Raw genomic sequence first — 71,010 nt, 5'->3', positions numbered from 1 at the left:
CTGCAAGCTGTCGCATGGATGGCCCACCCCCGGGAGGTGGTGTTTGCGGGGAGCTGTAATGCTGGAAGCTGAGAGCGGCTGGGGGCGACAGGGAGACCGCCCAGCTGCTATGTGGAGGGGCCGGGAGAGTCCTGGCGTCGCCAGGCACCCGCTTCTATCTGGGCGGGGCCTCCCCAGGTGCGGAAGTGGCAGCACGCTGCAGGCCTCCTGCACCTGTGCCTGTCCCTGTGCTGAGCAGACTGAGGTCCCCTCCGTGTCGCTATACTAAGAGCAGCAGGGGCAGCTCTGAGGTCAAGACACAGGAGCAGGGCTGAGCAGGCTGGCGCATTTTCTGTTTTAACCTTCCCCGGTGCCCCACAAGGCAGGGCTACTTATATGAGGAAACTGAGGTCTCACAAGTCAAGAACGTGCCCAAGGTCACCTGGCCAGTGGGTGCAGAGGCGGGATTCGAACCCGGGCTGTCTCGATTGGCAGGAAGCTTTTCCTCTCTCAGGCTGTTCCATTCCCAATGCCAGGGAGGACAATCACGGAGTCCCGAGCCTCAGCTTCCCCATCCATAAAATGGGGTTGATCCTAACCCCATCCAGTGACAGTGAATATTCAGATAAATCTGTTCACATTCCACACCAGGCACAGAGCCTGCTCCCGGCTCCCTCTCGGGCGCACAGCCCTGCTTTGACCCGGTCTGCTTGATTTCAGGGCTTCTGGCGCTGCCCGAGCCGATCACTCGCTGCAATAACCTCATTCTGCAAAAATCACACTGGCTTTTACAGGTCTTTACGGGAAGGAAATAGGCTAATGCACTGTTTTCCCGTGTGTGTCAGTAGCCCAATCTCTCTCTAATGGGCTCAAATTGCAGTTTTAAAACCTAAACTATGAACTTAAACTCTCCTACAGACATGCCCAGGACAGGCGTCCTCACTCCTTATGCCTTCCAGTGAAAATGAGAGAAAAACATCGGGTCCTGTCTTCCTCTGAATAGCCGGGTTCAGACACAGGAGGAAGCGTGACCTTGGCTGAGTTTTTCTGCCCAAAGGTGAACAAGACGGAAAAGTCAGGAAAGCTTTCTGATTTCAGAGCTCACAGTAGCCTCCAACACAGGCCCCTCTCCTGATGTCCCGTGCACTCCCAGTCCGTGGTCTCAGGAAACGCAAAACAGAGGCAGCTGTGGGGTCTGGGTCCACCCCTCCGTTTGCTGCAGCCATTGGACTGCCTGAGACCAGTCTTAGTTTTTGAACTCTGCTGCCATATTCCCCCGATAGCCTCCCAGGCCCTCTATCTGCCTAGACTGTTATTACTGTTAATCAAATAAACTGAATTGCCCTCAACAAACTAAATTTCCAGCCAAGAACTCTTGGCAAAGCCAACAGCTAACATTTCCTATGTACCAGGCACCGCACCTGGCACTGGACACCAGCGCAGGCATCGCCCCGTCCGAGGCCGAGCCCTAGACTCAATTCTACCTCTGAGGAAGCGGGCTCAGACATGCGCAGCTGACCCGCCCAAGGTCACACAGCTGGTGAGGGACAGGGACCAGACTGTGACCTGGGTAGTCTGAGTCTGTAAGCCACCCTTGGTCTCTCTGCCGCTTTAAAGCCTGTGGCCTGGTTGGATTCCTGGTCCCGGTCTCGGCAAGACTGACCTGTCCCCTTAGCACCCATGAGCCACCGTAACAAAGCGCTGGGTGTGTTGACCAGACGAGGCAAAGGCGACCTTATAACTTAATCAGTTTACCGTGGACATTACTGTTGAACTTGCTCTCCGCCCCTGGACCGCATGCTCCGTGAGGTCAGGAAACGCATCCCCATTCCTCACTGTCTTATCCCCAGCGCTAGTGCCTGGTGGAAAGAAAGTGGTCAGATTTGTTGAATAAGTGAATGAATTATGGAAAGGACGAAGGTCACCCGTTAGGCACCCAGCGTAGCCGTGTACAGAGTCCACGCTGTTTCCGTGGTATTTGAACGCAGCCCAGGTGTGGAACAGCAATGGTCTCCCTCTCTCAGCGCTCACGTCTGCGGGGCGGGCTTTGCAGAACAGACCACCAAGCATGTGACACAGTCCTGGCTCAGAGGCTGCACGTCAGTGGTCCCTGCTTTCTCATAGCAGAGACGACCGGGGCGCATCTGGCTCTGGTCGGATGGTCCGGGGGACAGCGAGGAGGGGTTATGGGCCCCTGGCCCTTCACACACTCTCTCTTCTAACTCTTGGCAAGAATTTTCTTAGCACTGTTTTTTTAAGAGTTCCACTCCCAATAACCAGTGTCACAGAAGGGAGTCAGGCATGCATCTCTCTTCTCCGCTTACACATGAAATGAGACACGAATCACTGCTTTCCTGTCGTCCCAGGATCCAGGCGTTGGGAGGGCAGCTGCAGCGGACACACAAACTACATCTGGCTAAGCCCCGGGGGGCCCCAGCGTGGCCATTCTGGTCTCTTCACTTTGCTAAATCTGCTGCTCTTGTCTAAATGTAGCAGCCTCTTGACTTCAAAGGCTAGACTCTGGCCAGGCCTGGAGCCATGAGGCCAGTGCATTAAGGGCCAGGCCCCAGAAGTGTGCGCACTGCAGGGCCGGCGAGAAAAAAGCAAGCGTGCAGCCTCGGCCCCCCTCCCGGGTCAGGGAGACCGCTGCGTCCTCCAGAGGTTGGGAGCTGGGTCTGGGCCTCCTTCTGCTCTGTCCAGCTGGCTTGGAGCAAGTATCCTGACCCCTCCAGGCCGCCTCTTCTCGTCTGGGCTGTGAACACTTGCTAATCCCAAATTTCATTTCGGTTCTGGAAAAAAAAACCCTTTGATTCCAGGACCATTACGGATTCTGTGATTGTCCCAGATTTCTGTGCTGGATTCAGAATCTATTTATCAGAATATAACGTCTGATTGCCTTAGTTTACTACTCAGTGTGGGCTGAGGGGGGAAAAAGAATCCCACCTCATGTACATAAAAGTGTCTCTAGAATGTGATGCTTTACCTCCCTTTCAGGGGATGTCAAAGATGGGCAGGTGGGGTCCATTCAGAGGAGTTCACAGCCCCTCCAAGTCATCTTCTGAACATCCTCCCAGGTTTATGGGGCACACGATGGTGACTAAGTGTCTCCAGTGAGTGTGGGAAATGCCCAGTGAAGTAGGAGTTGGTCCAGGTGCAAACAGGTTACCTTTGTCCAAAGCAATGGCAATGATCATCCAGCAGTTTCCCATTTTGATTCTTAAAACGCCAAATCACAGGTCAAGTCATTTCCATTTAACTGGGTTTTCCAATTAATTTGAGTCTCGCTCACAGATGATTTGTTAAACAGATTTTATCATTGAGATAATGGTGGCAATGAATTTTGACTTCTTGTAATTTTTCAAGTTTATTGATCCAGAGCAGTTGAATTGTACTGTAGTTGTGACTTCCCAGTGGCGTGTCCAAGAAAGTGCCCAATAAATCCTGAGGAGACAGCCACTTTCGAAAGTCTGGAAACACACTTTCAAATCGGAGCCCAGGTTTGCCTGACTGTGAAGCCTGACGGCAAACCTGATCCAGAGAGGTAATTAAAAGAAGAGAGGAGGGCTTCCCTGGTGGCGCAGTGGTTAAGAATCCACCTGCCGATGCAGGGGACACGGGTTCGTGCCCCGGTCCGGGAAGATCCCATATGCCGTGGAGCAACTAAGCCCGTGAGCCACAACTACTGAAGCCTGCGTGCCTAGAGCCCGCGAGCCACAACTACTGATCTCGTGTGCCACAACTACTGAAGCCTGCGTGCCTAGAGCCTGTGCTCCGCAACAAGAGAAGCCACCACAATGAGAAGCCCACGCACCGCAACGAAGAGTAGACCCCGCTCGCCACAACTAGAGAAAGCCCGCGCGCAGCATTGAAGACCCAACGCAGCCAAAAATAAATAAATAAATAAAAATTTTAAAAAAAGAAGAGAGGAATTCATTCTTCCCTTAGTGTCCTGTCCTTACTGGTGTTTTTAAATGTCTGTAACCAACTACTAGCAAATGATTTCTTAAGGAAATGGTGACTTTGAAGTGTCACATATCCTGGAAGCCATCTTTTCTAAAAGTGTCTTGATCTCGCCTGGACCACATTCTGACCATTTATGGTATTCAGAGAAATAGGAGATAAAGAGCCCTGGGCTGGCCTAGGGGTTAGAAACCAGGAGAGAAAGCCCACAAAGTGGGGGATGTCCAGCCCAGCCCCCCAGGAAGAAGAGAGGAGTGTCTCCCTCTTCAAGACAACAGGAGCAACACAAAGCCTTAGGACACGATGGAGATGGAAGCAGGATGGCTTCTCAGCCTGGGAGAGACGAACAATACGTTGGAAAGCAAACAGCAGCATGATTTCCCTTCTAATCAGGATCATGACGCATTTTACAAATTAACCACTTTCCTCCGACACTTACCATGTTGAGTGGCTCTAGGTAGACCATCAGGGTGGACCCTGCCATCTGCATTTAGAAAATTGCCTATACATTTATTACAGTGAAATTCACCCATTAATTAATGTTCTCCCTGAAGGCTCTCATTAACACATTGAGCTAATTACTGAAACCACAGGCCCAAGGATTGGGTTGTGGTGGGTTTTTTTTCCTATTACAGTAAAATTTGCTCTTGCCTTACCTTAATAGGATTTAAAAAGAGAAAATGGCAGAGTCAGAAGGACCTTCAGATGCAGGAATTGAGTAAACTTTCAGGCTGGCGGTCTTGTCCTTCTCTGTGGGAGGCATGTGCAACTGCTATTTTAGCAAGAAATACCTCCAGTGGGAGAGAGGTCCAAGCGTCCAGCCAACGCTGCAGGCTTCTAATAGCTCAGCTGCCGGGCTGGGATGTGTTAGGAAATAAATTGAGAATGAAACACAGTCTCGCGTCCGTTCATGGTTTCCTCTGATACATTGATTTTCTCTTCTCTTCCCCACCGTCCACATGGCTCCTACGTGCCCTTTTCATCCAACAGGAAGCAAAGGGATTGCAAAGAATCAGCAAGGGTTAGACATACTATATTTCTAAAGCTTTCCACTGAAAGTGTCGACTGACACGGGGTATTAGGTACCTTAAGTGAGTTAGTGTACTTTATCATCTCCAAGCAGAACCATACTCCAAGCCTCTGCTTGCCCCTCTGTAGAATGGGGATATCTGTGTAATTCTCCCTTATATAATTTGTAAGAGTAAAATGAGATAACATCCATCAGACCTCTAGCTCGTAGCACATGGTGACTATTCAGGGGGCTATATGTCCCCCTCCATCTCCTGGAGCGCTTTCCTTTAATACCTGGGGGGCGAAGCCTCCAGTGCCGCCTGAGTGAGGCCCAGCCCGGCCGCCAGCAGCGCATCCTGCTGGGAATCCTGAAGGCCCTGCAGGCTCCCCTCGGACAGCAGTGCCTTATTCAACGTGCAACGGTAACTTCCTGAGTGCTTGCCTGGTGTGGGGAGAAAACTAGACATGATACTTGCCTCACCAGGCGGGCATTTTGCTGGGGGAGATAGATATTTTTAAAGCAATAATAACGACTGCTGTATACGAGTAGTGAAAGCACCAAGGTGTGCGATAGGGGGCTTCTGCCACCCTCTGCAAGCAACTCCAAATACACTGTGATCTAAGTATGAACTACTACTGTTTTAGACAAGGCCCCCGAGCCCTGTTCTGGATAGAAATTCTGAAGCTCCCCCAGTGATGAGGGGGGACAGGGAACACGAAACAGAACATCTACCCAGGCTGGGAGAGGAGAAGCTTCTAGGAGGCTCTTTTGCCTTCTTGCTTGGGGCCACTGCCTCTCAGTAAATACCGGATATTTGCACATTTGCAGCAAACTCTTCTAGGGTTGGATCTCAAATGCATCTTTCCATGGAGACAATGTTACATGTTGTGACTTATGGGCCACCATCTTTTGTAACTGATCTAGAAACTTCACCACTCTGGAGAAATTCATCAAGAAATCCAAACAGTTGACAAATAAATTTCTAGAGTACAATCCATGTATAAACTGGGTTCTGCCTACAATATGCTTATTTTTTGAAAAGTCTATAGCCTGTTTCAATGATAATTTATTGGCTTAACTCTCCTGTTAACTCATTCGTTTATTCATTCACCAAACATTTGGTGAGCACCCCTCTGGCAGGGCTCGGGGTCGGGCGCACAAAGGAACCACCATCTCTGCTTCAAGTTGTCCACAGGTTGCAAATTGCAAAGGCAGAGTTCAGGGAGAGTTGGAGGCTGAGTCTGCACCCTGGCCTCTGCCCCGTGATCCAGACGCCCACAGTTAGAACACCAGGCTCCTGTCCCACGACGCCAGAGGCAGCGAAGGGCTGCTGACCTGGCTCTTTTCCTAGACCAGCCTCAGAGAGAGGAAATGCAAACTAAAGACCCAGTTGGAATGAAGGAAATAGGAAAAAATACTTAAAATTTTCGAAAACTCAACATATAAAATAAACAGAATAAAGATGATGACCCGCGTGTCCCTGTCGACCAGCTCCCACAATGAACAGCATTCTGCCATTCTTGTTTCATTTGTACATCTCTACCCACCCCTGGCGCTCAGAGACTGCGGTGGAGTGTACATCTGTTGGGATGAACACAGTTCGTAACCCACACCGCCCCCCGCCCCCCCACCCGGTTTTTGGAAGCTTTTATAATCCTATTTCTATTCTAACAAACATATATGAACGTGTATTTTTCATCAATGTCAAGAATTAAATAATCTCTATATAATTCCTCCAAGTTCACAGAAAGTGCAATATTTAGCATACTTTTACCCTTTGCTACCTCTCTGGGTTGAAATACCGCTGTTGAAATCATCTAAATGTTGGAGTTTATGTTATTATTAATTTTTACTTTATCCCTCTTCTAGTTTAAGAATGCTTAAAAGAATAACCTTGTTATCAATAATAATTTAAACTCAATTATAGCTTTTATTGTTTAACACTGTTTCTTACCTTCATTCTTTCCTGAATTATTCATTTTGGTGCATTTTCACTTATTTCCTGGAGGTTATTTAGTTTCTGCATTTTGTTTTGTTTTGTTTTTTACTGAGGTATCATTGACAGTTACCATCGTATTCGTTTCAGGCGTACAACATAATGATTTGGTATTTGTATATATTGCAAAATGATCACCACAGTAAATCTAGTTAACATCTGTCAGCAGACATAGTTACATTTTTTTTCCTGTGAAGAGAACTTTTAAACTTTTAAGAACTTTAAAGAGCTTTAAGAGAACTCTCTTAATAACTGTGTGTGGCTGTCAGCACAGGAGAGGTGTGGGTGGTCCACCAACCGTGACTCTTCTGCCCTCACACTTGAAAGGCCAAGCTGGGTGGCTATGGATTCGAACCCACAGTTCCTTCTCTCAGGGCCCTGGGAATATTGTTTCACTCTCTTCTAGCGCTTGACGTTGTAGGTAAGCCTGATTCTCTTTTCTATGAGGGTAATTGGTTTTTGGGGTGGAGGGTTCTGTCTTATAAATTTTTCTGTTTGACCTTGGAATTAAGAGATTTCATCAGACTATATCCAGGTGTTTGGTTTTTCAAAAAATTATTCCTACTTGGCACTCAATGGCCCCTTTCCACTCAGAAAAAAAATTAATGATATTTTCATTGTTTTTTCTTCTATTCTTTTCTCTCTCCTCATGAAAGTCCTAATATTCAAGTACTGGTTACTCTGGATTCAAATTTTATCCCTTCTTGGGCTTCCCTGGTGGCGCAGTGGTTGAGGGTCCGCCTGCCGATGCAGGGGACGCGGGTTCGTGCCCCGGTCCGGGAAGATCCCACATGCCGCGGAGCGGCTGGGCCCGTGAGCCATGGCCGCTGAGCCTGCGCGTCCGGAGCCTGTGCTCCGCGACGGGAGAGGCCACACAGGGAGAGGCCCGCGTACCGCAAAAAAAAAAAAAGAAAAAGAAAAACAAATTTTATCCTTTCTTATGGTTTCCATTGCTTTTCCTCTAATTCACTGATGCAGTTTTCAGGTGAATTACAAGTCAGGGTGTCTATTCAGGTGGGTTTTTTTTTCGTTTTGAGAGAGGTGTCCATTCATATTGATTCTGCATCCTTTTTTAAAATTGCTGTATCATAGTCACACAATAAAACACAGACTTTAAAATTTCATTGTTAACTTTTTAAGGGTAGAGTTCAACTTCAACAAATGCTTACCTATAACCCATAAGCCATTCAATCAAGACATAAAAGCCCTTCCAGCACCTCAGAAAGTTCCTTACACCTCTTCCCAGTCAATTCACAGCCCCTCCTCAGAAACCACTAGTGATTTCTATGACCATAGCTTATTGTTGCATGTTTTAAAGTTTCACACAAATTAAACCATAGACTGTGTACGCTTTCGTGTCTGGTTTCTTTAGCTCAACACACAGTAAGAAAGGTGTGACATCAGTGACACTGTCCTACAGGGCCACGGCCCTCCCTTCTGCCCTGTCACCCTGTCTCTTCCCAAACCTCAGGTACTGAGCTCGGGTGCTATTTCTCCGAGGCTTTCATTCATTAATTCCTCTGAAAATGTTGCCTGATGATTACTTAATTAACCAGTGTCAAGGGTACTTTTACAGAAGAAATAAAATGTTTATATTTTTTCTGATTACAAAAGTAATATAGATTCCCATAGCCATTCTGAAAAAATATGGGAAAGAAACTAAATTCCAACTACCCAGAGATAATCCTTTTCAACACTATGGTGATAGCCTGCAGTCTTTTTTTTTTTGCATGTGTGCACAAGCTGTGTGTGTGTGTTTGTGTGTGTGTGTGTGTGTGTGTGTGTTTTCATAGCCGAGATTCTATCTGGTATGTGGTTCTGTACCCTCGCTTCCATTACTCTAGAAACAAAGGCTCTCCCAAATCAGAAAATCCCTACTTCCCACCTCAGAGCATGAAATTAACTCAATTTAAGGCATGTTGATTGAGTGTCTCACGTCTGCCTACTAAGTGCTGGGATTGTATTGGTACAAAGAACGAATAGATTTGGAGACAGGTTGATGGGCACCGCATACAGAACCCAAAAGAGTGGCCCACGTGTGCGTACAAATCGAGGGACAAACTGTGAAAAGGTGGCGTTTGGGGGAAGCGGGCGGCAGCAGGAGAGGGCTGTGGGGTACCCATCCCTCGTCCCCCTCCACCTAACCTGGCAGAGAAATAAAAGATGCTCTCCCAGAAGAGAGGGGTAGAAAACACCCCTCCAGCCCTCTCCAACTGGAACAAACCCTCCATCTGGAAGAGACGGGTCCTCAGTGATGTGTCTTCTGCAGCGAGCACATCTCCTGCACAATTTACCCTTACGTGCTGCCTCGTATCTGGCCCAGCACTGGGATAAGAAGCACAGCATCGTGTAGAGCACGCCGCAGAGAGAATCCAGATCTCCCTTGAGACTCTGGGGCTTTTTAACCTAGGAGTAGTTAACCTCAGCTTTAGTTTTTTCCCCATATTCCTTTCCATTATGGATTATTACAGGATATTGAATATAGTTTCCTATGCTCTACAGTAGGACCTTGTTGCTTATCCTTTCTATATGCAATAGTTTGCATCTGCTAATCCCAACCTCCAACGCCATCCCTCCCCCACCCCGCTTCCCCTTGGCAACCACAAGTCTGTTCTCTATATCTGTAAATCTGTTTATTTTGTTCTTTACAGAAAAAAATAAAGCTTCTTGGATGTGGATATAGCATATAATACTATATAGCAGCCAGAGGAGACAGAATAAAAACTCCACCTCCTTCACAAAGATGCGGTATTTCCCCCACCCCTTCTGAGCTTTTCTTCCCTGTGAAATGTTTCAGAGGAGAGCAGCTAGGGTGATGGCCCAGGAGAGATTATGTTAATGAAAAGCAGGATAAATGCTCAAAATGATTTGCACAGAAGGAACCGGACCGGCTGATGTTTGAAGAGGAAATCCCGGAGGAGATGCGCCACATAACTAGCCTTCCTGTGTCAACCCTGAATCCGATAGAAGTGTCTGAATCTAGAAAAACAAGTTCACGGTTTCTCCCTCACCCGCCAACGCTTACAAGCTCCGTACCAGCGTTTCCAGTCGCAGCCATCATTCTGCCGTCACCTGTGCGTTTGTATCGATACTAGTGTCTGCTCTTGTAATGCCAGTAAACCCCAGGGCACTGCTCTCCATGGAGCCCGGTGCCACGAGCTGGGGGCTTGCGGACGGGCTGGGCTCCCAGTTCAGCCTCCAGAGAACAGCACCGGGGAGACCAGGAATGGATGCCCCCAAATCACTGGTGACTTTCCACCATCACACAGGCCTCCCTTATTGCGGGAGGAGCACAAGGGCCAGGTTACCGAATTCTCGGGAGGACTTCCAGCTGCTTCTACATCCTCTGTCTCCACACGCTTGCTCCCGTTAACGGCAGCATCTGTGGCTGAGAATAAGGTCGGGAGGGGGGCTGCTAATGGAGGGGAGGGGAGGGTTCAGGGTCGCAAAGGCACGAGGTGCCCGGAACCTCAGAACATCCCCACCACCCTTCTCTCCCTGGGAAGAGCCACCCCACGTGGGAGACGGGATGACCTGGGGCGCCTGCATGAGCAAACGTTCTCTGACCCTAGCAGAGTGTCAGGCACACGTGCACGGAAGCGTTACAGCATGATGGTCGAAAGCTCTGGGGTCAGACCTCATGTAAATCCACTCCCAGCTGTGAGGTCTTTGGCAAGCACTAATAAGGGGTATTATGACTATCAGAGGCTACCGGGGGAGGGATCCTAGCTACGTGTACAGGTTAGCAGGGGCTCCTTGCTTTCGAGAGGGTTTTGAGGACAGAAGTCATAAACCACAATGCACTTACAGAGCTCTGAGCTGCGAAAGCAGGGCCACAGGAAACTTAATCTAAAGGAGCAGACGTCTCCAGTAGTAGCAGTTTAGGCAGACGAGCCTGCTTCAGATAAGATCAAAAGCTCCTTTCACCCAATAATCTCAGTGTCTTATGATAAGATTGTTTGGGCTCTTGGGTTCTGTGCCCACAAAGCCGGTCTCCTGGGGTAAGTCTCAGAGCGGCCACTTCAAGGAGGATGATGTGGCTTCCAGTAAACAGGGCAGTGTTAAAATCCAGGGCCTCCTGCACCCACGGAGCGGCTGTCCACAGGGACGCCCAGTGGCTAACGCCATCTCGTCATCGGGCCCCATGGAGACGGGCGCTCTGGACGGTCAGGGAACACCTTGGGGGATGCTGGCCCCGCCCACGCCCGCAGGCTCTGCTTTGCTCCAGGTGAGCCATCAGCAGAGACTCCCACACTTCACACAGATTCGACCCTGCAGGTCTGGGATCCCTGCATTTCCAACAAGCCCCCCAGCGGTGCTGATGCTCCTGGACCCAGGGATCTCACCTGAGAGGTCTGCTCTTCCTTGAGAATCCCAGTGAGTCCAAGACAGTCCAGGAGGCCCCTGGAGTTCCCTCCGCCACAAGGCAGAGGCCGTGCCAAGAATCCGGGCCCAGCCTTCCAGTTCTCTGGGTGCTTCAGTCACACTCAGGATGCTCAGCTCTCTGTATCCAGGCAGGTGCCTCTCTCGGTCCCTATGCTGGTGGCGGTGGTGGGTCGGTAGCTGAACTCAGCTCTGTGTTCTTCCACAGAGTAGGGTGGCCTGCCGTCTAAACCCGACGGTCTCATCTTCTTTTCTGAACTGTTTTCTCTTGTCGTTGATTAATTATTTTGATTGAGAACGTCATATGTCATACATACATGACACAGACATATAAATAATAAGCACAGAAGATTCTAACCCATCATTAAAACATCGATTCGGCTAATTTCACTCGAACTCCACACTGTTGGATTTTTTTAATAGACGATTTTTAGAGCAGTTTTAGGTTCACAACACAACTGAGCAGAAAGTACCGAGAATTCCCGTACCCACTCTACTTCACTGACTAACTAACCTTCCTAAGGAAGTCGGGAACCACAGTGAGACGGCAGGTCCCAGCTGGCCCGACCTTGAGACGCTCATTCCCTTCAAGGGCATGAAAGTCCTTACTTAATTTATTCCAAGAACCTTGCTTTAGCTAGAGATGAAGACTCCAGGTCCCGTGCCCCCACCCCTGCCCAGAGCAGTGGAAGGAGATGCTTATGTGAAAGCTTTTGTTTTCTGAGTACGAAGTTAGTAATTATTACTTTCTTTTTTAAACAGTACTTCAGCAAAGCTAGAGTGTCCCAGCCCAGGAGGCAACTCTGAAACAGAGACCAAAATGTACAAATAGTCTCTCTGAAAGCACCCCAAAGGCTGAGCTGTGACCTCCCAGAGGAATCAGTATTTCAAACGAGCCTCAGGGCTTCTGGAAACATGATTCGATCTTCTCAGCCAGCCCCTCCCGCCTCCCCCCTGTTTCCTCCACACTGCACACCTCCCCCCGACCAGCTTCCACCCACTTCCCACCTCCAAACAGAAGGGCAGCCCACCACTGCACGCCAAGCCACGGCTCCCAGCTGCAAACTTCTAGAAGGAACAGGGGACTTAGCAGAGGACCGTGGCACCAGCCCTACGTTTAGGAAGACGGCAGAGGCTTAAGAATGCCATCTGGAGGATTCCAGGTGACCAACTGATCAAAATTCCACCTCCCAGGACACTGACCTGAAATTCCCTCTGGGTGTACAAGTGTAGAGAGAGGAGAAGATGGTGGAGGAGAATGACAGGGGAACACAGCATTAAGATGGGGAGAGGCAGCGACAGGGACCCCGGGTGCGAATGCACCTCCCTTTCAGCCTCGCCACCGTCCCCCACCCATCGCACCCTCGCTCCTGGGCTGCCGTCGGGCAGACTCAAGGTTAACGGTTCTGCTGGAGTGGTCTGACATCACCAGCTTATGGAAACCCTGATCCTGTCCATCCTACAGCACTTCATGTAACCCTAAAGCAGCAGTAGCAATAATATTGTTGCACTTAATATACATGAGACGCTCCAGCTACAAACTGAAATCATGATCTTCATTTTGCAAAGGAGTAAGAAAAACAGAGAAGGTCAGCAATCTGCCCAAGGTGACAGCACACAAATGACAAGGTCAGGGTCTAAGCCCTGTTTCACCCACCGGCAAAGCCCACACTCTCTCCCACTTTGCCAGGCGGCTTGCCTTCTGATGGGAAAACACACAGTGGAGACCACCTGGGGAGAAATGCAAGGAGTCTTCCCTTCTAGCGCCGAGATTACACCCTCTCATTTGAATGTGTCCATGTCTCAGGGGACAGCAGCAGACACTGCAGCCACTGACAGAGCAGGTAGGTGTAAAGAGAGCCCTCTGTCAAAACTGCGCTCTCTCGAAGCCGTGTTCTGAAAGGATGCTGCTTACCCCGCTTTCCTGGCTCTGTGCCCCAGATTCCCAGCGTCCAGCAGTCACAGAGGTGGACATCAACTTCGGTTAACAACGATTATCCTCAGGAGGGTAAGGACGGGCTGGGGGGAGCAGGGTTGAACCTGCACTGCAGCCGGAGGTCCCCACGTGTGCCATGCAGGCTGCGCCAGGGGAACGGATCCTACACAGATGAGGCCGCCGGTGTAGATGGTCACTTGCCCATCCCTCCAGGGAGGCCTGGGCGGAGCCCCTTCTCCACCTGGACCTGGAACAGCTCCTATTTGGGGCCACCCCTTCATCACCCTGCCCTCTCCTGGGCCACTGCTCTCCTGACCTGCCTTCTGAGTCTTGCGACCCTGGTAAAGCACTGTCACCTGGCTTAGTCAGGGGCACTGGGTGCTCCGTCTTTCCACTGGATTGGGAGCTGCCCGAGGGCAGCATCATTCAGTGCAGCAACCACAGTGCCTTTTAGGCAGTAGGTGCAAAAGAAATAGTTACTGAATTTGATGAAATTTGCAGGTCATTTCAAGAGTCGGGCTTTGAAAAGTCCCTTCCACGCCAAAGACAAAATCATCCTGTTTGCACAGTAGGTGAATGGAGGTGACGCCTTACAAAGCAAAAAGGCAAACGCCCACACCCCGACCCCCCGGCCCCCTCTCCCTCACTTCGCTCCTGTCTTCCCTCAGTGGATGTTATCAAGCTCTGGAGATCTAGAAATTTAAAATGCACACTTCTAGTTTAGGGGAAAACCAGACATAAAACATCTCACCTTATGACCTGAAAGAGGCCCAGTGGAGGCACACAGGAGACGCAGAGGGATGGACAGTGACGGTCCGCACGGAGGGCGGGGAGCCTTCCCGGGAGTGGCCCTTGAAGGAGGGAAGGCTTCACAGAGAGACCAGTGAGCACAGGAGCACGGAGGCCGCACAGCACACGGGACGGTTGGGAAGAGCAATTCTCAGGGACAGGCCTCCAGGTGGGAGGACAGGTGTGGGGGCGCTAGTGAAGACGCAGGCGGCGCCAGTGTGGCCACAGTCAGTCTACGTGCCGTGGGCTGTGGGGTCCTCCAGGGGGCTCTTGAACAGTATCTTGAAGGATGAGAAGGGGTTCATCAAGAAGGAGCTACTCTCCTTGAGGAGAGCATCTGTGTCTTATCCTCCCGGGACAGCCACCGGCCCCTTCTAGGATCATCCATAAATATTTGTTGAAGAATGCATGAAAACCCTCCACAACAGCGCCGCTCAAACCTTCGCGTGCGTCCAAATCCCCTGGAGAGGTTGTTGAGCACGACTGCTGGGCTCCGCACCTGCAATCAGTTACTGATCAGTAGATCTGAGAACACACCGAGAAATGCCGTTTCTAACGAGCTTCCAGGGGCCACTGGAGCTGCCGGTCCACAGACCACACTTCAGGTAGCACCGGTTTGTGTAGCTTTCCTCCTCCTCAGTTTATGTGTAGAAGTCTGAAAATCCTCAGAGATAAGTATTTCGAGGGGACCTGGGATCAGGAGATGAATAATATCTTACCTTTCTATATTGCTTTAGAGTTTCCAAAATATTTTAATTTATCATGTTTGATCCTTGTGATTCTGTGACAATATTATCCCATTCTAAGGATGAAGACGCATCCAGAGAGCTAAAGCTAATTGCTCAAGGAACTATAGGTGGTACAAGACGCAGTTATATATCTCACAATGGAGCTCTGTCCTCCACACGGAAAACAAAGAATTTTGAAAATAAAATATTAACTAATTATAAATATTCCCCTCTAGTAGATGATTTTCGATATCACCTCCCTACAGTGTTTTTGAGAAGTGAAGGAAGTTCTGGGATTATAACTCACTTTAAGTAAGACCTAGGTATCTATTCAAATTGATGCTAATAATAATGTCACTATTATTATTATTGCATAAATAACATATCACAATATTATTTTAACTCTCATTTGTAGTACATTAGGTAAGAGCATGAACTCTGGACACAGACCTCCTAGGTTCTAATCCCAGCTCTGCTGTGAATTAGCTGTGTGACCTTGGGCAAGTTACTCTCTTCTCTCAGCATCCTTATTTATGAAAGAATAGATAAGAATAAGAATAGTAATTAATCAGAGAGTTTTTATGAGAACTAAATGAGTCAATAGATGTAACATGCTTAGAAGAGTGTCTAGAGCACACGGTAAGCTGTATACATACATATGTGTGTATACGTATCATATATTATATCATTATTAGTAACAGTGCCCCGAAGCTGTTCAGCCCTCAGGCCCGGGCCAGGTGGGATCTGCAGGAAGCCTTAATTCAGACCAGGAGTCCTGGGTGTCAAGGCTCAGTTTTCTGACCCAGAATTCTCTTTCTCAAAAACAACACAGAATCCCTCCCTCACTTAGACCAGCGAGGAGGCATCCTCGAAAAAGAATGTCAGGGAAGGATTCGCAGAGCACCCCGGACCCAGCCCTTGTCTCGGAGGCAGGAAAAGCCCAGGTCCCTGGGGGCAGCACCCCAGGACAGCCAGGAAGAGCAGGATGGGAAATGCCTGGCAGTCCTGGCTGAGCCCCCAGCTTGCCGACACTGACGCCCCACCCGGATTTGTACGCGAGTTCCAAGAAGGAGCTGAAACTGCAAGTTAGAAGGCCGGTGAATTCGGCACCACGTCCAGGGCCACCCTGACGGCGTCCCCTGGTCTGGCACTAACTCCAGGTGCTGGACTTTGGGAAGCTGCTTCCCAGGGTTGTTTGACCCCTGCGTACTCCCCTTGTCTGGGGCCTTCCTCTGACTGTTGGTGCTTGGCTGACGAATCCTTCCTGTGGGCAAAGACCCTCCTGCACAGACGGCTCGCGTGCAGCTTTGCTAGCGGTTGTGTGTGCTGCCCCCTCAGGAAGCCCGTGAGTCGTCTGTCATGGAATTAGGGACACAATTCACCAAACTGAGCTCCTGTCCTCAGGGGCCTGACTCCCTTTCAGCATGGCGTTCTAGGGCACGTGAGAACGATTCAACACGAACACCGTGAGGGAGATCCTCCAACCAGCGAGACAAGACTTTCCCTAAAGAGTCTAACGACAGAATAGAAATTCTTGTGGAGTCTGTAGGACTAACGTCCAGATCCAGCTTCTACAGAGCACCTCAGACACTCAGACACTTTGTATATGAAGGGTCGGCTCTAGCGCAGTCTCCTTTCATGAGAGCATTTTAGACAATTGTTGGTAAAAATAAGAAATCTATATTCTTGTGGAATAACAGGCATTACCATTTATACAGGTTAATTTATAAAAGAAATTCTATTTGCACACAGGCTGAATTTATAAAATCTCTCTCACTGAAACTGATTCAAGACCTAATGCAAAATGTAGCTGTATTTTAATTTTACACGATAAAGTATTTTCCGTCAGCAGTAACCCAATGATACTTTCAAATTATGGTAGTTTTTAAACATAAACTTTATCAAAATTCTACTACAACTATATGTTGTAATTGTTAAGGCAAAAGTATAAAATCTGAGCGCCCTCAATTCCACGGAATACTGACTCCCTGGGGAAAATAAACTTATTCCTATCTAATACCACATAAACTGAAAAAAATACAAGCTGCTTTTTTTGCATAATAATAATTTGAGGAAAATAAAAATGCAGTTCATAGTTAACATCCCAATGGGCATTTTACAGGTCATTGAGATAAAACAGATGCAATACTAAGAACAGAAATTTGGTAAAATGATGATCTTTTTATATAATAAGATTTTCCTAGAAGTGTTTTAATTATTATTAAAATAACGTTTCCTTTGGCTTTTTACAAGTAGCCTTACTGATATATAATATCAATACACACTAGAAAATTTACATACTATACAATCAACGCATTTTAATTGTGCAATTCAATGAGTCTTAGTAAATTTATAGAGTTGTGCAACCATCCCCACAATCTAATTTTAGAACACCTCCATCACCCTAAAAAACAAAACAAAAACCTCTTTTCTATCTACAATCATTCGTCATTGCCACGCCCTGCTCTACGCAACCATTATCTACTTTTCGTCTCCATGGAGCTGTCATTTTGGGGTATTTCTTTTCTTTTCTTTTTTTTTTTTTTTTTTTGGCGGTACACGGGCCTCTCACAGCTGTGGCCTCTCCTGTTGCAGAGCGCAGGCTCAGCGGCCATGGCTCACGGGCCCAGCCGCTCGGTGGCATGTGGGATCTTCCCGGACCGGGGCACGAACCCGTGTCCCCTGCATCGGCAGGCGGAATCTCAACCACTGCACCACCAGGGAAACCCTGGGTATTTCTTATAAATGTAAGAACAATACATGTTCTTTCATTGACCATAATGTTTCTGAGGTTCCCAAAGAGCCAGACCCGCTCCCCTGCCACCTGCCCCCAGGTCTGCCCAGCCTGCCATGGGGTTCTCCAGACCCCCGACCCACATGGAATCCCCACTGTCCTGTGTTTTCTTCTCGGACTCTGTCATGTTCACAGTATGAGTGTGTATCTCAGTCTGGTTGTGTCTTTTCATCCATGCCAGCGCCTTTGCCTGGGAAAGCAAGTGTCACTCTTTGGGACAGCCCCACACACTTGTGACAAAGCCCCTATGTGAGCCCCCTGGCCACGCTCGGGGTGTCCAGAGAGAGGTGAGGGCCTGGTCTAACTAGGTTTGGGGTAAAATGCAGCCCTTGTTGTACCAACTGTAACTCAGCAGCAATCTCTCCCAGACTCAAGAAAGCAAGTGAGCTGGATGCCAATTACAAAAAGAGAAACTTCAAATCCATTCTAATTTGTAAACAATAAAGTAAAATCGGTGGCAACTTTTATGACTTAAACTATTATTAGTGTAAAAGGCTAACCCACACCAGTGGGTCCTGACATGACGGTTGAGTGTGAAAGGGGGCACTAGAAATTGTCAAAGGCCATCAGTTACAGCCTATAAATGATGCATCAGAAACGTGAGGAGCACATACTCTTCACAAGTCCCCATTTTTCTGTTGCACGTCCTCACAGTGATAATTTAAAGATGCAGTTATAATTACACATGGATCCGTTGTATGGTGTCTGTGTTTTACTGCGAGCATTAATACCGAAATATTTGACCACGTCAGTTGCAAAAATCCATCAATCACGAACAGAAAATTAAAGACGTGGTTAGACTGGGTCTTCTACTTCGTTGTGAACTTTCTGTTTTGAGAGGCAGCAAGGTCAGCCCAATGGTATACATGTGTGATCCGTTAATAACCCTTTGACGATTCTTATGATGATGATATGGAATGTTGGTTGCAGTTATAGAGTCCATAGTATGGTAATTAACACAAGGAAATCCAAAGACCGAGTTGTAACTCCTTTATAGACACCGACTTTCCCTGTGATTTTTTTTCATAAATTGTTTAGACTTTCTGTGCTTCTAATTCAGCAACTGTAAATTACTACAGTAGTAGGCATGCTACTTAGCACTGAAGTTTGTTTCAACAAAAGATGCCCACCTCAGAGAGCTTCCCAAGTGGTTTAGAAAGGTTCCTCCTAAAACTGTAATTCAACACCTAGTGGTATCCTATTAAGTACTGTCAACCCCAAGCCAGCAGAGGAAAAGAGAAGCCTCTAGAAGACATGAAATCCTGCACCAAAGCTCCTACAAGTTTATTCAGAGACCATTTGAAAAGGCTTAGTTGTGCGTTTCACAGCCCACAACAAATACCTGATGTGCATTAAAGACATGCAGGCCCTAGGCTGACCTCTCTGCACAACACAAGGAGCAAAGGCCCCTGCAAAGCTGTGACACTGCAGAGGGCGGGATATGCCAACATGTACGTAACTACGTTAGGAGACAGAGAAAAATAAACGGCACAGAATAAGCACACGTAAAATGACAGGGTCCGAAGAAGGGAGAAACTAAGGGAAGCCTTCGTGAAGCGGGGACACTTGGTCTGGATTCCAGGCAGAGGGTGGGGCACGAATGGGCAGAGGCAGAAAAGCACAAACACAGGGAAGTGCAAGTCATCGTCTGGCTGCTCAGCAGAGGTGGGTGAAGAGGGTTGAAGCTGTAAAGATGTCTGGTTTCAAACAACAGACAGTTACCGTAAGAAAATCCACTTAAGAGTTATCTGAAGACAGGAAATGAATCCCAGCGTGCTCCAGGGGGACTGCAGTTGGAAGGTTAGAAATGAAGGCTCCTACCCCATTGCTCACAGGGCCCCGCAGTCTAGCCCTTGTGCGTGTCTGGCCTGGTCCTACTTCTCTCCATAGACCGACTCATCCGTGTGAACAACAGGTGTGTGTGGCATTTAGCTGCAGTATAAAAGCCTGTTAGCTCCTCTCTCACAGTCAGGAATCCAGAGGCACGGGGTTCCGCAGTGTCAGGACCCGAGCTCCACCGGGAACCTGCTTGCTCCAGGAGGCCATGCAAGCTCCAGCTGTCATGTGCACCTCTGAGCCAGCAGAAAGGAGGAAGGGGACAAGAGCACACTTCTCCTCCTGAGAGAACTTTCTGGAAGTTGCACATAACATACCTGCTTATTTAGGGTGACCATGTCATATGCCACCTAAACTGGAAAACTTGTGAGGGTGAAAGAGGATGCTATTAATAATCACACCAGGGACTTCCCTGGTGGCGCAGCGGTTAAGAATCCACCTGCCAATGCAGGGGACACGGGTTCGATTCCTGGTCCGGGAAGATCCCACATGCCGCGGAGCAACTAAGCCCGTGCGCCACAACTACTGAGCCTGCGCTCTAGAGCAAGTGCGCCACAACTACTGAAGCCCACGTGCTCTAGGGCCCATGCTCCGCAACAAGAGAAGCCACCACAATGAGAAGCCCACGCGCCGCAACAAGAGTAGCCCCCGCTCGCTGCAACTAGAGAAAGCCCGCGTGCAGCAACGAAGACCCAATGCAGCCAAAAATGAATAAAATTTAAAACAAAAAATCATACCAGGATAACAGGCATAAACTACGACATTCCCAGGACTTATGGGGGACATATATATATATATATTCCACTGGCCAGAACGTAGTCAAATGGTCACACCTGTCTGTAAGGGAGGCTACACGTACTGTCTTTATTCTGGGCAACTATGTGCTCAGTTAAAACCTGGGAAAGAGGAGAAAGAGTATCTCTGCCCCAAGCGCCCTTTGACACCCAACAAATCTCCCAGTTTGACTTTGTAAGTTGTCACCGTGTATAGACTGGTCTCCGGTAGGTCAGGCTCCTGCCCTGGTCCAATCAGCTATGAATGGGAGAGGGCATGAGGGCGGGACTTTTGGACTATAAGTCTCTCCTCTCAGGGGTGGTGTCCAGGAGCAGAGACTGAGAAAGGAGCCTGGGCAGAGCAGGCAAATTGACTGACTTGTCAACGACAATAGGCTATAGATCCATTGCAGAGGACGATAAAGGCTGGAGTGGAAAATCACACTCCAATTCAGCAGGCAGGCGGTGGAGAATCGCCAGCAGTTTTTCTAGCAAGGCACTGGTGTGAATGGAGCTTTACTGACGCAAGCTTATCCTGGCCATAGTGTGTGGGCTGATTTGGAATAAGGTGGGATGCAGAGCTACAGGTCCCTTTAAGTAACCCCTGCATTAGGCCAGGTGAGATTAAACTTGACCTTGAGCAGAACATTAGGAGGCAGGGAGAACTGTTAAAGCCAGGTAGGCACTTAGAGCAACACGGGGTAGCTGGCAGTATAATGGCAAGAGAACAGTAAGAAAATCTATAAAAAGGGGAATCACAAATTCAAAATCACGACAGTTCGGGCACGTAGTGTAGTGCACTGAGTACACGTGACTGTCTTATACACCACGTATGATGATGTGTAGTCATAATGCCCCATTCTTGAAAACAACATTCATTATACCACGTTTCAGAAAGCAATAAAGTTTGTAATACATTATATTAAATACTTTTATTCAAAATGGTAAGAAGTTTTGTGTTCTTTTGAGAGGTAAGCTTAGGTATCTGGAAGATTCTCGTATACAAAACATCTTATTTCCCAAATAATAATTAAATGAATCCTCACCATACCTGAAACCATTATGCCGTCAAATGCATATTACAGGACAGCACTTGGATGTGTAGGTTATGTTTATCTTGCTGAACATCAGATAGAAAGCATGGCTCTGGAGACCCAAGCTGAACATTTTAAAACCTCAGCTAGGGACTTCCCGGGCGGTCCAGTGGTTAAGACTCTGCCCTCCCAGTGAGGGGGCATGGGTTCGATTCTCGATCAGGGAACTAAGATCCTGCATGCCACACAGCGCGGCCCCAAGAAACAAAAACAAATCAAAAACAAAACCTCAGTTAAATAAATATATAAAACTCATTCAAAGAAAGTCAAGCCTCTCGTCTATGGCAGAAATGCAGCTAAATAATGCACAGCACCTTCGTATGACACAGGACACTCAACATCAGCCCTGGGTAATCACACCTATTGAAAGGTGTGGGTTTCCAATTGAAAAGCTAGAGTTTACATGACTCTCCTTTGAAGGACCAATTTCTGGAACCTTTCAGTCCTTGATCAGAAAATGTGGACTAACAGAATGATAGGAACATAGACGGCAGGTACAGAAACTTGTGGCCATCTCTTCTGCTCACACAGAAATACAATAAACAACTAGTTCTTCTCAGTACGATGCTCTAAATTTAAAGAAATACATGTATGGAAAGTTCACAGGAGGCCTCTTTGGTAATTTTGAATAACAACTGGGAAAACTGTCCTAGAATGGATGAAAGCAAAATACACACAAAGAAGCTTCTAGAAATCTGAGCCTCTGCATCTGATTTCAGAAGCAGTCCTCCATTTCCAACAGGGATTTTTTTAAACATCCCTCACAGATTATTTTTGACTTAGCCAAGCAGGGAGTCTATTTTAAAGCTCTCAATTTGAAAGTCATGGAAGCTTTATAAAGTTCTCCACCTGCATCTCTTTTTAGGAACAGTCCTTTATCCTCTAAAGGATGAAAACCTCTAGCAAATAAAAAGTTTGTTAAGCTGTCACTATCAATAGGATAAAAAAAAAATAACAGCTGACAAAGAAGAAACAAATTGCATCTTCGAATAAGTTTTCTTGAAGCTCTTGTTAAAAGCTATAACCTCTGATGTTAACTAAACTTAACCTATTCTGACCCTGGTGGTGGCCCTTAACCTTTTCTTTCTTCTGCTTCCTGTGACTGCTGGAGAATACTGGCCCAGTCCTTGGAAAAGCGTTCTCTGGAGCACACAAAGGCCCAGGCTTCCTGGTCCCCAGTCAGGAGGCCCCGGATCGACCGAGGGGTCAGCACCTGTGCGGAGAAGCAGGTGACAGTGGCCCAGTCCTTGGAAAAGCGTTCTCTGTGGCACACAAAGGCCAGGCTTCCTGCTCCCCTCTCAGGAGGCCCCAGATCGACTGAGGGGTCAGCACCTGTGCGGAGAAGCAGATGACAGTGGTCCAGTCCTTGGAAAAGCGTTCTCTGGAGCACACAAAGGCCAGGCTTCCTGCTCCCCCATCAGGATGCCCCAGATCGACTGAGGGAGGGGTCAGCACCTGTGCGGAGAAGCAGGTGACAGTGGCCTAGAGCAAGTTGTAAGCATGTCTGCCCTTCAACTATCACGCTGCAGCTTCAGGCGTTCAAGCCACTGAAGTTCAGATTTTCTTTGTGAATGCAGACTTTAAACAAATTCATCTATTGCTGTTCAACTGACTGTAAAATTGGTAGATTTACTGTTGCCAAAAAAAAGAAGAAGAAAAACTGAGAGCTTTCACTTCCACTTCGGTAAGGTCATGGATACGTCCCAGGCTGCAAGCAAAACAGCCTTTAAAATCTTTGCAGTGGAAGCTAGCAACTTCCAGGGGGTGAAATCAGCCCAACAGTGACGGAAATGTCCAGCGGAAAGTCCTCCCTAGACAGTAAACGTGTGAAACTCCACATCTGAGAACTTGCCAAGATGTAATGATTTGCTTTTAATTCCATTTCCCTCAAAGACGGGAAACAGTGAGAGCACAAATTTGTTTCATCACTAACATGATATTTACTGTTAGTTCTGCTTCCTTACATAGCCTTCTAACTAGATCTCATGTGGCTGTTTAAACACATTATTGGGTTTTCTTTATAATGTAGAACACTAATAACTTGGTCCTGCTTTGCTTTGACTTACACAGTAGGAAACAGCACCTTTCATCAAGTTTCCTGTACTAGCTCTTTGTATTTCTGCATGATGTCTTATCATGGTAAAGGAAATTATTTTCATTAAGTGTTTCAAAATGACCAAAGTTAACTGACTCACTCCTAAACTTAACATCTTTGAAATGGAAGCATATGGCCCTGTTGTTTTTCCCAAGGAGACTTTTGAACCTATTTGTTTTCTGCTTCATTCGGTTGCACAAGAGATTTTTCACAGAAGATAAATGGCCCTTCCATATATAAATATTCTTTTACTTAGTAGACATGAGAGCTTTTTAAAAAAATTCATCACACTGTTATTCATTTTAGACAAACTTGTTTTGCTCATTCCCAACCACCATCATGTTTTAAACATTGGTGCCATCCCTTTTGATAAATGATTAATCTGGAGTCTAATGTTATGGGAAATTTTACATGATAAAGAAATTTATTCTGGGACATCCCTGGTGGCGCAGTGGTTAAGAATCTGCCTGCCAATGCAGGGGACACGGGTTCGAGCCCTGGTCCGGGAAGATCCCACATGCCGTGAAGCAACTAAGCCTGTGCACCACAACTACTGAGCCTGTGCTCTAGAGCCCGTGAGCCACAACTACTGAGCCCGCGTGCCACAACTACTGAGGCCCATGCACCTAGAGCCCGTGCTCTGCAACAAGAGAAGCCACCGCAAGGAGAAGCCCGCGCACCTCAAGAAAGAGTGGCCCCCACTCACTGCAATTAGAGAAAGCCCGAGCGCAGCAACGAAGACCCAACCCAGCCAAAAATAAATAAATAAATAAATAAATTTTTTTAAAAAAGAAATTTTTTCTGAATCTAATAATAGTTTGAGAGTATGTGAAGGGTTTTAACACAGATGTGGTCACCAGATGTTCCAGTTCTTCTGAGGAACCAGCAGAAGTAGCTGCATGATGGATTTAGGTTACTTAAAGGAAGATTTCCTCAGTCCTTTAAAACAACGAAATGAGATACTGAGGGAGGGCGGAATCTCCTCGTTTGGAGTTTTGTTTTTTGTTTGTTTTTTTAAGTGTACAGATGTTTACACGTTTAGAACGCATTAATCACACTTCTGCCTGTGGATAATGGTACAGATTCTGTAAGAAGGCTTCCAGCTTTCATGTGTTATGAGAATAGACACATGGTATTGGGCTGCGAGCATCTTCCGGAGGTTTTGAAGTCACCCCACATCAGCCAAAGCCCTGTGCGCACCTTGCTTTCTCTGTCCCTTTCGACAAGTTTGTAAACACGTACCCAGGAGAGCAGAGCACGGACCCTCTCGGTTTTTAAATGGCACTGTGACGAGAAAGTGGCTGCCATTTAAGCCAGCGCTCTTACCGGATGTAGTTTGCACTGCACAGGCTCTCACGTGCAATAGACTCCCATTCTTTAGTTTTACCAAAATGTCCTGGCAGGAGTTTACAGTGTAATGGAGGGAGGCAAGGGGGCATCTAAACTACCTGCAATCCATTAACAACTACCTGTTGAAGAATATGCAGAGATTGGACCTCACGCAGGCTCTGCCACACGCACAGACCTTCGAAACAAACGCAGGACTATTAGCAGAGTAGCTTCTCAACTTGTTGCAGTCACTGTGGTATCATGAAGACACAGCCTAGTGTTGACAACTTTTAAAGAAATCACCCACAGAGTAACGACTTTGTGGGACAGATATCTTGAACCTCAATGACCTGGGCTGAGCAACTGTGTTTCACACACCTCCGTCCGCACCAGTGGGAGAGAGGGGACTTTGAAAGCTAACAGGCAAGGAGAGGGACAGAATATTTCCTTTAATCCTTCGTCAGAGCAAAAACATCAATACCTGCCTTGTGTGAGGAAATGTGTCGCTCAGGGACCAACCAGGAAAAGTATCATGGAAATTACCCTGTGGTGGAAAATGGAGAAGTTTTAGAATAGCCAGGATTTGAGTCATATTACGGAGTTACACTTCTACATTCTGGGCTTTGCTTTTTCGGTAAATTACGGGTAGAGACAATAACAACTTGGGAAGCTATATACACTTCTGAGAGTCCTCTTCTCTGCACATACTGAATGAGACAGCTTACAGGGGCTTTGTAGTCATATTCTGTCCCCAAACCAAGAAGGGTGCCTTAGCAAGCAGAGGCCATAAGTACAGGGAGGGGTCCTGAAAGACCCAGTTACCTGCTTTACTATCATTATTCAAAGGTCTTCAAAGTCACCCCCACTGGAGCTGAGCCCAAGACAATCAACAATTCTTTTGAAGCTGCCCGGCCCCATTTCAGCTGGAGGTCAGAGCAGAGTTCAAAAGAAGAGCTAAAAATAACCTGCTTCTCTCTCTGAGGGCATGTCTGTAACACCCACCCTTTCCTGCTCATCTCCTTCCAGGAACACCAAAGCCCCTCTCTTGTTGAGATATCTCACAATGGCAGTCTAGATAACTCCCCAAATCATCTATTCTGGCCACTCATACCTTCAAAGAGGGGCTGCAAAAAAAAAAAAAAAAAAAAAGGATGCTGACAGGTAGCTCCAGTTACCAAGGACAACTTGGTGTGAATTTATTCGAACCATAATCTCACCAAATTTTAAGTCCTTAGTTTGGGTATTAAACTCTTCAACCAATTTCACTTAGTATCTTCCCAGACGTGTAACTCCATTGACACTCATTTCATAAGGGACATTCAGCATTAAGAACACCAACTCTGGCACCAGGCTGCCTGGGTTGTTTTATCCTTGAATCTGCTACTAGCTGCGTGACCTTGGGCAAATTACTTACTTTCTTCAGGCTTCAGTTTCCTCATCTGTGAAATGAGGTCATTACATTTTCCTGAGGATTAAACAACTCGAGAGAAGTCAACCACTTGTGTAACACTGCCCGGGCACGCACACAGGTAAATGCGGGCATTTGCAGGTGACAAGCACCTACCATTTCCCAAGTTTTGTGCTGGTCACTCCATCCCCAGATCTACACTAAACAAACACACCTTGCTATTAAAGAATATTTTTGGTAGGATAAAATGAATCTTTAATTCTTCATGTTTAACTTGGAGAAGACCAACATGCAAATACTAACCTTGGCCTTTGGGCCTCACATAGTTTTTCTGGGTTTACCACTTCACTGTTTTCAACGAAAATTCCGTACCTACTATGCCCGACGACGCCGTGGATTTGATGAGGAAACGGAAACTTGGTCTTTGCTCTCAAGGAACTATTTAAGGCTGCACTAGTTTCCTCATCTGAAACGAAAGAGGTAATGCGAGACTTGAGCTGTTTAACGAGAATAAAGCGACGTGTCCTGCTGGACTACAAGTATCCAATAGAAGCAGTGTGCTCTCATATAAATCAAAGTATCCTCTAACTAGGTGGCTTCAGGGGGTCACGGCCACTGAGGAATTCCCACTCTGCCAAGGAGGAATTTCCTACTGGAGAAGAGGCGAGAGGGGCAGGGGCTGGCACGGCGGTCTGCAGGCTCGCAGACCCCAAAGCAGGCAGGCAAGAGACCGGGTGCACGGTCCGCTCCCAGGGTTAAAACTGCTCCAGAGCCTGGACACCGCACGCACGCCCCACGCCCGTGTGGTCCTCGGCCAAACGCTGACGGCTCCGAGCTCTCCGGGATACGGCGCCACGGGGGCCTTCCGCGCCCGGCCCGGCGCTCGCAGGCCGCCAGTGCCGCTTACCTGGGAACCGACGGGAGCCTCTGCTTCCCGAGTCTGCCTGCTCATCTACAAATGCAGGTGAGCAGTGCTCCCGAACTCACAATAATTATAAAGACGTTTATGAAATCGTTTATTAAGTATTCTATCAAAATAGTATTTTATTAAATAAAAAAGACGTGTATGAAAGCTCTAAGCCTAGTGGGAATACAGCCACACCGTGGTCGGCACCAACGTAATGGACCGAGGGGATGGGAAGCTCCGATCGCAGCACCACCTGCGGCGGCAGGAGCCAGGTGAACGGCAACTTCCCGCACGCACCTCCCCTCGCCCTCCGCATTTTGTGTCGGAGGACTTTAGGCCGCCGGCCGGAAAGGCGCTCCTCCTCACGTCACCTTTCCTTTAAAGACGCAGGCCGAAGCCCCGCCCACTACGGAAGGTGAAAGGGTCTCACACGGCGGAGCCCGTTTGCGGGCTCCTTCTGCCAAACCTTACCAATCGGCGGCCCGGAACAGGTAAAACTAAAGGCAAGGGGCGCTGCGCGGGTGAGGGGACCTGCAGCGGGAGGACGGGGTCGTAGGGACGTGCCTGCGGAGGACGCGGGCTTGCGCTCGGCCGTGTCCCTGTCCCTGGAAGCTCAGTGCCGCCCACCCGCCAGCGGACAGGCCCTGCAGACCGTGCCGCGGGTTCGGGGATTCGACCGGGCTTAAAGCCGTCTTCGAGCCCAGGCTGCTGTCCGCGCACCCCGGAGCCGCAGCATCTAGACCCGCCGTCCACGGTCCTTCAGGCCCCTGGACCTTCCGCCCCGCTATCCCTGTGCACGTACGGGCACGCACGCAGGCCGTACGTCGCTACGGCCCGCTACGGCCCAGGCGCGCCGCGGGGGGCGGGGCTCGGGTGGGCGTGGCCACCACAGATGCACGTGACCGGTCTGTTTGGTGCGCCGGGCTCCCCCCACTCCCCAGTCCCTGGCTCAGCGCGGAGAACTGGCGGGCGTGCAGGCTCTTTGCACTCTGCGGCCAGAGAGGCGGCGTAGTGGGAAAGGTCGCTGAGTGATCTGGGATTTCTTGTTTTCCCATTTACCATTAACTAGGCTTCACGGCATAAGACTCCTGAAAGAAGTAAATACATTTTCTTACTGAAGAGCCGCAGTTCCAAGTACAGGTTATAAGAGGCTTCAGTGTAAGGAAGTGCAGAGTGGAGAGCTCTGGAAAATCAGCCACTGTTGACCGTGCCCAGCGCGATGCAGGGAAGGGTAAACCGGATGCGTTCCCTGCTTCACAGAACTTACCGTCTGAGAGAAACAGTAATAAGATAATCACAGAATTATAATCGTGGAAAGATGAGCTGTTCTGTGGACGCACTTAACTCTGAGCTCAACAAGCAAATAGCGGGACACGGGGGAAAGGGGGGGTTGACCAGGGGAGAGCTGGCCTAGTCTGGGAGGTAATCAAAAGAACGCCCTGCGAAAGACCCCGCTAGACAGGAATGGAGTTTCCTAAACCAAAGGGAAGAGCACTTCAAGATCGGAAAGGCCGAGGGGGTTTAGGCATAAATGAAATTTGGAATGGAGTGAGGCCAGAAAGGTGCGAAGGACCTTTTGACCTCCTGAAAGCTCTTGGTCTTTAATCTTCAGGCAGTTTTAGGTGGGCGGGCGCTGGGTGCCGGGACAACACCAGCGTTGCAGAGGGGAGAACTGATTGCAGAGCTCATGGTGTAACAGCCTAGTTAGGAGACTGATGGGAATCCAAAGGAGAGGTGGAAGATGTCTTAAACTAGCGTGGTGGCAGTGGATGTGGAGAGAAGTAGGTTGATTTATGGTGTTCGGAAGTAAGACTGAGGAGGCTTGGTGTTGGATTAGCTGTGAGAGTGCGGGAGAGCAGAAGTGGACAAGACGACGTGGCTCTGGACGGACTGAGATGCTGGTCACTGAGATAGGGAGTTCTGGAAGGTGAGATGACCGTTTAGAAAATTAATATACAGGAATAAGTACAACTTTTAATATTGAGTCTTGAGCTCAGGATTTAAGAGCTTTTCAAAAAATGTTTTGTGGATGGTTAACTTATTTCAATAACTAAAAAATAAAATTTAAAATTTTATGGCTAAAGAAATGTGGTTAAGTAATTGGCCAAGATATATGTTAGCTTTTTCCAGTGTTTTAATCAGTGTTCTAGCTCGTCAACAGCTCGGCAGTGCGGAGAGTACTTTGTACAAAACCAGGGCCAGCGGACAGCAACCTGAAGGCTTGGTGACAGCAGTGCTCACCCCGGGCTGGAATGGGGCAGGTGGGGCAGTGGGCAGGGCAGCAGGCAGAAGGACTTAGTGAAACTCCTTTGGAAGGCGTGAGAAAGGATTCTTAAAGTCATTGGAATTGGCAAAATTAATTTCACAAATATTTAGTCCACTAGAATCCATGTACCTTTTGACTCAACCTCCCTGGAAAGAATAGATATCAATATACAATGTCAGCTCTGTAGGAAAGAAAAGCAGGGAGTGAACAAATGGAAGTTATTTTCACCTCTTCAGTTGATAGGAGTTTGGTAACAAAGGTGTTGTCAAATTATGTAAGATTCGTACATTTCATTGTAAACTCTGCCTCAAAATGAAAAGATTGTAAATGAATATTGAACTCTAGTTAATGATGTGCATGCTGAAAGTGTGCTGAGTCTGACCTCTGTCACGGGGTGGCGGCCAGAGTGCGCATTTCCCGCTTGAGTCTGGAAGTATTCTTTGGGTCACCCTTCGGCACCGCTTGAATACTTTGTTTCCTCATCAGCTTTTTACCTAATGATCTTTGCATCCATCCTTGCCCGAGTCAGTGATTTGATCGGAGGTGGCAAAATGGTGGTTTTCAAATTACTTTTACTTTTCTTCTCCATGTATTAGCTGGCATTCTCCTCTAAAGAACGCTTTTCTTCATCAACTGGCGGTGATTACAGTTCTTCTTAAAAAGGTAGGATAAGTGCTTAGTTCTTTTTCAATGACCAGTTTCCAGAGTAAGGAGTCAGAGTAGCAGTCACATACAGTTGTGGCTAACTATCTTTCTTTTTCATAGATTTTTGCATATTCGGTGTGTTGAAATGAATTTCAGTCACTGATGTTTAAATTATCACACATTTGGCCCGTGGGAGTCTCTTCATGCGATCAAACTGTAAATGAAATGTAAACAAAATGGTAATACTATCAGGGAAACCTGAATACTGGATATTTGAACATACAGAGGAATGATTATCAGTTGGGATGTGTTACTGTGTTTATTCAAAAGATACAAGAGTCCTCAGCTCTTACTGGAGTGTTTACTGGTGACACAGGATTTACTCGGAAGTAGTTCACAGATGCTGGGGTCCCGGGAGTAGTTGCTGGTGGAGAGAAAGCCTGTTGGACCACATGCTGCAAATCAAGGAGCTAAGTGATGGGTGCTTAGGCCTTTATTTTGCTGTTTTTTCTGTACATGCTCGAGAATTTTCCTAATAAGAAGTTTCTCAATTACTTGAATTTATGTTGATGTTTCCGATTCAAATTTCATATCACAGGTTTTTCCCTAACTCTGTTATTTATATTTTTATCTTTTATGAAAAGCTTACTTTGAAGAAACAGGTATATCTTCCTTTTTGCTGCTCCAAAGCCAAAATTTAGCTAGTGTTGAAGCATAACTGCTGTGTAAGTCAAGAACATTTAAAGCCTTTTAAAATTTGAATAATAGCAAGAACCTTTAAAAAGGTAAAGGTAAATAATAACCATTTTTAATTATTACATTAATAATTATATATTATTATAATTATATAATTATAATATATACTTATATAGTATTGTTATAAATTTTATAAATTTTATAATTCATAAAAATTATAATTTATATATAGTGTATAATCTATATAATTATATATCATAATATTAAAGTATAATTAATAATTATATATTATTATATTCAATTATTGTTATAATAATTTTTCTACTCTTTACCTTTTCCTCTTCTTGGAAAATGTTTTTAAAGCTTTAAAAAAATCTACATTATCTTTCTGAAATAGTTTTTATTTTGTAAACAAATAGAATTTATCAGTATAAAAAATACTTCCTCTTTATAAAAAATTAGAGAGGGCTTCCCTGGTGGCGCAGTGGTTGAGAGTCCGCCTGCCGATGCAGGGGACACGGGTTCGTGCCCCGGTCCGGGAGGATCCCACATGCCGCGGAGCGGCTGGGCCCGTGAGCCATGGCCGCTGAGCCTGCGCGTCCGGAGCCTGTGCTCCGCAACGGGAGAGGCCACAACAGGGAGAGGCCCGCGTACCGCAAAAAAAAAAAAAAAAAAATTTAGAAAAATAATGGTAATTAGGAAGAATAGGGGAATGAAAATTACTGTGTCTTCAACCTTAAGGAAACCTCAGGGTTCTTCTTAAATTTCTTTTCATCTTTCTCCTGTGCCTAGTTTGTTCATTCGCTTCCTTGTTTTACAAAATCCTACCTATTGAGTAGTATTTTCTATGTAACGTGTTGGTAACTCATTACACAGGGCACACTAGCTTTCGTCTGTAACTGCTAGTTTCCTCCTAACTCATACTGAACTTTGGGACTTGCTGCTGCTGCTCTTTTTCTGAGGATAATGGAAAAGTCGTCTCCAGTGTCTTCAGACTTTTCTGTTTGGTTTGCCGGCTTCCGCCATGTGGCAACAAGTATCTGAGTGTCTGTTATTGAACAGTAAGTATCTCAGCTATTTAAAACCCAGTTCAGTCCCACTGTGGAGCCTTTACAGCATCTGCATCCCCAGTTAATGACCGTCAGGTGACCCATTCATTGTGGATGAAACATCTGGCCGTAGAGCTCACTGAGGTTGGTGGACATTTGAAATGCCAGCTGGGAATTTTTTTTTTTTTTTGTAAAGCCTGGATCATTTTATTCAAGGTTTATTCATAAATCTGACAATATCTTCTCACGATACTATAGAAGAGCACCAGAAGAAAACTGACAGAGCGGTATGATTGAATACTCCTGGAAAAAAGGGCCCCCAGCTTTTGAATAAAGGAATAAAATATACGGAGGAAAGTTCAGTATCTCTAGAATAAAAAGAGCACTCTTACGGCGCATCTGCGGTGGGGGCCGCTGATGCACCTGACGACCTGGAGATTTGCCCCCAGACACCGCCTGCCTCCTGGCGGTTTCCTTGGGCTCATGCAGTCATTCAGCACGTACAGCCAGCCCTCCGTATCCACAGGTTCCACATCCGTGGCTGCAACCAAACATGACTAAAAATACTCAAAAAAGAAAACATTGCCAGAAAGTTCCAAAAAGCGACTGTGCCAGGCAACTATTTATATATCACTTCCATCGTATTAGGTATTATAAGTAATCTAGAGATGATTCAAAGTGTACAGGAGGATGTGCACAGGTTATGTGCGAACACGACAGCTTTTTATATAAGGGACGTGAGCATCCTCGGAGTTTGGCGTCCATGCCAGGTGTCCTGGAACCAGTCCCGCGTGGATACCGAGGACGGCTGTACGTACTAAGACAGGCTGTAGGCGGTAGTGTGGGGAGCACAGCAGTGAACGAAGTAGACAAGTGACGTTTTCTCATGAAGCTTACGTTCCAGTGAGGAAAGACTGAGTGTTCGTGTGTGGATCAGTGTATGTCAGCAGTGAATCTCTTTAAAAGGCAAGGTCGTGGGTTTGAAAGGATGGGATGTGCCGTTGACAGAGTGGACAGGGAAGGCCTCGCCGAGAAGTAAATGAACTGGCATCGTCTGAGGGAGAGGATCCCACCCGGGGCGGGGGCTGCGGGGAGGGCGCGCCCGGCGTTTACAGGAATGGCAGGGAGGCCCGTGCGGTTGGGACAGGGAGCGCAGGAAGCTGTGGGCAGGGGTGGGTGGGGGCCTGGTGCCGGGGGCTCTGCAGCGAGGTGGGGGCCGCGGAGGGCTGTGGGCAGAGGAGCGCCGCGGCCTGACTTCCATGTTTTAAGGGGCAGAGGCAGCAGCGGGGAGGGCGGTCAGGAGGCTGGGACCTGATCCAGGTGAGAGATGAGGGCGTGTCAGGGGCAGGGCGATAGACAGTGAGGGAGAAGGTGGAGTGCTTGGATCCTGCTGAGTTTTAGAGGGCGAACAGTGGGATCTGCTGAAAAAGAAGGGTCAGAGATCACTCAGCTGTCTGGGCCTGAGCGCCAGAGGATGTATGTGAGGACAGGACACGGGAGGACAGAGCGGGGAGCAGGGCAGGTGGAATTCAGCTCTGGCCGTGCTGATGAGGGTGCCCGCTGGGTACCTGCGTGGAGGGGCTGGGTGGGCAGTTAACTCTGCAAGGGTGGCGTTCTGGGGGGGCTGGGGGGTTGAAGCCATAGCCACAGACCTGCGGGGGAGGGAGGTGAGAACGTGCGCCTCCCATCACTTTCCATAGTTTGCTGTTCATTCCCCCCACCCATGTCACTGGTCGACGATGGGCGTGGTTGGTGGTGACGGGTAGGAGGGGTGGGTTACCCAGCCCAGGGGGATCAGAGCTGGACCAGAGGGAGCTTCCAGTCTGAACAAACGCCCCAGGTGATGCTCGAGCAGGTGCCCCAGGGAGCCTTCTCTGAGAAGCGCCGCCTAAGGCACCGCATCCTCTTCTCTCATTGACGAGCCGCACACACCTACCTCTCTGAGTTCTTGATTCTCTCGTGTTTCTCAGCAAACCCAGATGAGATGAACGGGTCCTCTCATCACTTCCTCAGACACTTCTCAGGTCTACCTGTCATGTGGATGGTAGGAGGGACACATTATGGCGGACAAGCAACTAAAAAATCAAAGTGCCCCTTCTAAGTGCAGCGTTCATAGCCGTAAGTCAGACCACACGCGCCTGACGCTTCAGCTCACCTTCGGCTGCAGTGCAGCACCTGCCTTGTGAGCGATGGATGTAGTTTATGAGGCCACTTTAATGTCAGGGCATTTCCTTTCTGAGAGTCCCAGTTCTTTCTTCCAGGGGGTCAGCTGTCTTCCTGGAGGGTCCCCTTTCCCATAACAGTGTTCTTACCTTTTGTAGACCGTCAGATGTATTGATGAGTTGTTCACTACGTTCATGAAGAGGTGTTTGTTGAGTCACCAGGGATTCAATGTTCTGCATCGTCCTAAATAAAGCCTTAGGGTGTATCTGCTTTTGGAGCTAGGGCTGTGAGATCCATGGGGAACGGAGTCAGCTAAGATAACTTTTAAGTTTCCTGTGCATGGACCTGCAGTGTTCACAGGTGAGGTTCCCACAGGCTCACACACGCCCTCCATGTTCCACGGCACCGACCCATGGGAATAAGTGATCAGACTTCAGTGAGCTTTTCTCCCTGCTTTTTAGGATGGCTGCTCTTTTGCTAAAGAGGTTAACATTACAAACTATAAAAACGGAAAATACTTGCATTAGAAGACGTTTGGGTAAATACGTCGTACAGAAGACGGCGCTGGCGGAACCATCCCACATTGCCTCTGCCCCAAGACTGTCCTGCCTCATTCACGCAGAAGCTTTTAGTACTGAAGACACCCAGGACAAGAGAGAAAAGAAAAAAAAGAATGAAACAGCTTTTCGTAACGTTGGAAGAAAAATTAACGAGCGCATCATTCAGGTGCTGGACGAGAAGGGCAACGACCTGGGCCCCATGCACCGAGCGAACGTGATCAGGCTCATGGCCGAGCAGGACCTGCGGCTGGTGCCAAGGGACCCCGGCGCCCAGCCCCCGCAGTACCAGCTCATGACGGGCACGCAGATCTACCAGGAGCGGCTCCGGCTCAGAGGGATGGAGAGGGCCGAGCCCAAGCCTGGTAGGTACCTTGCTGTCTGCCCCCGAGGTCCTCAGGACTGCACATCCGCAGCTGAGGTCAGGCATTTGCCAGGGCCCCTGTGACAACAGGCCAGTGAGAAGCTGAGACGTCCTTTCACCACCGTTTCCAGTGTCTTTTTCGTCCACTTATTTCTATCCCTTTTTTTCTATTTTCCTTGCTACTCTTGTGTCTGTCATGTCTTCCTCTACACCTGTGTAAAATGAGGGGAAAACAAGGTGACCACCACCAAAATAATGGGAACCCCTTAACCCCCCCGACGGCTGCCTGGCCTTCCACTGCGCAAGGGCATGACGACGTGGACAGGTGGGGTGGGCTCCTGGTCCTGTCCTGGGCCGCTCACCTGTCGGGGCGCCCTCCTCCCCTGCTCCCATCATCTCTAAGCGGGGCGGGGTGGGGGGCGGGTGTGTGTGTGCGTGTGCAGTTAATCACACGGAAGCACTCCCTAACTCTGAAGTGATTCCTGGAGCGTGCCCCACGCCCGTTTCGTCACAGTAAGGGTAGGAACGCTCACGTGATGTGCCAACTCACTTGTCATTTAAACCGTACAGAAGCTGTGAGTTGGATATTAAGTGAAGAGGTTTGCTTTTCATGATTCCTAGTAAGTGCTGATCATTACAGAAAACACACTGGGACAGAGGTCAGACGGCTGGCTCCAGAGTGCACAGTAAGGCCACGTGTCAATTTTCTGACACCACATTTAACAACAGAGATGTTGACTGGAAAACAAAAACTATCCACAGAGGCCAGCCAGGGTGATAAGGACATCAAACCATGTCACGTTTACAACAAAAAGGTGGACAGCCTGAGAAGCTCGGTTCAGAGATGGCTGAAGGGCTGACAGAGAACTCAGGCCAGCTGGTAGGAGCTGTAAGGAAGCAAAGAGGTGTTAATAAAAGAACTCCTTTTTAGAAAAATTAATTTAAAGAAGAAAAAATATAAGAAAAGAAAGCCTAAAGAAAAAACGTAATAAACACCTGTTACCCACCATCCAAAATAAGAATGAGGATTAACTGGTTCCTTTTAAAGAACCACTTCTTTGTTCTTTCATCCGACAATGGTAATGATAAACAGAAGCATTCCATGTTGAAATACTCTTACTTGGCAGGTAAAAAATTGGTATTTTACCTGTGTCTGTCTCCCGTGTTTGAATGTTTACTGGCATGTGAAACTACTGGACAGGAGGACTTGTAGGCCCTCTGTAGCAACGTAGACTTAGGACGAGCATGTGATGAAGCACAGGCCTCACACAGACTAGCGCCAAGTCTCACTCTTTCAAACCAGGACCCACCCTGACAAAGGAACTGACTTTTTCTTCAAATATTGGACAACATGATTTGGACACAAAGAGTAAACAGATTCAGCAGTGGATCGAGAAAAAGTACAAAGTTCAAATTACAATAAAGAAAGGGAAGACTACAGAAGAGCCAGAAAACAAAATGGTGAGTAAAAGCAGGTGTGACTGACTGCCTGTGTGTTTTTGTTTTCTTTCTGATCTTAAAAATACAACTGTAGAAAATCTGGGGAATGTAAAGGCAAAGAAAAGTAACTACCAATCCTACCCAGTGACGATAGTAGCTTTCCAATTTGTTTTTCAAAATGCAAAATGTACACGTTACTTTTTCCATTGTAGCATCAATACTTCACCACATGAAAACACTCTAGTTCACAGGGCTTCCCTGGTGGCGCAGTGGTTAATAATCCGCCTGCCAATACAGGGGACACGGGTTCGAGCCCTGGCCAGGAAGATCCCACATGCCGCGGAGCAGCTAAGCCCGTGCGCCACAACTACTGAGCCTGCACTCTAGAGCCCAAGAGCCACAACTACTGAGCCCTGTGCTCTAGAGCCCGCGAGCCACAACTACTGAGCCCTGTGCTCTAGAGCCCACGAGCCACAACTACTGAAGCCCGCGCACCTAGAGCCCATGCTCCGCAATAAGAGAAGCCACTGCAATGAGAAGCCCGCGCACCGCAACAAAGAGTAGCCCCCGCTAGCCGCAACTAGAGAAAGCCCGCGTGCAGCAGCAAAGACCCAACGCAAAACTAAAAATAAATTTATAAAAGAAAAACTCCTTTATAACTTACAGGATATATGCTATGCTGTTTTACAAATTGTAGAGGATCCAGTACTTAAATAGGAAAGTTAGAAACGTTATGGGTTCATCTTCTAAAGTCTGTTTCCTCTTTATAAAGGCCTATAAGCAGCATTCCATATAAAGTCAAATTGTCTTCCAGAAAGTGGCTATCAGTTTACAGTCCCAGGATAAGTCTGTGGACTATCTACTTTGCTTTTGGAGTTAGACAACTTGCAGCATCTAAAAGGCAGCATTTATTCCAGCAGTTTTCAACCTTAGTTCCACGTTAGAATGACTCAGGCCTAGGGCCCGGCCCAGCCCAGCGCAGCTGACCCAGAATCTCTAGAACTGAGTTGTCTGTATTTTTCTAACCACCCCAATGACTCTGTGAATGAGTGCTGGGAACGGCACTGGGCTGACAACCTGGGGGGAAAGGAGGGGTTCTGCCAGTGCCCAAACCCACTGCTTTGCACTTTTTTCGAGAGGGTGGTCTGGGCCAAACAGCCCCTCAGTGCCTTGACGGGATTTAAAACTATCAAGCCTTTAGTGCATTAGCCTAGTTACATGGAGTTTGTATAACTGCCTGCTTATTGTACAGGTTTCAGTCAACTTAACCAGGTATGTACGATTCGATTCAGCAAATCCCTTAAACAGCAATTCAAGCATGCTGGTTTTTATGCGTATTAGAGCATTACCACGGGGAAGAATCAAAGATGTTGGTTTTAAATTAGTCTTCGGCTGTTTTCCTTTTCTAGGAGGAGATATGTAATCAAATACTGCAGACTATGCCTGGAATAGCTACCTTCTCATCCAGGCCACAGCCCATCAGACGGGGCAAGGCTGTGATGTGTGTGCTTCGTCCCTTGAGCCAAAAGGAAGACAATGCGTGCAGATCAGCTCTGCGGACCCAGAGGGGAGACGCTCTGAACAGAGGAAATGGAAACGACGGAGCATCCAATGCTCTGCACCAGTGATTTTAATAAAAACGTGCTTCTGAGAGAAAATAACTGAGCTGGCTGGTCTGCGGTCCTTCAAACAAAGCAGTCTGGTGTGTAGCTGGGGCCAGCGTCGCCACGGCAGAGGGCACCTTGCCTTTAGTGCAGTTCAGAAGGCAGTTCAGTCTCCCCATTTCTGGGCAAAGACACGCCCTGGTCCTGTGTCCTTTTAGGAGGGAGGTACCCACTGAGCCGAGAGGCCAGACTCCGTTTTTCATGAGACGGTCTCACCTTTGGGAGTAAGGAAGACAGATTACAGGCAGGCCTCTGTATCTGCGGGTCAACCAACAGCTGATCAAAAATATTTTAAAAAAAGAAAAATCCAGAAAGTTCCAAAAAGCAAAATTTGAATTTACCGTGTGCCAACAATTTACATAGCGTTTTCATTGTATTAGGTATTGTGAGTAACATGGAGATGATTTAAGGTATATGGAAGATGTGCGGAGGTTAAATGCAAATACAACTGCCCCTTGAACTTGGGGGGGGGGTTAGGCACATGGACACCTGCGCAGTCGAAAATCCTCATGTAACTTTACTTGGGCACCTGCGGATTTTGGTATCCTGGGGGTTCCTGGAACCAATTCCCCATGGATACCAAGGGACGACTGTAACTCGAATTCAAAATCAAAACTACTGGAGTCGTATACCTATCAGGTATACAACGATCGCAGTATACACAACAACAAAACTACTGTCGTGAAGTAAGAAAGTGAAATCCACACAATTGCTTTGTACAGTAGTACAGCCTCACACAGTAATAGGTAGTTGAAAATATGCTAAATAGATTGCATCTAGTTTAAGCCAATTTATGTTTTAAAGTTAACAGCTTGCTAAGTCTCAACTTACTTTGAGCTTCATTTTTTTCTTGTCAGGGTCATGCACAACAGCATGCCTGCTGAGGCTCTGCTACAATGAAGGAAAAAGAAAAACAGTTTTATTTGTAAAACACTGCCACTTGGTATTTGGTGTCTGCTAATATGAAAACCCCATGAGTCATTTAAATGAACGGACAGCCTTCTTTCTGTTACATTCTGTTGAGGGATCTGACTTCTACCACTGGAGCGGAACTGTCCCTTAAATCTTGGACTAAAATCACTGCCTTTTCCAAGGACCCAGGTTAGGAGTGTATACATTTTCACCACGTGTGCCTGTGGCTTCCTAGTTCTTTCATAGTAAGGGGTTTGGGGGGCGAGTTCTGAAAACCCTTCCGAGCTGAAGGAGGCTCTTCTAACTGAATCTGTGTCATCAGCATCGCCAAACACCAGTGGAAAATCTGACCCAAGTCCTGCTGTCCTCAGCACGAACACTGACCACCAGCAGTTCCGTGGTTTCCTCACGGTCTGGGCTGTGCTAAGCCAGCCTCACCCCAACTTCAGTCTCTACCATTGTTCACACGAGCGCCTGTGAGAGCACCAACCGGGCGCGGGTCCTCAGAGCCGCATGGGCCCCTCCACCTGGGGTCACGGTCTCCAAGTCTAGACCAGTGTCCCGAAGCTCTAAGGTCCCCCATGTCCTTGTCTCTTGCTCCCCTTCTCAATCCCCAGATGATGGCAGCCCAGAAGGACACCCCAAATATCAACAGACTCATAAATAATAAGCACATGGTACCAGAGGCCACTGGGTCTCAAATTCCGTCACGTAAGAATCACCTGGAAAGTTCGTTAGAACAAACATGACTGGGCCCATCCCCCGAACTTCTGATTCAGGGGGTCTGGATGTGCATTGCTCGCAAGTTCCTGGCGATGCTGAGGGCCAGACTTTGAGCACAGCACTGGCAGGGGCGAATCTGTCTGCTCGCAGAGTCTGGTGAAGAACCACTCCTGCTGGAGCAGGAGTGAAGGGCCCGAGTCCCCCCCAGCCTCCCATCTGCCGCCTGGGGCCAGGCTCCCTGGAGCCCAGCAGCCCCCAAGGACGGCGCCCGGGCGGGCGCTCACCTTCATGGCAAATGCCTTGCCGCAGCTGGCGTGCTCACACACGAACGGGCGCCACTCCTCGTGGAACGAGAGGATGTGGCTCTGGAGGTTGAACACGGTGGTGTAGGTGCGGCCGCAGCCTTCCCTGGGGCACCGACACACGTCCCTCTCCGGGGCGTGAATTCTCATATGCTGCTTCAGGAAATCCTTGCGCTTAAACGTCTTCTGGCACACGTCACATGTTACGTCCTCTGCGGGAGCAGACTAGCAAACTGAGCCCACTTCCCATGTGTTACCATACAGGAAAAACTAATTTGGAATGTATCAAGCGACATATTCGATGCCCAAAACCTTATGATGACACATAGATCAGAAATCTGGGAGGAAACTAACTCCAGTGTGCCTCAATTTTTCCAAGTTCCTACATGGCATGAAGTCCCTGTTTTTGTCTGCAAGCAGCAGGGGTTCTCCACCCGGAGGTGCAGCAAGGGGAGGGAGTTCAACGGACCGGTTTTCTTCCGTGTCCCCCAACACACAGGGCACACTTCCCAGACTGCCCCGCGGACATCAGCCAGGGCCTCCCCGGAGGCCTCACCTGCCCGAGCCTTTAATAGGTGCACAGGCCTCGGCCCAGGACCACAGATCTCTGCTCACGTGTCAAACAGCTGAGGTACCCTGGACTTCCCAGACACACTATAGAAACTCTGTACTTTCAAGTTCACATTTAACGTTTCACCCTTTAAAAGCACTCGGTCAGTTCCACAGGGGCAGATATTCATATGCCCCTCATGCCTGCCTTACCTTTATGGGCTTCTCTCACATGTTTCAGAAGCTCTGTCCATGTTTTTGCCACAAAGGAACATTCTTTTTGACACATATAGCCTATTCCAAAAAAAAAAAAAACAGATTGGTGCATGGCCTTTTGTGAATACTCGGCATAAACACCAATCATAATTAGACTGAAAGGAAAATAATTATCAAAAAATCAAGCAAATTATCAAAACAAAATTAGACTGCAAGGTAGCTATGAAAACTAAGAAAAGTGTATTTTACAGTAAAACCAAACAACTGCATGTCAAGGTCCTTCATATAGGCTCTCCCTTCAGCAGGGCTTCAGGAGGAGGCCCTCCCTCTCCTGTTCTCAGTGGGCTGGGTACACGGCCCACGAACTCCCAGCTGCTGTGATGCACTCCCCCAACTCCGCCTCCATGGCTCAAGGCCCCTTTCCCCTCCCCGAGCTTTACCTTTGCCTCTTTTTTTACTCAGCCCTTTGCCCTGGATAAACCACCAAGGATAACCTTGCCCGCCCCCCGCTTCCTGTAGTGCCAATATCTTGTAAATTTCATGCTGCAAAAAAGAACTAGGAAGAAGCAGCTAAGGGAAAAAAGAAAAGATTCCAGAGAAAAACTCTGTGAACAAAAATGGACACTGTGCAAAGCACTTGAACTGGATTAGTCAGTGTAACAGTCAGCCTGAGCTTCACCCAGTTAAATACCAGAGAGAAACTAAAAGACTCAACTACTAGTCTCTTGTCTTTTAAAAAAAAAAAGGGGGGACTTTCCTGGTGACGCAGTGGTTAAGAATCCACCTGCCAATACAGGGGAGACAAGTTCGAGCCCTGGTCCGGGAAGATCCACAGCCCGTGGAGCAACTAAGCCCGTGCGCCACAACTACTGAGCCTGTGCTCTAGAGCCCACGAGCCACAACTACTGAGCCCACGTGCCACAACTAACGAAGCCTGCGCGCCTAGGGCCTATGCTACCCAACAAGAGAAGCCACCGCAAGGAGAAGCCCGCGCACCACAACAAAGAGTAGCCCCCGCTCGCCGCAACTAGAGAAAACCCGCGCACAGCAACGAAGACCCAACGCAGCCAAAAATAAATAAATAAATACATTTTTTTTTAAGTCACATAAATTCTAAGGTTTGGGAAACTGGAATATGTATCAAAAATCCTTCATGGAAACAGAAGAGATTCAAGCTGTTGGCTTAATCAAGTCTTTCTGAAAAAAGTTACAACCTGATTACTCCAAAAACCTCAAACTATAATCCAAGTCCTTTGAATGCCAACAAGGAAAGGAAAGAGAAGAGGTTAAAAGCAGCTGAAGCAGCAAAGCCACTGCTGGAGTTCCAACCCTTTCACAAGGAAGAAGCATAAGCAGGCACGGCTGTAAACAATAAACGTTAACTCTCAACAGCAACAACAAGGAGTGGAAGGGCAGACACGACACCCAGCACCTCTTTGGTCAAGAGCATAAAACCTGAACAGGCAGATGGAGCCCCTGCCCAAGCAGTTTCGGCTTCTTGGGATGACCACAGACTCGAGCAGTCAGAGAATTAACACGCTCTACTGCTGGTGTGCCCGTCAGAGCAGGCACCAGTACATACCCTCGTGGACCTTCCCATGTCGCTTCAGACTGCTGGGGGAGGCAAAGTGTTTTCCACATCCTTCGTGGGTACACCTGGGTCAACAACACACGAGCGTTAGCTGATCCGTTTTCAGACAGAACTGTACTTAAATAGTATGTCGTCCTCATCCTGCCAAAGTTTCCTCTTCCCACAACCAAACCAGTCATAAAAATGGGATTTCAAATTCAGACCTAGTTGTAGATGAAATGCAAGTTACTTCACCAGCCTTGGGCAGAACAAACTGAGAGAAAAAAGTCATTACTTTTTTTTTTGTTTATGTGATCACATTAAACAGTTTTCACCTTTATACCTCTGAAAATATACCGTTTTCATGGCAACAAAAAGATGGCTCGGGTAAACACCTAAGCCATCATGAGTCATTTGCGTCTAGTTTTTCTAATGATGTTGCCATGGGATGGTGTGAAAAGAAAACAGCAGCAGATGCATGGCCTCTGGGCGCCCCTTCTGCGCTCAGGCCACCAGCGGCACAGGAAGAGGCGGCAGAGCTGCAAGCAGGGACGGGCACTGTCAACGGCAACAAGTCCCAGGCAGGGGACTGCCCAGCCGTGCAAAGCGCCAGCCAGGGCTCGCAGGACGGCCATCAGCAGGTGCCCTTTGCAGGTGTCTTCCAACGCGTCCAGTCACCTCTTCCTGTTCGTCCTGAAACCCTCTCTGATGCAGGCTAAGCCCAGATACCTCTGTTCTACAGGAAAGGAATACTTAGCATCTGCATAAGGACATTTCGCGCCACTGAACAGGCTCTATTTGAGTAGTTAAGACATAAGCCTTACCTTCAAGCTTAACCACAATTGTACTAATTTCACAAATTATTCTGAAACACATTAAATCTTTCTGTTAGAGAAACAAAAGCACAAACTTGTGAAATGCCCAATACATAAATGGGCATACACTGTACAACTTAACAGGAAAATGTTGATTAAGAAACTGCTTCTGAGCATTGGTATGCAACCTATGCATTTTAATCTTATCCCCACCTGAACTTTAAGAGGTTTCACCCACGTAAGGTACCTACTTGAACGGCGGTTCGTTGGTGTGCTGGCACTGATGGATTTTCAGCTGCTGATGCTTCTTAAAGGTCTTCTTACAACCTTCAAAACTGCACTGTTTAAGTAAAGGTTTGGTAGTCTCAAAAACAAATCCAGAACAGTTCATAACAGAATCCTCTCAAGATAAAAATATCGCAGAAATTACATACTTGCTACTTTCACCCATTTAGTTACTATAAAATTCAAGAAGCTTTGAAGAGTAACACATATGAAACAGCAAAAACGATTCATTTGGGGTAGTCTACCAATAATATACTTTAATTAGCAAAAAGTCTGCTTTCAAAATAAACCATTATTATGATAGCTAGTGTCAAACTAAATTCAGATATTTGACCAACAAAATTTGGTTGATGAAAATTTTAGACACACAGGCAATAAACATAAAAAAGTCAGAATTTAAGCCTATAAAATCATTCATACTTACTACATATTGTTTTTGCTGGTTTTCATGTTTGCGTTCAAAATGTTTCTTCAAGTTTGCTTTTGTGTTGAATTTCTGATCACAGCCACTAGCTGTACAACTGTTGGGAAATTGTGTAAAAACCAAAATATTAACAAACCAAGGGAAGAGAAATTTTAAGATGTGTACATCCTCCCACTTTATAAAAGCTAATTATTCCAAAGTATAATAAAAAATAGTCTTTAACAAATTCCAAAGTGTTAAGCCATACCACGTAACGCCTCTCAATTTGACGTGATTACGTGTAACGAGAGATGCATTTTCTTGTTAGGCTTCTGAAATTAAGCACGGTGTAGCAGACATTATACAGTGGACAGAGGGAAGATGAAAAACACTAGTTCCAAAAGCCTAAACCCTGCTTAGACTTAAATCATGCTTAAGTTAAACTGTTCTCAGGTTAGAATCTGATAACTTTAATTTTGCTTGAAATGTCTCTACAAACTACATTTCCAAAAAGACCTCAAACAAACAAACAAACAAAAAAACTGGTTTCAGCTTATCATTAGAGGTAAAAAACAGATATTTACAGAACCATAAACCATTAGGCCCTGTGACATATCACCAAGCCGGTGTAGCTCCCCTTAATGAGTGTTTCTATATCTTGACTTTGAATTATCTAAATTCTTTGTGATTTTTAATATGTGCTCTTTTTGTGATGAGTTTTCATAAGCCGGATGGATGAAGCAGGACTTCCTTTACAAGCCCTCATCTTACCCATCATTCACCGATAAACCCCGAATAACACTCCTATCAGGCACCACGCTATCCACAGGGACAGGCAGAAAAAGGTGCAGAGTGACGGGGGGAGAAATGCCCAGAGGCCACTGGAAGGACACAAGAGGGGTGCTGTGGCAGAGACCACCCACCCCGAGTTCCAACACGTGCTATTTCTGACCTCAGGAACAAAACGCTGACTTTCAGCTGGGTTCACAGCCAACAGAAACAGAGCTTCTTCCAGCCTCCCTTGTGGTCCCACCGCTAAGTGCTGGCCCATCCTGCTCAGCTCCCACAGGTGTCTAAAAAGGGGGCACACCTCTTTTGCCCCTCCCTCCATCCCAGTGGCAGGAATTGACAGCTGGAGCTCCGACAGCCATCTTGGACCATGAGGACTGCAGAGGAAGTTAGGAAGAGCCCCTATCCACCTCGGCCTTTCTGCATCTTAGTTATGCAAGAGAAACAGAGACTATCCTGTTTAAGCCTCTATTGGGCTGAGTTTTCCGTCACTCTTGACTTCAATCCTGACACAGACATCTAACCCAACACCACTGTGGGGCGGGACAGGGCCAGGAAAAGTCCTGCCAGGAACCAAACAGCAGAGACAGGGGGCGTGAGACACCCTGGCAAAGCTGGGGGTGGGAGTGCTGCTGCCCAGTTAAGAAGAGCTGGACCACCACTTCCTGTCAGAGTCCAGCAAATGGGGCAAGACCACAAAAGTGCCCAGGCACAAAGGTCATTACATAAGCAGTGCTCAAAACCACTGCCCAGCTTTAGGAAAGGAAGCAATCTGGAGGGTGATGTGAGAGAGGGCCGGGGAAACAGACTTCAAGTGAGGCGTGCAGGCCAGCGCCTGAACCGAGACACGGGCAGCTGGGGGAGGGGAGAGGCCCTGAGGGTAAGGACAGCCCTTGCAGACCTTCTGCTGTGGAGGACGGGAGGGAAGAACCAGGAGTCCTGCGGGTCAGCAAGCAGGCACTGATGCCGCCTGACAAGAACAGGACCAAAGACAAAGCTTGTGGACTGTCAGCGACCTGAGCCCCACGGAACCAGGGAGACAGCCAAATAACGCCGCGCAGCAAGCAGCTGGACTCGGGGATCTGGCGCTAAAGAGAGGGATGTGGGCTGGAGAGCGAGCCGGAAGAGACACCGCAGTCGTCCTGCTCCAGCAGGAGTAGCCCTCGCTGTTCTCTCCAACCCGCGCATCCACATCCACCCCCATTTTTATTTAAGACTTAGTGTTTTAAATAGTATACGGCCACTTAGCTCAGAAACCAGAGGCCTGGAGAGGGACACAGCTGCATGGTTCCTTCCAGCCCTGCCCCTACCCACCCAGGACTCCCACCACTCCCAAGACAGGCAACAACGTTCTTTAGTTTTGCTATGTAGCCTTTAGGATTTCTTTACACAAACAGAAGCAAATACAAATAGAGGACTTGTTGTCTACCTCCCCTGCTCCTTTTTACACACAAACAGGTAGCCCGAAATACACCCTCTTCGGAACCTTGGTTTTTCAACTAATAAGCCCCAGAGATTTTCTTAGTTTCACAGGGAACACCTGCATTCCTTTTCCCCTCTGTATAGTATTCCACGGGTGTGGATATACTTTACCTGGTCCTTCCTGATGAGCAGGAGGGCTGCTCCCATCTGTGACTTAACAAGCCCTCCAGGTGATTCTGATGGACCCCAAATTTGAGATCCACTGCTTTAAAGTAGCTGGTTTAAAAGAAAAGCAGTAATATCTACCTTTTCAGAGATAATGAGCAACTCTGTCAGAGAAGAATGAAATTAACACTGGCATGGCAGAGGAGTGGGGGCTTAATTGAAAGAAAGAGAAGATAAACTGTTAAAGCTCTACTTCCTCGTTCATATGTCTCTTATCCCAGCAGCTGACTGGTTCGTAAAGACCCTGATGATACAGAGCCCAGAATCTGCCAGGGAACCATGTTCCATCTGGTCTGAACTTTACGAGGTTGATTTCCCATTTAGGATACACTTTAAAGAGAGACGAGAGGATGCAAACTCAAGACAACTTCGGATGAACGCGTCCCTGAAGTTATCACACGCAATGACCCACAAGGCCCCAACGCTCTTTGCACATTCCAAACCCTGTCTCAGGAGATGCAGGCCAAAGCAGCTCCGCTTTCTTCACCTCGAAGGTCATCAGCCAGTTTTCTGTGCCAAACGCCGCCCACTTCAGAGGCCTGAAGACAGTTCTCTACTTACACAAAGGGCTTTTCTCCAGTGTGAACCAGGGCGTGGCGGCTGAGGTGCCAGTCCCTGACGAAGGCCTTGCTGCACCCGTCATGGTCACAAACAAACGGTCTCTAGCAGGAAGGCGACAAAAAGCACGTCAATCCTGCCTGCGTCAGTGGCTCTGGTGTTACTTCAAGCCCTAAACTATCTGATGGGCAAAGCCGTGGACTCTGTCTGTAGAGGTGGTTTCCACCCAGTAAGTGCTGAGCACCTGCTACAGGAGGCCAGGCAAGGATCTCCCGCCTGGGGTTACACGACAACCGAAATGCCGCAGCTGCTCACAAAGTCGCTGCAGCAGGTTCTGTTCCAGGAACACCATGTGAAACCAGCGGGCAGCCTTCACAGTAACCGTACAGTACTGTGAACCTGCTCCTGACCTACACCCGGCTTCAGCAGCGGCCCCCTTAAAGATTTCCTGCCGGCTCTCAGCGCGGCCTGCGCGCACTGATCCTCTCCTTCCGCACAGCATCTCCGCATCCACTCAGAGCCCAGGGCGGGCGGTCTCATCTGGACAAGCCCACTGTCTGCTCAGAGAACGCCCGGCACAGCTACAGAAGAGTGTGTCACAACCGAGAAAGCTCACAGGTGCCCGGACACACACAGCTCACGGCCCGAAGTGCAACCACCACGTGGGACCCAGCAGTTGGGAGGAAGGGCTTCCACTCTGAACCCGTAGGAAAAGCCAAAACATGTCCCCCTTATAACCAGTTCTGTGCACTTAACTATGGAAAACATGCCCCAGAACAGTCCAGGAAGGAGGTACCAAGGCCTCAAAGGACGCTACTGGTAGCAAAGCAGGTGGACAGGAAGACAAGAGCTGCGTTACCAGGGCAGGTGCACAGAACTCTGCACAGCCTGTCATGCAGGACGTTCGAAAAATGTCTGTCAAATTAATGTGAGATTTGGGATGACATGACTCCAAGTTTTCTAGCCTGTGTGAAGGAAGCTGGGAGTGCCAATATCCTAAATACAGCCCACAAGTCTGAAAGGAAACGTGAAGTCTAATCGGGACATCCTGGTAACAGGGCCCAGAATTTAGGGGGGTTGAACGGGCGAGAGGAAAGAGAGGAAGGCGAAGCATAAAGCACGTCATGAAGGAAGCCAGTCACAGGGTAAGAAGAAGCCAAGAGAGTGGGGCAGGTGGAGAACCTCGAGGGCGGGAGAGGAGCCAGGGGAAAGGGTCAGTGAGCGGGACAAGGTCCCGGGGAGGGAACGGTCAGCCTTCAAATGCTGCAGGGGTGAGGGGGACGGGCAGCGTGAGGACACACAGAGGGATGACCTGTAAGTCAGGAAAGTGCTAGGAGCGGAGGCAGGAGCTGCAGCACCCTGGTTAACGGCCTTCAGCTGAGGCCCTGAGAAGCCAGACTGCCAAATCCTGGGAAACTCGGCCAATTCCTAGGCCTCCATGAGCCGCCCTTTGCTCACCTGTCACCTTCCAAAGGCTTCCTACTGCTCTCAAAACAAAACGCAGGCTCTAAACCCACTGGTACCCTGGCCTACAAATGATCCTCCAGGCGTGCCCCTCAGGCTCCCCTTGAATAGTTCCCCCACCCAATCACGTTGACCGGCGTCCACCCCCAGGACCACACGCTCCTCTGGCAGTTCTCTCTGCCCGGGCTGTTTCTCCCCCAAATGTCTGCAGGGCTGGGACCTTTCCTTCTCATTCAGGTCAAGAGAGAGGCCTCTCCCGACCACCCTCCTGCAGCCCTCTCTTCACTGCGTCGCATTCCTACTTATTCCGCTATCCTCCCGCTTACAGCATAAGGTCCCTGACGGCAGAAGCCTTGCCTGTCGTAACTGCTGCTCTCCGGGCCAGGACGGTACTGAACTATGAATGCACGAACACATGCTGCTTGCAAACCTCCAGTACTCTAAAGTTCTCCTCCATTCCGGTCCCAGGAGGCGGGGCCTTTTAAGGCAGGTTGTGGGTGGGCGTGGGAGGGAGTATTCCAACCTTGCAAATATTTACACGTTATGGGGACGTGGTGACTGGCCACCACTCAAGGTCAAAGAAGGGGAAAGTGTTGCTTAGTGAGCCCTGAGCCCACGGCAAGGATATCTCGGTCCTAGAACTCCCTGTCTACTTCCCCAGGCCTTCCCTGCCCTAAGGCATGGCTGGTTCGCTTGTGCGTCCCGGAGGCCAAAGCTGAACGCGTCTGCGCACCCACGCGCGGGACCTTCGGGCAGCGCCCACCTGGCGCGCACCGCACCCCTAGTCCCCGGCCTGGACGCCACGCCCCCCGCGGCCACGCCTTCGGCCTCGTTACCTCCCCCGTGTGCTTGCACAGGTGCGCGTCTAGTTTCCAGGCCTTGTTGTAATTGGCGCTGCAGTCGGGGAAGGAGCAGATGAACCTCTGACGGGGCGCCGGGGGCAGCGAGGCTAGGCTCTCGCCGGCCGCGACGAACGCGTCGGCGATGGTCAGGGACGACACCGCCTCCGCGACAGAGGCCGGCGGCTCCAGGGTGCCCAGGGTCAGGCACTCGGCCACGTGCTGAGCCACGTGCCACGAACCGAGGCCGACCGACCGCTCCGTGAGATCCTACGCGCGATCCGACTGCACTTCCGGTAGCGCGGCCCCGGCGGGGCGGGGCTGGAGCGCCGGCGTAGTAGCGCATGCTCCGGAAAGCTCCTCGCCGGCCCGCTTTTGCGCATGCTCTGAGAAGCTCCTCGCCGGCCCCCGCCCCTCCCGCCCTGGGGCAGGAGCGGAAGGGAGGAAAGAATGGCCAGGCCCTCATCCTCCCCCGCCCCCAGCAAAAGGTGCCCGCGAGTCGCAGGCCCTGTGATGGACCCCGAGGCGACTGTTAAATGTGTTCCCATCCGCCACCACCCTTTTCGAAGTACTACCCTTGCATGATCTAAACTATCCAGTTCTTACTACAAGCTGGGTTTGTCTTCTTTATGGATTCATTTCCTGCAAGCTCTCTACATGCTCCCTCTGCAAGCCCCCTGGCAGTGCATCCTAAACTTGCTTAAAATCACGTGGAAACCTTTTTAAAACTTCCAAGCCCAGAGCATATACCGGACCAATTAAATCACAGTTTCTGTCACTGGGAAACGGGAATCCGTAGTCTGGAAATTCCCCAGGTGATTCCAACGTTCAGACAAGTTTGGGGACCATGGCCCTGAGGCCTTGCTGCTCAGAGTGTGGTCTTCGGGTCAGCAGCATCGTTCGTTAGAAATCGGAACCTCGGACCTGCTTGAATCGGAGAGGTCTCCAGGTGATGTGACGCACCTTGGAATTTGAGAAGCACTGTTCAGAGGCTTGAATGGTATGGGTATCTTTATGGGGACCACATGTTTAAAGGACATCCTTGGACGAGGATAACAATGACAGGATGGCCTGATGTTCCCCCAGGTGTGTACTTTTCACAGACTGCATCACTTTGAATCATTTGGCAAGCCCTTGTCTGATGGTGATGAGCAGTCCCTGCGAAGAAAGTGCAGTTTTGAAAACAAACCAGGACTCTCCCACGAGGATAATGGCCTGTCGTGTCGGGTCCTGAGGACTGGGAGAGGGAGTCTGGGACACGCATCCACATGCTGCTTTTCTCCTTTGCTGGTCCGACCCCTCTTCAGGGGACAAGTCCGCAGACAGCCCTGCTACAACTGTGCACATCTTAAATGGTTTCCCTGGTGCCGGTGCCGGCTACCTCCTCCGCATTCCGCTGCCCCCTGGCCGTGGCGGGGTTGCGTGGTAAACCTCTTCCTCTTCCGCCCTGCTCTTGGCCTCCTGACGCACACCGTGCCCCGTGCCTCTGCTCCTGCCTTCCCAACTTCTCCCATCTCCTTAACCAACTGTTCTTCACACCTTCTTCTCGGTACCCACGTCTTCGTGCTCAGCCCTCTGATGTGAGGTGTTGTAGCGGGGAGCACCGACTTTGAGGTCTAAGTCTACATTTATTCCCTGTAGGACTTTGGATAAGGTTCTTTGAATCTCTTTTCTTACCTTTAAACTGGACCACTGGAGTCATTCTTGGAGTGAATGCGACTGTATTAACCGATAGTTCCATTTATTACGTGTCACCCCCTGAGCCAAGCACATTTCCCAGCAACTCTTAGCTCTCCCAACAACTCTGCATGTAAAGAAGCTGATACAACCCAGGCCGTGCCTTTTCTTTTCTTTCTTTCCTATGAACTGATCCATCGTCCACCTCTATCCTCTCTGCAGTTTACTCTTCAATGTGTTTTCAACATCCCACGTTTCTGAATGAGGAGCGGATTTTTTTTTTTTTTTTTGCTAAAGTAAAAACCATCAAGCAGTCACCTCCAACTCAACATTATTTGCAAGTGAAACAATCTTACCATCTCCACCTGGTTACACTCCCGCCCTCCCGCTTGCTCCCTGCCTTTCTTGCCATTGGCAGTGTGACCCTGTCTGCCACCCACGAAAATGTAGAACAGTGCTCCTCACCCTGGCAGCACACTGGAGTCACCAGGAGCTTCTGAAAAGGATGTCTCTTGGGCCCCACCCGCACCAGTGCAATCAGCCCCTGTCCCTCCTCCTTCCATCTGCCCATCCCTGGCCTGGCCGACTTGTGCACCTGCCTGTCCATTCCCTCCCACCTGCTGCCCAGCTTTGCTTTGCTCTGAGCCTGGACAGCTGAAACAGCCTCTCAACCGCTTTCCTACCTTAACACTCTCCTACCTCTAATCTCTCCGTAAAACACCTGAGACTTTCTAGGTTTAAGTTTGCGAGACTGGCATTTGCAAAGCATTTTTGTTCCTCTTAGCTATTATTCCTACAATTCAGGTAAAAGCACTCAGGTGGGAAATGGGGTCCCCGGGCTCAGGCCCCCTCCAGGCCCTGAATGGGCTTGGTAGTTTGGCAACCCAACTCTGAATCCTGGCTCTACCATTTACTATTTGGCCTTGAGAGAGAGTTATTTAATTCCTCTGAAGTGTGTGTTACCTGTACAATGGGAATAATGATATCTATGCCACAGTGTTGCTGGGAGATTTATATGAGACAGTTAATTCATGCGAGGTGCTTAGCTCAGGGCTCAACATAATAAGTAATCAAAAATTAGTAGCCTTTATTTTTTTCCCCACTTGCTGCTGGCCTATGCCTTCTATTCTTTTTTTTTTTTTTTTTTTGCGCTACACGGGCCTCTCACTGTTGTGGCCTCTCCCATTGCGGAGCACAGGCTCCGGACACACAGGCTCAGCGGCCATGGCTCACGGGCCCAGCTGCTCCGCGGCATGTGGGATCTTCCCGGACCGGGGCACGAACCCGCGTCCCCTGCATCGTCAGGCGGACTCTCAACCACTGCGCCACCAGGGAAGCCCTGCCTTCTATTCTTACCCTTGAGTTGCGGTTGGCAGGCTGCTCTGACAGCTTCCAGTGAACACGGCTTACTGGTATTCACATCCTTGTGTGATTACCCACCCCCTTGGGGTAGACTGGACCCTGTGAATTGTTTCTAACTAATAGCATAAGGCAAAGGTGATGGGATGTGATTAGGTTACAAAACACTGGGACTTTCATCTTCCTAACAGACCTTCATTCCCTTCTGGGCTTGTGCACTGTGACAAAACAGCAACCACGCTGGAGAAACCCACAGGGCAAAGAACTGAGGGTGGCCAACAGCCAACTAGGAACTGAGGCCCTCGGTCCAGCAGCCCTGGAGGAACTGAATCCTACCAACGACCATGTGAGCTTAGAAGCAGATCCTGCCCCAGCCAAACCTTGGGATGAAACCTTAACCCTGGCTGACTCCTTCATTGCAGCCTGGGAGAGACCCTGAAGCAGAGAACCTGGGTAAGCCATGCCCAGATTCCTGACCTGCAGAAATTGTGAGATAATAAGTGTGTGTTTGTTTACGCCAATAAATTGGGGGGTGATTTGTCCTGCAGCATAACTCAGAGTTACATTACACAAAATAACTCTAGACCTGGTAGTCCTGCGCTCACACTAGGGAGAGGGCATCTGAACAAAGAGGTTTCTGACCAGAGGGAGACCCTGACCCAGCATCCAACCATCACACAAGTTTCTTCCTATCCAAAAATCACACAGTGTGACAAGAACGCATGTAGTAATGGCGATAAATGGACAAAATAGCTTGAATGTGGACTGCCCTTCAATATGTGGTCCCTTTAATCCCGATTTTATTCTTATCTCCTAACGTTTACTTCTTCCGGTTTGGTCCAGCACAGACAAGGTGGTCAGCTAGGGCCACTGTCCTAGCAGATCAAGCAAAGCACCAGGACATCATCCCTGAAACCCACCTTTAACTTGAAGCTCTGTTCCTTCTTTTATAGGCATGCCATAGAAAGACTTTTGGATTCAGCCCCAATTGCCACTAACTACTTGAGTGTGACTTTGGGCAACTCTCCGCAACCTGCTTTGCCTAGTCTGTGAAATAGAGGAGACCCTGCCCTGCCTTCCTCTCACAGTTGCTAAGGGCATCATATGGGAACTTGGCGAGTTAACTGACCTCTCTGAACCTCAGTTCTCCATCAGCCAACTGAGGACAATAGTACCTACTTCACAGATTGTGAGGATTAACAAGAAAATACACGTAAAACACCTTTGCCAACCATGAAGTGCTAGCCATCTGTAAACTGTTACTGACACTAGGTTCTCAAATATTGGCTCAAACAAAAGGTGAACGAGCCAAGGTCATCCCAAGGATGACCAAGGTAGGATTGAGCAAGAGAGATTCCACCCCTCGGCCACATCCTCAATATAGCCAGTCTCCCCCATCCCTCAGGGAGCCTCCGGGGTCACTGATCATCTAACCAGTCAGGAGAGGTTCCCCAGGCATCACCTGTACCTTTGTCCTTGCTCCTCTGTCAGCAGAGTCCTCGCCCTCTTGCAGCATCTGTTCTTGGACCGCCTCCCACCCCGCCACGACCTCCCCGGGAACCATCAGTGGGCAGTGGGAGACGCGGGACACCTCCCTTCTTGGCTGTCCGCTCACCACGCAGTTCCAGCCTGGCTTCTCCAATTAGCCCTCCTCTCGCTTCAGTCTGATCGTTGAATTTTCCTGCAGCTGTAATTGCCCCACCAGGGTACCGCCACGGGCCTGTGCTTAATCACTCCCACCCACTTCAAACCCATCTGAGCCGGGAGCAGCCAGATTCCATCTAGTTAGTGAGACCTAATTGCTCTCTGATTACCCACAGGGTCAGGTGCTTGAATGCTCACAGTTTCCATCCACAGCCAGTGCAAGATTTTTGCGTTTGATAATTTCCTCCATCAGCTTTTTTCACCGAGCGCCCAGAGACGCCCCCGGCAGAGCTGAGCGGGAGTCCTCGCCCCATTTATGGATGGCTGCTTGGTTTACCTTAGGGGTGGAATCCATCCGTCTCCCTTTACTGCCTCATCTCTGTCCAGTCCACCATCATCTCACCTGATCTCCAGGTGCATCCTGCAGCCAGGGTCCCCCTCTCCAGTCCTTTCTCCACACGACTGCTAAGGGATCCTTTCCAAAAGCCAAGGATTTCAGTGGTGTCCTAGAGCCTTTAGGATAAAGCCCTGACTCCTTACTGTACCCCGCACGGCCTCAATTCGCACCCCTCCCACTTGGTCCAAGCCCCCCACCCCTGCTCGGTCCAACCCCCATGAGCTTCCTTCATTACTCACACCTGCCCATCACCCACTTCCCCGCATACTCTCCTCTCAGTTTTGTATCACACTCTCTTCTCATAGAGCCTATAGATTTCCCAACACTGCTATGAAGAAATAGGAACCATCTCTTTTCAGATAGAGGGTTGTGTGGAGAGAGGATGGGAAGGGCAGGGGTCTCCTGGCTCCTTGGGGTGTCTGGGGCCGTGTTTCAGAACCTGCAGAATGTATCCTGGAAAACCACGGCTCTAATGTCTGTGATGATACAAACTTGACCCGGGACCTTAAAAGGACCTCTATTAATATTCACTTACCTGTGGAGAAGAGAAATTATCTGGTCTCAAGCATTAGTTTTCTAGAAATAGGAATTTGAGTGCATGTTGAAACAGCTGCTGCCTCTCCTGTGTAGGTCCCTGCCCCTATATAAAAAGAGGAAATGCCTTCATCTAGTTGCAGCTGCGGAGGAATGAAATGGTTCTGTTCCATTTTTCTCTTTTCCAGGCCTTTTGTCATTCTTTTACCCAGTGGATATGGGGATAAATGTATATGTATAGCTGATTCACTTTGTTATAAAGCAGAAACTAACACACCATTGTAAAGCAATTATACTCCAATAAAGATGTTAAAAAAAATCTGGTTTATATGGGTATTTCCTCTACCAAATGTAGAAAAAATATATACTCCACTGCACACCAAAAGCTCTTCCTTTGTCACCCTTAGAGCCCATCATTACAACTGGGGGGAGGGGGCGTCATCCCCAGGGTCCTCTCCTCAGAAAATACCCACACACATCTCAGCAGACAGATACTGCATACAATTTAATGGAGGGTGGACTCAGCTTACGAATTCCTGCTCCAGAGGGTGAGTAGAAAAAGATTTTTCAAAAGTAACACTTGGGGCAGCTGAGACTAATGGAGCTGGCATGCCGGTTGGAATTTTCGATCTTTTGGTTGCTTTCTGTGGTACGATTTCAAGTCTGAGGTTTGTGACTGTTCCCGGTGGGGCTTGTCTCCGGCGCAGCGGCTCCTCCAGAATCCCAAAGGGTGGGCGTCCGGGGAGAGGCAGTGCTGTCTTCCGGAAGGGAGTGTGCTCTTCCCTGGGACGGTTTGCGACAACGCGTTCTGTCCACAAGCAAGTGGCTGACGTCCTTGCCTCCCCCCAGAGTCATGACATTGGTGATGCTCTCAGTGATGGCACAGAGCGACAAGGCGGGCAGACCTGCATGTAATGGCTCAAGGTTGGTTCTTGCAGCTGTTAATTGGGGCTCTCTGTGTGAGATGCTGGGCCAGCCCCACGTGGTGCTCAGGGACTGCACCCCGGAGCCTCCGAGCAGACACCTCAAAGTCACCTGGGCCAGTGCCGGGTGAGCGGTTAAAAGTGTTACAGTGAGATCGCCCCTTGTCTGCAGCAAGGTTGGTGGAGAAAGATTTTATGTGGTTTTTTTTAAAGACTTTTTTTGACGAATTCGTTACAGTATAGCTTCTGCTTTGTTTTGGTTTTTTGGCCACGAGGCACGTGGGATCTTAGCTCCCCGACCAGGGATCGAACCTGCACCCCTTGTGTTGGAAGGCAAAGCCTTAACCACTGGACCACCAGGGAAGTCCCGATTTTATGTGTTTTAATCATGACATCAGATACAAACTCTTCATTAAGCTTCTATTGAGCAATACATGAAAGTATGTAAATCTGGGAGAAAATGAAAAGGACTGGTTTCTCTTTCAAAGTTACTTTGAGCATTAAAAATTTTTTTGTTGCTGGTCGTATTTGCAAAAAAGTGCTGTTTGAGTGTTATAATTGTATTAAAATGTGTACTAAAATTGTACTGAAATGTATTAAGCCCTGTTGTTTCTATTCCACTGCACGGGGTATGGCAGACCGTATATAACGAGCGTGCTTTCCCCGAGCGCAGCCGTCCAGCATCAAGCCCCCTGCGGAGGGAGGAGCTGTCTGCGCCCGTGATTCCAGGGGCTCAGGAAGAACTTGGCCCCGAATGGTCCTTTGCTTCATGCTTGAAAGTACACACTGAGGTATTTGGGTACCTGAAAAGAAACCAGCAAATACCCCCAGGAAGGTGGGTGTGAAGACTCCAGGAGCCCTGGGGGGACGAGTTGGGTTTATTGCTCATCCCTGGAGCCTGGGAGAGTCTGGCTGGAGGTGCAAATTGGAGAGTTTCGAACTAGATTTTTAGGACCTTTAGCGATTTAAAAGCCACCTCCCAGATAATTTTACATTTCTGAGGCCTATCACCAGCCTTCTGGGCGCCAGCACCCAGCACACTCCCAAGGCGCACCCCGCGGCTGCAAGGCCCCCCACCTGGCCTTGGCCAGGGGTGAGAGGCAGCCCAGCAGCCCAGCCTGCAGGGGCGGGAGCCTGGCCCTGCCTCCCCCTCCCACATCTAGGGGACCCTGTCCCCTACTAGTTCCCCTCGGAGCACTTCCTTCACAAAGTCTGCCCACAAACTCAGTCTCAGGGTCTGCTCTGGCGAACCAAGATTCAAATCATTTTATAAGGTTTATTCCAAAAAACAACAGGCCTCTGCCAGCCCCACCCGGCCTCTCTCCAACCTCTTGTTCTCCAGAAGCAACAATTTTACATTCATCTCAGCTTTTTTTCTTTTTTTTTGGTATGTTCCTTTACATCTCTAAATAACATTTTCATAGTGCTACTTCTCGATTTTTCAGTTTTAGCCAGTTTCTACTGATTTTTCCTTATGGGATATGAAGATTAAGAAAAACAGACAGACACACACACACACACACTTTCTCCATTCTCCTAAATGGTTATGAAGTAACAATACTGCTAGGTTACTCTTATATAGAATTTGCCACATGCCAGGCATTGTTCTAAGCATTTCACATGTATTAGTTCATCTACTATCCCCCCAAACCCTATGCAATAGGTTCTGTTATGATCCCCATTTTACAGATAAGGAAATTGAGTCAGAGTGAACGGCCTGCCCACCCGCACAGCTCATAAGTGGGTTATTATGATTGAGTAAAGATTTGGACCTAGTCGGTCTGGCCTCAGGGTCTGTGCTCTCAATCACGGTTATATGGCTGGGATTATGCCGTAACTTTAGTGAGACCAGACTTCAGGATTTTTACTAATATGATTATATCAGTGCTATCAACAGCTGATCCAGGTAGTAAACTGTGATTTCTCTTTCCTTCTTGCAAAACTTCTTAATTTAGCCAGAGTTTAAAAGCTGTTTTTTTTGTTGTTGTTGTGGCTTACCTGGTCTTTTGTGTTTTTTGTACTTATCTCTAATTCAGCCTAACTGCCGAGAGTCAGCTAGAGCTTCTCTCAACACGCTCCAACACATCAGGCATTCTTTCAGCTTTATCTTCTTGGAGAAATTTCTCCTGGAGCACTTCTGACCTGTTCCCATCTGGACTGACTGCTCCCAGGACCTGCTACGGAAACTGGGAACTCTGAGGGTCCTCTCCTTCTCCTGGTGTCCTGACATCTCACGAGGATACACAGAGGTGTGTCTCGTTGTGGCCTGTTTTCACCATTGGGCTGGGCACAGAGTGGACTCTTGTAATCTGAAACCCATGCCCTGAATCTTTGGAGATTTTCTTGGATTACTTCTTAAATGATGCCCTTAATCCTCTAATGTTTTCATCTGTTCATTTCTATTTTTTTTTCTTTTTGATCTGTTTTCTGGAAGATTGCCCCAGCTTTATCTTCTAACCTTTCTATTGAGTTTTTCAAATATTCTATACTGTTTTTATGTTTTTATATCTTCTGCTATCATGTTTAAATTTTTAAAAATTTGCTCTCTTTTTTTAAACATGTATGCTTTTTATTTATCAATTTATGTCTTTCATTGTATCCTATGCTCTGGCTTCTGCCCTTAGCACTCTCGTGAAACATTTGCCCAAGTCTGTTTATTCGTCTGCTTGTTGATTTGTTTGCTTCTTTCTTTCTTATTGAGGTATAGTTGATTGACAATATTATGTAAGTTTCAGATGTATAACATACTGATTCACAATTTTTAAGGATTATACTCCATTTATAGTTACTATAAAATGTTGGCTACATTCCTTGTGCTGTACAATATATCCTTAGAGTTTATTTGTTTTATACATAGTAGCTTATACCTCTTAATCCCATAACACTATCTTGTCCCTCTCTACTTCCCTCTCCCCGCTGGTAACCACTAGTTTGTTCTCTAGATCTGTGAGTCTGTTTCTTTTTTGTTATATCCACTGGTTTAATTTTTTAGATTCCACATATAAGTGATATCATACAGTACTTGTCTTTCTCTGTCTGGCTAATTTCACTAAGCATAATATTCTCTAGGCCCAGCCACATTGCTACAAATGGCATTACTTCATTCTTTTTTGTGGCTGAATAATATTCCATTGTATATATATGGAATATATATATATATATATATTTTTTTTTTTTACATCTTTTTTATCCATTCCTCTGTTGTTGGGTTGCTCCCATGTCTTGGCTACCATAAATAATGCTTCTAGGAACACTGGGGTACATGTATATTTTCAAAACAGTGTTTTTGGGTTTTGGGGGTATGTACCAGGAGCGGAATTGATGGATTACTAATTATTAGAGAAATGCAAATCAAAACCACAATGAGGTGTCACCTCATACGTGTCAGAATGGCCATCATCAAAAGTCTACAAATAACAAATGTTGGCAAGGATGTGGAGAAAAGGGAGCCCTCCTGCACTGTTGGTGGGAATGTAAATTGATACAGTCACTATGGAGAACAGTATGGAGGGTCCTTAAAAACTGACCGTGCAGTTTTGACTCTTCAATTGTAGCAAGCAGCCAGGCTTGCTGCGGCTTCGCAAACGCAGGTTTGCCGGGCGATCCCAGATTTCTTCTGAGAAGAAACCAAACAGAGCCACCTTGTGGTGGAAAAACGATGCACACGTTTCAGCCTAAAACTTGAATTAGGTTCTATATGACATGGGCGGGTGTCAATGTATCTGCATACTCTCATACCCTTGGTTCCTCCCACACGGTCGGGAAGCATTTTAAAGTGGTCAGCAAATGTTGACAGCAATCTACACTTGTCCCGCTAACACATTTACCACAGGTAATTAACTTAACTACCTGATAAAAATGTTATTGGCGTGCTATAATGCTCACTGTTTTCAGAAGAGACTTTGACTGACAGTTGCCCACACTGTGTCCTCGGTTATCTTTATAGGCACGTAATCGAATCCAAATTCGGTCATTAGTTTGTGATTTGATCGAAGTAAACAGCTACACTGGATAGTCGTGATCCCCAAACGTTTATTATTTGCCCCAACCATGTGGTTTGGATTTTTATGTTGTGAAAAATAATAATAAATTAGATTGCTCTCCAAGGCTGTTGAAAGCTGTGCAGCCATGCTCTGCGTCTAATTCATCAGAGATGATACGAGATGCAGAACGTCCATTTGTAGGCATCAGGACTCGTGCTGCGGCTCCTGGGAGCAGCGGTCATTTCATGGGGGCCGTTTAGGGGTGCAAACAGCTGCATATGCTGCGTTCTCGAGGCCCACAGAGCGAACCCCCCCCCCAGTGCACACGGGGGGCGACTTTAAGAGTGCGGCTGCCACCTGAGCTCGGGCTGTCTGCTCCTCCAAGCTCCCACGTCACCTGCGTCTGCAGGGCTGTCATAAACAGCTTTGCCAACACGTATCAGCTGTGACTGGTGATGCCTGTGTGCTTTTCTGCACACAAACTTCGGCCCTCAAATAAGCAAACCTAAGCTCCCAACTTGAACTCTCGTTACAAGAGACGTTTTTTAAGGACGTGGTGACTGATGCGGGATGACTGCCCGGAGAGTGAGGAACCTTCCGTTGCCTCCACTGATGTGGCCCCTGCTCAGCAGCCGGCCTGGCATTGACAGAGGAGGCCTTAGGGGCTGTGCTTAGCAAAGCCAAGCCTCAGGCCCACAGGCCATGGAACCCTAAGAGCCTCAGCTGGAGTAGATGTTTCCAGGCACGAAGGAACAATCGCCCGCCCAGATCAGGGGGTAACCTGTCACAGATGGCTTTGGCCACACTCTTAAAAGTCAGCCAAGACAGAATTCAGTTCAATTCTTAAAATGAGCTGTGCTCCCCGTACCCATAGGGCAACGCACACTGTGCCTCCTGCTTCTCCACACTGGTCCAGACCCAACCTGGGCCAACCTGATCTTTGCCCAGCAGATGCGGAGGTGCCTGCCCGGCCTCAGCCCTGGGCCCACGAGGGCCTCTGAGCCCTCTGACTTCCTGTGGAGGCCTGCAGGCTGTGCGGGGGGTCGGCACCCAGCTCTGCCGGCCTCATTCGGTTGTCTCATCGTTTCCTGTGTGCCATGTAACAGCCACGTCTCCCCAGGGGGATGGTAAATGCCACAAAAGCCATGGGCAGCCAGTGTGGAAGAGGTAATAGGATTCATTTGTTGGTCTAACAGATCCTGAGCACCTGCTCTGAGCATGGGAAGACATCCACGAACAAAGAGATACATCACATTCTAGACGTCGAATCCGAAGCATGGTCCAAGGTCACCCAGGAGCCTGGGGGCCGGAGACAGGAATAAAATCAGAGTCCTCAACGATGAAAGTCAATCAGATTCCCCAGCTCCCGATTTCTCGTGCACCACGGGACACGGATGTACGTTTGCGGGTGGGGTGTAAGCTCTGGGAACCTCGCGGCTCCTAGCATCTGAGGCACCCCAGTCTCTGATCCAGCGGTTCTCACAAAACATGCAGCATTTGTCCCGTGGCGGGGGACCTGATGAAGAGCGGGTCTTGGACACGACAAGGCTGTTTCCAGCTGCCTCGTAACACGTGGCAATGCTCACTTGACACAGAGGCCGAAAGCAGCAGGAACTCAGGGAGGTCGTTTGTGCTGCCGATTTCAATTACCCTCAGCAAATACAGTCCACTTTATAGAGCAAACAGCACAGCCCAGTTAACGTACGGGGCAAAAGAGAAAGAACTTTACCCATCATTAATGTTTTACTACCTTTCTCAAAAAGTGTAAACTTTAACCCCCAAGTCAAGTCTCAACCGAGGCTGAGGCGGTCCGGCTGCTGGGTCAGTTCCGGGTGCCGGTTTGTCAGTGGACCAAAGTTGTTTCGATCAGGAGAAACAAATAAGCAGAAAGGTAAGCTCTTTGAAGCACACCACGAAGCAGACCCAGAATTTCCCAGGCAGAGATAACCGGCCACTTGGCCCTCATTTGGAGGATGGAGGGCTGTCTGCCCAAGTGCTCCCGCATCTGGGGTGGAGCTGGGCCTTTGTAGTGACCAGCGGTCAGGGAAGGCCTTCCACCTGGAGCAGAGTGGCCGGGTGCTGCCTGAGACCTGCTGTGACTGACTTGGCCCCAGAGATGCTGTGATGGCCGCCAGAAGGATGTGATGCTTCCACAAAGATGCCACACTTACGTCAGGAGCCGCCAGCACAGACCTGATTGAGCACGAGGACTCCAAGTCTGAGTCTGATTTGGGGGAGAGAGCGTCTACGTGTGAGATGTACAGGGTCCACAGGACGCCCCAGAGCCTGTGAGGTAGGGGCTTCCATGGTCCGCCGCCCACCTGGGAAATGAGGCAAAATCCATGTCCTTCCCTCCTTCCTCATGCGTGAATGACAGGCCATTCCAGACACTTTCGCTTTTATAGATGACGACTCATGCCTAATTATTTGCGACCCGACAGTGAGTCATTAGGAGTCAGCACAATGTATTATTCACAAACTAAAATTAACACAGGGCTGGATACACTGAGAGCCCCACTCAGGGCACCCCCAATCCAGAGGTCTGGCTGCCGCGAGGCCTGGCTCTGGGGCGCCCGCAGCGTAGCTGGGATTCCTGAAGTTTGGGGGAGGAACACTTTGTTGTCAGGCTGTCGTGAGCAGGTTGTGCTTCACAATTGCCACTTTTCTGGCTTTTAAATTACAACTTGCTGTTGGTTTAGCTTTGTTACCGTGCACTGAGTTTGGTGTGGGTTGTTTGATTAGCCCTGCGGTACGTAGGGGTACGTTAGCATCTGCCTATACTTTCCTAGTCTTTACACAGTAACGCACCAATGCATTGCAGTTCCAGTGTGAACCACCAATGCCCCTGCTGCGAAGTCAGAAGCGTGCATAGGGACTTCCCTGGTGGCGCAGTGGACAAGAATCCGCCTGCCAATGCAGGGGATGGGTTCGATCCCTGTTCTGGGAAGATCCCACACGCTGCGGAGCAACTAAGCCTGTGCGCCACAACTATTGAGACTGCGCTCTAGAGCCCACGAGCCACAACTACTGAGCCCACGTGCCACAACTACTGAAGCCTGCGTGCCTAGAGCCCGTGCTCCGCAACAAGAGAAGCCACTGCAATGAGAAGCCCGCGCACCGCAACGAAGAGTAGCCCCGCTTGCTGCAACTACAGAAAGCCCGCACACAGCAATGAAGACCCAACACAGCCAAAAATAGATAAAAATTAAATCTTAAAAAAAAAATGTATGCATAATTCTGCCGAATGTATCCAAGGAGCTCTTTTTCTATGTCATATGGAAACCAATGGAGGTAGGTAGGCCATAAGGGATTTAGTTTGTCAAAGTGGGTTGCTAAGAGTTCTACAAGTCTGGCATTACGTTGCACTAGTGTCTCAGTAGATATTAAGCAACCAGTTCTCAGGGGTAAAAATGTGTGTATGTTGTGTGTGTGTATATATAATGTACATAATATACAGATTTACTGTACATTATTATTGTATAATAATGTATAATACATACGTTTATTTTATATTATTACTGATGTAGATGTGTGACACAATTTACAAATTTTAAAAAATAGGTAATACTCTTGATTGTAAATTCCATTTAGCTAGTTGATTCTCACAGAATGCCTTCAGTTGATCTTTGTTGCTTGTATCCACGGCCAATCTGTATGTCCAGTTGATGAACAAACATAGTTCCAACGGAACTGTTAGTTGAGATTTTTGTTTAACAGTAAAAGTAAAACAACAAAGACTATATCAAAACTTCAGTTATTTATCGATGATGTGTGTGAATTCTTTGCTTCGTCAGATAGTATTTTCATACACTGGAAGGACACATTTTGAGTTTTTCAGCTATTCACACTTTAACAGCTATACACATAATATACGTTTTCAGTTTAATCTGCAGTATTAACATTTTCTCCATCACACTTTCTTAAGTCTAGACAATCAACAAAATAATAAATCCGGCCCTGATTTATAATCAACCCCTGACTGATTTAACAATGAATCAAGCATTTTGCCAGTTTCTATGGTGCACACAGTCCCACCAAGGCCGGTTTCTGTCTACTGACATAACATCACTGAACGTGGGGTTGGTAAGAGATGCCCAGTAATGCACCCTTATAGGGTTTCCACAATAACCCAAATAATCTCAAGAACATAGATGATAGTAAAATGCAGTAAAAGACAAATAGTAAGTGATCAACTTTGAGTTATTACCACCTTCTTTTCTTACATCATTTATTAAGAATGGCTGGGCTTCCCTGGTGGCGCGGTGGTTGAGAGTCCGCCTGCCGATGCAGGGGACACGGGTTCGTGCTCCGGTCCAGGAGGATCCCACATGCCGCGGAGCGGCTGGGCCCATGAGCCATGGCCGCTGAGCCTGCGTGTCCGGAGCCTGTGCTCCGCAACGGGAGAGGCCATAATGATGAGAGGCCCCCGTACAGAAAAAAAAAAAAAAAAAAAAAAGAATGGCTTGTTTAATAACTGACTTGGAAGGCCCCTGAAGATTCTCGGGAGCCTGTACCAGCTGGCCTGGTACACCTTTGTGCGTGTGGCAGTGAAGGTAGCTGTGATTTAAGAGAAGCTCTTTATTCTTTCAGACACAGTGATCGTTTCCCATTTCGACTTCCTTCAGCTTATAATTTGGCTGCCTCTAGGCCTGGCCCACCCCCTTCGGTGTCAGCCCCTGCCCCTCATCACAGTCTTGCCCACCCCTGGGACCAGGATGGAGCTGTGGCTGCAGAGCCTGTCTACAGGGGAGGAATGGGCAGGTCTGCACTTGCGGCCCCGCCGGAAGCACAGCCCCTGCCATAAAGAGGAAAAGCTAGAAGCAGTTTGAAAATTAGGAAGCAAGTGGCAGCCAGTGACTAAAAGCCTAGTGCAGCCATAAAAATCCGCCGCGGGTTACATCTTGAGAAACAAGGTGTTGGCTTTTAAAGTGTTTAATTTTCTCTCCGTTAAAAACTTAACCCAAAACTTTCATTACAGGCAGATCATAAAACTCAGATTCCAGTATCAGAGGACATGTCCGAGGATGTGTGTGGATGCGTCACACATCTGCCAGTCCTTCATCAAAGGACGAACAGTGTTCTTTTCCACCCTGGGTAACTGCACTGGCCCTTTTATTGGTCAAGTGTGGAGATTTTTTAAGTTAAGTTTTATTTTTTATAATATCCAGTTCTTAACGACAACAGGTCTTAATGTTTTTCACCAAGGGCCCATTCATTTAAAAATATAACCAGACAAAAACATTTTCTCCATCTCCCACTCGCACTTTTTTGTTGGGATGAGCTGGGATCCTTCAGAGGAGGTCCTGCTGTCTTCCTGGCCTCCTTCCATCCAGACTCTTCCAGACCTGCTCCCAGCCTCCATTCTCACCACCTGCTTTTCCAGTAAGGAAGTACCATAGACTTTGAAACTATTCTCTTCTCAGAAGAACCCTCACCTCTGATCTTGGGAGAAAACATTTTAAAAAACAAACAAGCAAATCATTAATTTGGAAGCCATCCTGGATTTGGGCACTCAAATCTGCCCTTTGAAAAGCACTACAGGAAAGCTATATTTAAATAAGTACCTTCTTTTCATGGTAGATATTAAATAATCGGTTGAACAAGAAAAATTAAATCACTTCTTCCTGATCTGAGAAGCCTGAGAAGGCAGCCAGCCTCATAACTTCCTTTCCCGTAGTCCGGGGAAACAGCAACCTTGAGATGCGGCAATTGGTTTCCAAGAGGGACTGGAGAGGTGAGGGTGCAGGTGGCACCGGCTGAAACACAACTGTCACCCACAGTTTGAACAACTTGAATGCTGACAGCATTTACGTACATTCAAATGGACCCTTTTCTTTGTGCCCAGATGGTGTATTGACATAACTGCCTTCGTGCAAAGATCTTTTGATGACAAATGCGTTTTAGTTTCTGGAAGAGGAAGCATTTCTTGCTGGGCTTAATCGATGAGGTTTAAATGTCCCCTTTCTCCTCCGAGATCTAGCTCTCAGCTCATCTCACGTTGTGAGTCTCAGGGTACGGGGAGCAATGGACTAAGTGTCTGGCTTTGCAGCTTGCCCAGGTCCCCCAGGGGCTCCGGAACCATCCCCGTCGGGATCTGCTCCCTCTGTGCCCCCATCTGCTCCCCTGTTCGATGGGTATCCTAACACAGCAGTCGCTCCCCTTCTTTCCTGGGGAGGTTGTCAGCCCAGTAAGACAAGGGGTGTGCACGTGCTTTATCTGAACTTCCCCCAGCCCCAGTGCAGTGGGGGTGGAGTTTCCACAATCGACCAAGAATGTAAAACTGGCTGTTTGAACCACAGTCTCTTCTATGAGCTTATGCAGGTGTCCAGTGTTGGACCACAGTCTGTACATTTGTCTGTAAACGCCAGAAGTCCAAGTTCCCTTCTGGGGCTGGTGGATGAGAAGGACGAGGGGTGAAGCTGGATCTCCTTTCCAGAATGAAGAACTGAGCAAATCGGCCTCATGGCAGCAGCTTGGGGGGACTAGCCATGACTCCTAGAATGTTATTCGTTCACAAGAATTTGTTGACTAAATGATACTCAACCTAAAGTAGAAAACAATCCTCTGATATATGCCTCAAATAACTATAGACAAATAGCTATAGTTGGAATAAAATTCTTATTAAAATGTTTCCATCTACATTTTGGTCAGATTTCACTTCTCAGGATACACTTATGTATTATGGAAAAAACAGCCTAAATTAATACAAACACAGGGAAAAAACTCTAACAGAAACTGGAAATTTCTATAACTTCTGCCCAATCCAGAAATTTGGGATAGGTTAGATGAGACATCACCTATAGGACCAGGAATTGAGAGCATTTCCTAGGCATTAGTAATACATTTAGCTAAATAGGATAGATGTCCGGTCACCATTTTCAAAGACAATAATCACCCAGACTCTAGGCACCAATGCACAACCAAAATAGACATTTAACGAACATTTAACAAATAAACATGTGTGATGCTAATGATAACAATGAGTGTTTTACGGATTTGGATCAGTGCGGTGAAATACCTATAGGTCTGTATCAGCCATGAGATCACTGGTCTAAGGTCCAAAGAAAAAATAATACTTCATATGAATGTGCTTACGCATTACATGTAATTAGGGCTCTCACACGCTCTACATATGTGAGCATATGTCATACTTTGCGCTTTTAAAAAGCACAACCTCATATATTTGAACTTTATCGCAAAATTATAAGAAAGTGTGTTATTCCAGTTTATAGATAAATAAATTAGAATATGGAAGTTTTAAAAAATGTTGAATGAATACAAGGGGGATGATCCGCCTTAAGTTACACGATTCTGTAGTTGAGACAATTCTGAGCCAGAATGATACCCCAGGTGTCTAGGCTCAAGCTGCCCTCTGCAGAACCTCGGAGGGGCCTCCAGACACTCTTCTGAGACCCTACACAGGCGGCAGGCCTGAAAGAAATGTGGTCCTTCCAACCCCCTTCTGACTGCTGACCCCCCCCTCCTTTGTCTGCTGTCCTGGGATTGTGAGATTTTATTTGAGGCGGCTCTTTCTTTGGCTTCCCCTAACTCTTTGATAAGGGAACTTGATAAGAGAAGCCTCAAGAGACGTGCTTTTTCAGGGAGGTGATGTTGATAATTGTAGGTGAGATGGAGAATTGTACCACTCTGATGACAGAATTATTTGCAAATGCTTGTGCGCACACATACATCATAAAGAATGGAGACGGGAACAGCGTGAGAAGAGGGAACAGCAAGAAAGATGTGCTCGGAGGAGGGGGAACATCGAGAGGAGGAGAGACGAGGAAACAAAAACCATCACTCGCTGCTTTCCAGACGCTGAATGAGTATAATTCTGATAACAACTCTTTCAACAAATATATTCATCCTCGCTAATACAGTCTTAAAAAATTTTTTTAATTGTGGTAAAATACAAATAACATAGTTTACCATCCTAATTATTTTAGGCTGTACAGGTCAGGGGCAATAAATATTTTCAAACTGTTGTGCAAACATCACCACCATCCATCCCCAGAAGTCTCTTCATCTTGCAAAACTGAAACCCCATATCCATTAAACAATGACTCCCCATTCCCACCCGCTCCTGCCCCTGGCAGGCTTTCTTTATTTTCTGTCTCTATGGATTTGACTCATCTTAGATACCTCACATAGGTGGAATCATACATTATGTGTCCTTCCGTGACTGCCTTATTTCATTTATCAGGATGTGCTCAAGGTTCATCCTTGTTGTAGCATGTGTCAGAATTCCCCTTTAAAGGCTGAATAATAAGTGTTCCACTGTATATAGACCACATTTTGTTTATCTGTTCATCTGTCAATGGACATTTGGGTTGCTTCCACCTTTTGGCTACTATGAACAGTGCTGCTATGAACATGGGTGTAGCGATATCTGTTCAAGTCTGTGGTTTCAATTCTTTTGAGTATACATACCTAGAAGAAGAATTGTTGGATCACATGGTAATTCTATATTTAAAAGAATTTTAATTGTGGCTAAAATATCCCACATAAAAGTTATCATCATAACAATTTCCAAGTATATAGTTCAATAGTGTTAATCCATTTGTAACTTTTTGAGGAAGCACTATACTGTTTTCCATAGTCTCTAATACACTCTTATTTTCATCATCAGCAAATGAGACAATAAAAGTGACGCTCTTATATGAGTAAATTTAAATCCAATATGTATTAACTGGGCTTCCCTGGTGGCGCAGTGGTTAGGAGTCCGCCTGCCAAAGGTAGGGGACACAGGTTCGAGCCTTGGTCCGGGAAGATCTCACATGCTGAGGAGCAACTAAGTCCGTGCACCACAACTACTGAGCCTGCGCTCTAGAGCCCACGAGCCACAACTACTGAGCCTGCGTGCTACAACTACTGGAGCCCGTGCGCCTAGAGCCCGTGCTCCACAACAAGAGAAGCCACCGCAATGAGAAGCCCGCGCACCGCAACAAAGACCCAACATGGCCAAAAATTAATTAATTAATTAATTATAAAAAATGTATTAACTAACAATAACAACAGCAACAATAAAAATAGTAATAATGAGGGGAGTTGGGGAGGGATGGATTGGGAGATTGGAGTTAGCAGATGCAAACTATTATATATAGAATGGATAAACAGCAAGGTCCTACTGTAAAACACAGGGAACTATACTCAATATCCTGTGATAAACCATAATGGAAAAGAACGTGAAAAAATGTATATATATGTATAACTGAATCACTCTGCTGTACAGCAGAAATTAACACAACATTGTAAATCAACTACACTTCAATTTAAAAAACTAGTAATAATGCTGCAATTTGGTGACAACTTATGGGGGACTTGCTATTGTGGGACACTGAGCAGGCCCTGCAGCTGATGTAAAAACCTATAGGACACTCTCTTCGCCTTCACCACGCTTATGATTTCCCTGGAGAGACAAACCTGTGCGCACCTAACGCATAATTAAGCAGAAGCAGCAGAAGTGCGTGCAGAGGTGCAGGAGCTGGGGCAGCGGTGGGCAAGAGCCTGTCGGATGCATCTCTTCTCAGCTCCAGTGGCAGTGACATCATGGTGGTGGCTGGAAGTCAGCCAGGGTGGGAGTGTTTACACCACGGCATCACAAACACTACAAATCAGGCTCATTTTCCCTCCCCAAAGAGCTGGTTGTTAAACTTTACCAGCAGACCACTGAGCACGCCTGACATGAGAACCCCGAAAAGAGCATTTTGGGATGGAGGGTACCAAGGAATTTCACAGATGAGGAGATATTTGAACCGGGATTCTCAGGCAGAAGAATGTCTGTGTCTGGGAAGCCTCTCCTCATGGGCTCTGCTCTCTTTTGCCATTTTTTTCTGTCAGTCAGGGATTTGTTTCTCAGCTCCAGGCCTTGGAGGAGAAATGACAGTGGGAGCAGACCTGTGAGGCACCCAGTACCCTTCTGCACATCCCTCTGAAATCACACCGGACGTGACAGTGATGACCTTGTGCGCTGGGATCAAATCAAGTGAGTTCAACTCTGAGCAGACCGTCTTTAAAGTGAGAGGAGCACAGCAAGAAGCTGGTCAGTGCAGCACCACAGACAGAATTCCCCAATCCTGGATGTTTTCCTGTTCAGCTCAACCTAAAGTAGCAAAACCGCCAAAACAAATCTTGTCCTTCAGAGATGATCGTATGTATTGATTTGCATTAAAAGAAAAGAAGTTTCAGGGGCAATATAGGGGTAGGGGAGTAAGAGGTATGAACAATTAGGTATAAAATAAGCTACACGGATATATTGCACAACACAGGGAATATAGCCAATATATAATAACTATAGATGGAGTATAACCTTTAAAAATTGTGAATCACTATACTGTATGCCTGTAACAATAATATTGTACAGCAACTACACTTCAGTTATAAAAATAATTTAAAATTTTTAAAAAGAAGTTTCTTGAAAACAATGTGGTTGTAAAGATCAAATGAGCTAACTGTACCTCAAAAAGTTTTGTAAATTGCAAAGTGCTATACAAAATCAGAAATGTAGTAATAAAATATTTGTAAAAAAGTTCATGAGGGTCCACATTCTCCATTAATTTCATTTTCTTTTTGTTATAATTACATAAATTGACTTTTAAGCAATTATTGAATCATTAAATGTTTATGAAAGATATCTGTTGTCCGAATAAGACACTATCGCTTCTTGTATGTACCTGAACAGCCTTACACATAAATACTAAGAAATCACACCTACATCTGTAAAAACGGGAAAGGGGTGTATGCTTTTTGTGCGTCCTCTGATAGAGGATTTCTAGCCAGCTGGAGCATCCGGTGAGATTACTAAAACTACCTATATTTGGCTTTGGCACCTTTTTAAAAGTCAAAAGAGGCATTTGCAGGGAGCAGTAAAAAGCCATTACATACGCAGAACAATTGGAGCTCCTCAGCATCTGGGAAGGAAACACATCTGTCTTCTGTCTATTCCTTCCCTGTCTCCCTGAATCAACTTTTATGGGGGTGGGGGAGGTAGGAGGGTGTCGTAAATATCCTGTTCTATTGGAACCCGAGTGTTCACAATACCCCTGTGATTATAAACACGAGATGCGCTTTCAGGAAAGAGGTGCACTCAAGTAAGCAGAGATCTTTGTGACAGTGGCCTCCGTGTGGGCCACAGGCCAGCTAATCACATTACCATGAGAGCCAAGAGGTGGCCCGTAGACAGTGAAATAAAGACGAGGGGAAAAGCAAGACTAATCTCATTAAAAGGAAAGCTAAGAGAGACGCTGCTTTTCCAGAGCTGCTGGAAACGCCCCATTTTCCCAGGACTGGGTCACCTGTGCATCGTGGGCCCTGGGGCTGGGTCAGGAGCTTTGTTCAGGCCCCCAAAAGCTGGCCCTCACTGAGACCTTGACTTTTTAAGAAAAAACAGACCTCATTGCCCCTTCCCCCAAAAACCTTCTGGAGACGCTGTTTTCCTTCATTATCCTGTTTTCAGTTTACTATTCCCTGAATGGTCTACAAGGACTAAGTCCTCCAAAGACTTGAACAAAAAGTCAAGCTTTGCATGTCTTCTGAAACCTTGAAGCAAGAACTTACAT

General features: G+C 47.7%; 2 protein-coding genes and 1 long non-coding RNA gene across 4 annotated transcripts; 1 reads left to right on the top strand and 2 right to left on the bottom strand.

Annotated features, from left to right (window-relative positions):
- Positions 1–27,391: 27,391 nt before the first annotated feature.
- On the top strand, positions 27,392–37,827 carry MTIF3 (mitochondrial translational initiation factor 3). 2 transcript variants are annotated; one of them, XM_059995914.1, is made up of 5 exons: positions 27,399–27,510; positions 33,997–34,198; positions 34,300–34,760; positions 36,063–36,220; positions 37,609–37,827. In XM_059995914.1, exons 3-5 carry the CDS (start codon positions 34,301–34,303, stop codon positions 37,825–37,827), a joined length of 837 nt encoding a protein of 278 aa, XP_059851897.1. In that variant the 5' UTR covers positions 27,399–27,510; positions 33,997–34,198; position 34,300. The 2 variants fall into 2 exon arrangements, with proteins under 2 accessions (XP_059851898.1, XP_059851897.1); XM_059995915.1 differs by lacking the exon at positions 33,997–34,198 and having other exon boundaries at positions 27,392–27,510.
- Positions 31,154–33,989, bottom strand: LOC132413741 (uncharacterized). Its single transcript, XR_009516801.1, has 3 exons — positions 33,831–33,989; positions 33,612–33,705; positions 31,154–33,093 (listed from the first exon to the last, which is right to left on the bottom strand). It is a non-coding gene; the product is annotated as an uncharacterized lncRNA (long non-coding RNA).
- A 20-nt stretch (positions 37,828–37,847) lies between the features above and the next one.
- Positions 37,848–49,281, bottom strand: GTF3A (general transcription factor IIIA). The gene is made up of 10 exons (XM_059996160.1): positions 49,258–49,281; positions 48,933–49,205; positions 46,636–46,736; positions 43,660–43,756; positions 43,202–43,290; positions 42,148–42,221; positions 40,563–40,643; positions 39,783–40,012; positions 38,695–38,754; positions 37,848–38,079 (listed from the first exon to the last, which is right to left on the bottom strand). Exons 1-10 carry the CDS (start codon positions 49,279–49,281, stop codon positions 37,948–37,950), a joined length of 1,161 nt encoding a protein of 386 aa, XP_059852143.1. The 3' UTR covers positions 37,848–37,947.
- Between the last annotated feature and the right edge of the window lie 21,729 nt (positions 49,282–71,010).

This window comes from Delphinus delphis, chromosome 18, assembly GCF_949987515.2.
Source record: "Delphinus delphis chromosome 18, mDelDel1.2, whole genome shotgun sequence".
Classification (NCBI taxonomy): domain Eukaryota; kingdom Metazoa; phylum Chordata; class Mammalia; order Artiodactyla; family Delphinidae; genus Delphinus; species Delphinus delphis.
The sequence above is the reverse complement of the archived record's forward strand: the minus strand, read 5'-3'. Positions and strand labels throughout refer to the sequence as shown.

Coding starts and splice junctions, on each gene's coding strand:
- MTIF3 (XM_059995915.1), top strand. CDS start 34,301: ATGGCTGCTCTTTTGCTAAAGAGGTTAACATTACAAACTATAAAAACG. Junction 34,761..36,062: donor GAGGGCCGAGCCCAAGCCTG/GTAGGTACCTTG, acceptor CTTTCAAACCAG/GACCCACCCTGACAAAGGAA. Junction 36,221..37,608: donor AAGAGCCAGAAAACAAAATG/GTGAGTAAAAGC, acceptor TTCCTTTTCTAG/GAGGAGATATGTAATCAAAT.
- GTF3A (XM_059996160.1), bottom strand. CDS start 49,281: ATGCGCTACTACGCCGGCGCTCCA. Junction 46,737..48,932: donor TGTGCAAGCACACGGGGGAG/GTAACGAGGCCG, acceptor CCTTCCTGCTAG/AGACCGTTTGTTTGTGACCA. Junction 42,222..43,201: donor ACCAACGAACCGCCGTTCAA/GTAGGTACCTTA, acceptor TTGTTGACCCAG/GTGTACCCACGAAGGATGTG.